This window comes from Aythya fuligula, chromosome 3 (genome assembly GCF_009819795.1).
Source record: "Aythya fuligula isolate bAytFul2 chromosome 3, bAytFul2.pri, whole genome shotgun sequence".
Classification (NCBI taxonomy): Eukaryota; Metazoa; Chordata; class Aves; order Anseriformes; family Anatidae; genus Aythya; species Aythya fuligula.
This window is the reverse complement of record NC_045561.1, coordinates 81,569,311-81,641,021: the sequence shown is the minus strand read 5'-3', so window position 1 is coordinate 81,641,021 and position 71,711 is coordinate 81,569,311. Positions and strand designations below refer to the sequence as shown.

The 71,711-nt window shown below is 39.4% G+C and overlaps 4 protein-coding genes across 4 annotated transcripts; all 4 read left to right on the top strand.

Annotated features, from left to right (window-relative positions):
* The first annotated feature begins 289 nt into the window (after positions 1 to 289).
* TAAR1 (trace amine associated receptor 1) lies at positions 290 to 11,033 on the top strand. Its single transcript, XM_032185880.1, has 3 exons — positions 290 to 380; positions 1,527 to 1,607; positions 8,252 to 11,033. Exon 3 carries the CDS (start codon positions 8,286 to 8,288, stop codon positions 9,354 to 9,356), a length of 1,071 nt encoding a protein of 356 aa, XP_032041771.1. The 5' UTR covers positions 290 to 380; positions 1,527 to 1,607; positions 8,252 to 8,285; the 3' UTR covers positions 9,357 to 11,033.
* A 7,068-nt stretch (positions 11,034 to 18,101) lies between these two features.
* Positions 18,102 to 19,139, top strand: TAAR2 (trace amine associated receptor 2). Its single transcript, XM_032184482.1, has one exon. It carries the CDS (start codon positions 18,102 to 18,104, stop codon positions 19,137 to 19,139), a length of 1,038 nt encoding a protein of 345 aa, XP_032040373.1.
* Positions 19,140 to 32,441: 13,302 nt separating this feature from the next.
* TAAR5 (trace amine associated receptor 5) lies at positions 32,442 to 33,470 on the top strand. The gene has a single exon (XM_032184481.1). It carries the CDS (start codon positions 32,442 to 32,444, stop codon positions 33,468 to 33,470), a length of 1,029 nt encoding a protein of 342 aa, XP_032040372.1.
* Positions 33,471 to 40,786: 7,316 nt separating this feature from the next.
* STX7 (syntaxin 7) lies at positions 40,787 to 71,436 on the top strand. The gene is made up of 10 exons (XM_032184884.1): positions 40,787 to 40,873; positions 47,653 to 47,798; positions 60,441 to 60,510; positions 61,969 to 62,059; positions 63,767 to 63,904; positions 64,606 to 64,658; positions 65,406 to 65,496; positions 66,793 to 66,865; positions 67,743 to 67,825; positions 70,016 to 71,436. Exons 2-10 carry the CDS (start codon positions 47,717 to 47,719, stop codon positions 70,106 to 70,108), a joined length of 774 nt encoding a protein of 257 aa, XP_032040775.1. The 5' UTR covers positions 40,787 to 40,873; positions 47,653 to 47,716; the 3' UTR covers positions 70,109 to 71,436.
* Positions 71,437 to 71,711: the final 275 nt, after the last annotated feature.

Here is a 71,711-nt window from a genome sequence, read left to right as displayed (position 1 = left end):
AGAGCCCTGAGTTAGAAACCATGAGGCTATCTTAGTAGCAACAGTTCAGTGCTGTTAGCTCCATCTAGGCTTTAACCATAATAAACATGCAGTTTTCTTTTGTATGCTTCTTTCCATGAGCCTGGCTTTAACTTATTTCAGATTCATTCATCTTTGCATATGCAACCGGCTTGTGACAGAACAGATTTATTGTCTGCTTATCTTTTCTGAATATTTAATACCTACGTCATTCTGTTGCTGAGATGTTTCCAGCAGGCTCTAATCCAGAGTCAGACCAAAGCAGGCAGCTGCCAAGCTGTGGGCTCCGTGTGGGATGAGTCACTATTGTGCTGTATCCGCAGGTTGCGCCGGTTCGTGATGAGGAAATAGCTCCTGAGCAGGTACAGTCTTACTTTCTCACATACAGATAGCTGCTAATATGTTAGTTTAGGAAATTATTATTAGTAGTAGTATTATCGGTGATGAATTTTCCGTGGCTAGCACTTATGATTCTTTCTGCACTGAGCAGCAACTGCATCAACAGTAGTAAGACTTTGGAAGTGGCTCAGAGGATCATTTTAAAAGCTGTTAATTCCCAATACCTCAAAGATATCTCAAAGATATGCTAATTCCCAATACCTCAAAGAAATACCTCAAATACCTCATAGCTAGGGGGCAAACCTGTTTTCAGGCACAGCTACGTATGAGGAGCAATGCTCTTCACTTTCTGTGGAGCTATTCCATGAGGATGTGGAGTGACCTAGCTGGGATCCTATGTGCTTGCTGCTCGCTGCCTCCCTCCTCCATTTTTGCCTTCATATTGGAGGTGGTGTTTGGGGGCCACCAAAATGCCTACAAACTGGCCACGGTCCTGAGTGTGCTGCTTTGGGACTGGTGGGTGCATGGGGACAGCAGAAAGGCACAGAGAACCTGACTTGCTTTGGCACCACGGCTCGGGGAACTTGCCAGACTCCTGGAGAGAGCACCAAAGGGCTGCTCCTGCCCTCCGGGGAGCTTCCTGGTGCTGGTGTCAGGGGCAGTATCTTCTGCTAATAGCAGGGCTATAAAACATTTACAACCCTTCCTGTGCAGAGTGAGTTTCTTGGGTTTGGACAGATGTGTTTTGCGTTGCTGTAGAAACATATTTTATTTTTTTTTTTCTTGCTAGAATCTCTTACTTCTCTGTGCATTTCAGAGTTGCATTTATCTCATTTTGGAGGTTGAGCCTAAAAAATGCACTTTAAGAAGCTGCATAAACATCATGTTTCTCTGTATAAACAGCTATTTCTACTTGGCAAGGAAAAGTAATGTTTTGCACTGAAAAGTAAGAATATAAACAATGGAAAAAGATCTAGAGGTTGATCAACTCATCTGTTCTTTAAATTTCCCTGTTATAAATCTGGTCTAACTTCAGATTGTCCAGAATTACACCAGGTTTGCAGCAATAATGTTCAGCTCAGTAGTTGGTACCTCTTCCCATTTAATCCATATAATTAAATATTTATTTTGAATTAATGGCTTACTGGCAATTTGTGCATTTTCCCCAGATTTCAAATGTACAAATGGAAACTTAAGAAGATAACTTCTTGTAATGATGTGCTTTTTATTTTCTGAGGACTGCATAAATGGTGAGTGGAGTTACATACTTTAAAAATTCCTCTTCAACCATGGGGCCATCTCAGATAGTAATTTTAAATTCCTTAGAGAGATCCAGCTTTTAAAACGAACCATGTGAAAATGAGAAACTTTCCTCTGTCTAATGGATACTGCAAAACAACATTTTCTGCCAAATGACCAAACCATGCCCACATAAATGTAAACAAGATCCTCAGCTGAAATCACTGCTGTCCAGCTTTTATATATATATATATATTTTTTTTTTCCCCCATGGGAACTGTTCTCACTCCTTACACGCATTCTGCTCCTTCCTATTTCTGGTGTCCTTTCCACATTCTTGCCAAAGTTCTTCCCAAAGAAGGACAGAACCATTTTTGAACACGTTTAGATGAGTTTGAGATCTGGCAAAAGTACTATTTCCATTCCCTGGGATTTTTTTTTTTTTTTTTCCTTGTCTTTTCTGTTTTAATAATCATATACTTATTTTTTATTTTATTTTTATTTTATTTTAATGTAGAAAACCCATGTATGATAGGCTACGTGAAAACATCTCTTTTTCTTGTTTTTCTCTGTATCCAAGAATCTGAAAACTAATTATTACAAAAATGTAAATCTTGCAAAAAAAAAAAAAAAAAGCCACAGCAATGATTTTGTAGACAAGTCTTCATTTTGAATTTTGACGTATAACTGTTTTACTATAATATTACAGACTCAGAAGACTGTTGAATGGTGACTATTCATGTGTTCTGAGGATGCAAATATAGAGCTTGATATATACCTCTATAATACTGTAAACTGGAAGTCTGAGAATATTTTGATCCACATCAGTATTAAGCAGCAACAAAATGCTTATATGAAGCAGTTGCACCTATAATATTAGTACCTGTTACCAGCATTTCTTTGTTGCTCTAAATTATTTGTCAATTTGATATTCTTAAATACTTAATTATCTTGGCATCTTAGAAATTGCTACGTTCATTTCACTAAACATTTCACTATTACACACCACCCCTGCCCATACTTGCAGCTTTGTCCTTCTCCCTTAGCCAACTGAGATTTTGGTAGGAGCAGAAGGCTGGCCATGGGAGGTCCTGGAGGATCCGTCCTTTCTTCTGTAGGGTGAAGTCAAGGTGAGAGCCCAGCTACACTCGTGTCAGGGGAAAAAAAGAAAAAAAAAAACACACACACACAAACAAACAAACAAAAAAAAAAAACACCTGTAGTATGACCTTTCTACTTTCTCTCCATTTTTCTTTTCAAAATATATTTAAGTATTTTAAACTATATAAACTATGTAAACATTACCGATAGCTATAGCTAGAGAGCAAATGTGGCTTTCCCCAGGGGTTCTACACTCGAAATGGCTGCTCTTAGATTTGTTGTTTGAACTTCCCCTCCACCAGCATACTCCAATGATGCACAGCACAGGCAAACAAGAAATGACTGTCATAAAGCTATCTGATGAATATAATAACCCTACAACATATCATCTTTATCAGGTTTTGAGCTCTTCCTCCTCATTTTATTCATCTGCCTTAGAACTCCTAACCTTTCCACAGTCCTGAGCAAGTTTAAAAAAAATCAAGTCGCTTACTGGAGAAATGTCACATGTAAAGAATGTCACATGGAAGAATGGATAGTAAGTCAGAAACTGGAGAAAAGCACCCACTGGCCAGACTAAAAATCTGACTGTGAAAAAAGACAGAAAAACAAAACAAACAAAAACAAACAAGCAAACAAACAAACACAGTTTTCCTAGATGGATGCTAGCTGAAGGAGCAGAGCTGCTCAGAGCATAGATACGCTTTCCAGATTGTCTGCCCTGATTGTGGTGGCAGTGGGATCCCAGAGGATGTAGGGATTTGGCTAATTGCTGCTTCTGAAACACGTGAAAGCTCTTCTTGAAAGCACATCAAAGGAGAGCTGCTTTTCCAGATCAGCCCCATGAGATTTGGCCACCGTACTTCTCAAAGGAGAAGCATGGCAAGAGAGCAGTGTGTGCGTGCATCCATGTATGTCCTTTGACTAAGTCCCTATAGCAAGCTGGCCATCAGATTTCTTCATAATTATGAGTTTGGTACAAACTGAGGCAATGTCAGCCTGTTCCCCTAAATTTTACCTTCCTAAAAAATGTGTTTGTCTAGATGGTAATTACCAAGTCCTCAAAGTCCTCAAAAATTCAGTCCTCAAGAATTCAGTCCTCAAAGAGAAATGTCTGGCTCCAAGGAAGGCTCACAGGCATGAATTTCAAAAGGGTGAAGACTCCTCTCAGAGGCAAACATTAGGGTGCCTAGAATCTCTTTGACATTTCTCCAGCTCTAAGTAATCGGATCTGTCCCGTCTCTATCCTGTTGACTGTCTCAAGTGATTTCTCACTCATCCGGAAAGTTTTTTACACTTTTTTTTAGTTGGCAAACTCTCTTCCCATTGCAAGGAGAACCTTGCATTGTAACACCCCAGTCTTCAAGAAAAATAAAGGAACCGAGTTGTTTGAATAGGCTTGAATTTTTGTGCACGTAATATGATCATAGAATCATGGAATCATTTAGGTTGGAAGAGACCTCCAAGATCACCTAGTCCAATCTACAACCTAACACTAACAAGTCCTCCACTAAACCATATCACTAAGCTCTACATCTAAACGTCTTTTAAAGACCTCCAGGGATGGTGACTCAACCACTTCCCTGGGCAGCCTATATGATGAAGCAGCTAAACCAGGTCATGGACCATAGTTGGCAAGAAGCATAATCTTAATCTACATTGTTGTATATGGCCCCGAATGGGTGGGCTTTAGGTGATGATCACCATATTAATAGTCTGTGATGTTCAGCAGCATCACAGTTGTTTCAAAGGTCTGCATTGTCCTTTGTGCAGCATGAAAAGAATGATCCTCATCAGTGACTCCAGTACAGTCAATAATAGCTGTTTACTTTAAACACCTTTTCAGTAGCTGTATTTTGCACATAGCTGTTAACTGATTAGCCTGTTATATTAAACTTGTTTGTTCAGTAGAGTAAGCAGAATTAGGCTGACAAATACACATCAAGTCAATTTGTACACAGTATTTCAAGGGAAATGTTACATATTGCTATTAACTACCAAAGCTTACAGAAGAAAGACTACATGACAGTTTTTGTTCTGCTCCTAGGCAATCTTGGACTGCTCACAAAGTGACCACAATGTTTAATTAAACAAGTAAACGTACTTCAGATGAATTAAATGTACCTATAAATAAGGTCTGTTAAACAAAGATGAGTAGATGACAAAATATAGAGTATGAGCTACTATTAACAGCTGCTTCTGAGACAATGGGTCAAGAGTGCCATTCATTACACCCAATATCCTAAGCAGTATGCTGGGAGCTCTGGGAGGCTGTTCTGGATTGTGTCTATCCTCTCAAAATATATGATACCCAGAACAGGTACGATGATGAGCAGCCTCAGCTGCCTTTTGAGGGCATCTTTAAAAGGAAAGATGCAACTGAATGAGCAGAAAACAAATGAGCACCAAGAGCAGACTTCCACCTAGCATCAGGAGAGAAAGGTAGGACAGCAGTTTCTTTAAAGGGTGCTTCATATTGTATCATATTTTAAGCTAACTGCTCATTGTAATTAAGGGAATTATCCTACTTTCTTGTTGAAAACTTCTTCAGCCCATTTGGATAGTTTTCCACAGGAATTTGGATTTATTTTGCTTCTGTTTTCATGCAAAACACACTTGAGCAGAATTGCACAATTTGTTCTTTTTTTTTTCTCTTTTTTTTTTTTTTTTCTCACTCCTTTTTTGGATGGAGTTTCTTCTTTCAGTTTAAAAGCAACAACTACAACAAAAAATCCCCTGAAAATAAGTGTGTTTTTTTTTAAAGAATTTTTTTTTTTTTCCATGGGAAATCATATTCATTTAGGCTAAACAGTTGCACTGTCAGAGAACAAAAGAAAACAGAGACAACAAAAAGTTGAAGAGGAAACTAGAAGTAACACCTTAATTCTTTTTGTTTGGCTTCATATCCCATTTTACCATATTTGTTTAGTTTCTTTACACATAAAATGAAGGTAAAAATCTATGTGACACATTTCCAATCTAAATGAACTTAAACTTTTCTTTTCTTTTCTTTTCTTTTCTTTTCTTTTCTTTTCTTTTCTTTTCTTTTCTTTTCTTTTCTTTTCTTTTCTTTTCTTTTCTTTTCTTTTCTTTTCTTTTCTTTTCTTTTCTTTTCTTTTCTTTTCTTTCCTTTCCTTTCCTTTCCTTTCCTTTCCTTTCCTTTCCTTTCCTTTCCTTTCCTTTCCTTTCCTTTCCTTTCCTTTCCTTTCCTTTCCTTTCCTTTCCTTTCCTTTCCTTTCCTTTCCTTTCCTTTTCTTTTCTTTCCTTTTCTTTCCTTTTCTTTCCTTTTCTTTCCTTTTCTTTTTAATTCTGTACAATATATAGTTAAATTGTCATTTAATATTTTCTGTTGTGAAATTTTGGGTTAATAAAAATCCAGCTGGCTGTGCTTTCTCTATTTTGGGTGGAAATATGCCAAAAGAAGGAATAATAGGTAGTATGAAAATACTGACTAAAGGTGAAGGAAAAATATGCAAAATCTGATATTTACAGAAAAGTGTAAAAGAACAAAGATTGTTTAAAATAATTAGCAAGCAGAAAAAGAGGAAGCAAGATGCACACCAAACAGTAAATGTACACACTCAGATTCCATCTGTCCTGTATTCCTGAAGGTACCTCCTGGGTACACTGCATCCCTGGTGCTCGGATGCCACCACCTAAAATGAGACAGCCAATGTCTGGCACTAGAAAGTCTGTCTGTATAACACAGGCTGTTCATGGTAGCTGTCAGGGGTTTGCAAGCTATAGTTTATCATCTACATTTGACTTCTAGTTAGCTTTAATAGCGCAATGTGCTTGTAAGAAAATTTGTTTCAACAGGGAAAAAAATACTTTATTCTGTTATGTTCTGTCTAAAATAAACACAGGCATCAAAGCCCAAAGCAAATGGGTTAGGTGGTTGAATTGCTGTGTCAGTATTTTTCTGACTTAAACAGTCACGTTATATCATAATGATACTGAATAGCATATGGTGATGATCTTTTTCATGATAATATTATTTTTCTATTAATTAAAGGAAAACCAGAATGAATGTTCATTGCCAAATGCTTGAATACTTTCATGAAATGCTTTTGGAAAAAAAAAAAAAAGAGAGAGAGAGACTAGTAAAATAGTCAAATTACTGCACTCACAAGAGAAGGACAGCAATATTTGCATCCTAAATAAGCAAATAATGAAGCAGACTAAAGCAATGTTCAGCAAATATTTCTCTCCATGTCTGTCCTTCTCCAAAGCAGTATCAACAAAATAATTACACATAACAATGCTAAACTACTACTGCTGAAATAAACGAGAGCCTGACATTAAAGATGTTTACGTAAATGGCATTTAGTGCTTCAGAGTAGTCAGGCTCTTCCATTACATTTGTGCAGTGTAAGATCAGAAAACTATTTCTCCTCGTACATTTTTTCCCTACATGCCAACTCAATCCTACAGGATTTTACAGTAAGACTTGATCTGGCCAAGCAGTGCCATCTGCCTGAAAATGAGGTGTTCATGGAAACATTTTGATTTTGCCAGGTGTACAACAGGTTCAGCCCCCTCTGTCGGGACAGGTCTGGAAGAGAGGCTGCCAGCCTGCGGGGATGAAGACTGCCACACACGCAGGCCAAGCAGCCCAGAACAGGCTGTAGGGAGGGCCCAGGGAGGGCCCAGCCCTGTGCCCTGGGGTCTTCTGAAGGCCTGATGGAGCCTCGATGCAGCAGAGGTCTCCCTGCCATGCCAGGAAGGCAGCTGAGAGGTGCCCATGTCTGTCCTGCGCCCAAGCTGTGAGGTTAATGCTGATGTATAACTTCTCACTTCGTTCCTGAGGCTGTGCTGAGCATGTTTGCTGTTCACTGGGCAGTGCTCTCCCCTGTGAATGTGGGCTACCCTCTCGGAAATCAGACTGCATCAGGCCTGTACAGCAGAAAGATGTCCCTCTGGTTTTACACAAACACACATTTTCATTGGATGTCCTCAAAAGGATTCTCATCTCTATATTTGTGGCCAGGCATTTACATGTATTTTGTGCCTCTAAGACCAAGGCTAACCCATTTCCACCACCAGGTACTCAGTGCTCACCAGCCCTGTGCGTGCACAGCAGTATTTTTCCTCTCCCAGCTACTGTTGCACAGCAGTTTTTTCCCTTTCTTAAATCTGCTCTCAAAGAGGCCCAACTAGCATCACTCCCTGGCTTGGCTCTGGCCAGCAGCAGGTCCCTTTTGGAGCCAGCTGTAGCTGGCTCTGATATGACATGGGGCAGCTGCTGGGCTCTGCTCACAGAGGCCACCCCTGAAGCCCACCTGCTACCTAAACTTTGCCAGGAAAACCCAATACATTGCCCAGTGCAATGGGACCCACTGTTATTCAGGCATGAGGACACCCAATTATACATTTTATTTTATCAAATGAGATATGTGCTTCAAGGGAAATCTTATGATAAAAGTCTTGTTCTATTAAATGTATAATTGCAAAATAATTTCATCTTTCATAAGTAGTGAAATGTGAATTTTCTACACATTCAACTAGATGAAGGTGTTTATGATTGCTCTTTTCTTTTTTTTTCTTCGTTCAGCTTCTCTCACAAAGAAACGAAAAAATGGCTGTAAATGTCCCTCAGCATTAGGACATGCCATATAAGCTGTGCCCTATCGCTGCATGGATTTGGTACCTCAGTAAGGATGCAACTGTGTTGTGAATCTGTAAATGGCTCTTGCATAAAGAGCAGCTGGTCAAACAGTATCCGCATTTCCATGTATATCTTCATGGTTTGCATTATTCTGGCCACAGTGTTTGGAAATCTGATGGTTATCATCTCAATATCACATTTTAAGCAGCTCCACACGCCTACCAACTTCTTGATACTTTCCATGGCCACAGCTGACTTTTTGCTGGGATTCCTCATCATGCCTTGCAGCATGGTGCGCTCTGTTGAACACTGCTGGTATTTTGGCGACTTCTTCTGCAAGATCCACACAAGCATGGACATTATGCTGAGCACAGCTTCCATCTTCCATCTTTCTTTCATATCCATTGATCGTTACTATGCTGTGTGTGACCCTCTAAGATACAAATCAAAGATAAATAGTTTTGTTATCCTGGTCATGATATTCATAAGTTGGACTGTCCCTGCTGGTTTTGCTTTTGGGATGATCTTTCTAGAACTAAATCTGCTAGGAGCAGAAGAGATTTATAATCACATCCATTGTGCAGGAGGATGCTTTGTCTTCTTTAGTGAAACTTCAGGTGTTGTGGCCTCCGTAGTGTCTTTTTACATCCCTGGATTTGTTATGCTGTACGTCTATAGGAAGATATACTCTATAGCCAAGAGGCATGCAAGATCCATTGAAGCAATTAGCCAAAAGAAGAGATGTGAAATGAAGCACCACATTTCATGCTGCAGAGAAAGGAAAGCTGCAAGGACATTATGTATAATAATGGGAGTATTTTTTATATGCTGGAGCCCATTCTTCTTCTTTACAGCAACTGATCCATTTATGAATTATATGGCTCCTCCTATTCTCATTGATGCTTTGGTTTGGTTTGGTTATTTAAATTCTGTATTTAATCCAATTGTTTATGCATTTTTTTACCTGTGGTTTCGCAAAGCATTAAAGATGATTCTTTTTGGAAACATTTTTCAAAGGGACTCTTCAAGGATTCAATTATTTTTAGAGTGACATCCTTTAAATGGTTGGTTTTCTGGCTTTGAGATCTTGTCTAGAGGCTGACCTCCAGGAAAGAAGAGCTGAAAATGACAGAAGAAACTCCTATTTGCTTGCTAACTTATCAAATTTGGTCAAGCAGATAAGAAACGATTATGTTTTATTCTTTCATTCAAGACTGGGAATTATAGTGTTTTGCTATAGCTATTTATATGCCATGCAGAGGAAAGCAAAACCTGGGTTAAAAAAAAAAAAAAAAAAACACAGCAGCTTATTAACTGTTTTTAATCATTAAGAAGTGATTCTGATACAACAGGCTATATTTTTAAAAATATGTATTTCTGGTTATTTGCTGTCCTCTGACAAGATCAGAAAAGCCTTTCATTTTGAATATACAGACATCTTTGAGTAGAAACCCAAAGCTTTTAAGTTTTGTCCCTCCACTTCAGTATGCATGCAGAAGTCTAAACAGGCCAATGTACAGTTATGCCAGTATGCTGCACGGAGGGAAGATGGGAAAAAGAGAAGTCATGCTGCTCCTTCTCTTTCCATTTCAACTAGTGCTTGTCACTTTTGTCATTTAAAGGCTTTCCTGCTTAATGAGGTCAAAAGCGTCTTTAATAAGATCAAAGATATTGTGGAAAACACAATAAAGGAATAAAAAGCAGTAGTGAAAAGCAACACTGAATCTGACAATGCCAGAAAATGATACTTTTGTAATTAAAATTTTGATGTAAAATATCCACACATTTACATCCTTCAGAACTTTATATAGCTTGGATATATTGATATTTTGGCTTACAGCAGTGCTGTGACAGCCAGTGAGGGATCTATATAAAGAATTGATATAGAAATTCTATGGCTTGCCTGATCGTATGGTGGGTGGGGCAAGATGGACATGGAAGCACCAGGAGGAGTGGCAGAAAAAGAATCATAGGGATGGCTCGGTGTCATGGAGCCCGGGTGAGCAGGCTGTCAAGATTACATCTGTGTGCAGCCTTTCTGGACACCCAAATTGGGACAGAAAGGACAGATGAGGAAGTCAAAAGCTAGCACATGGTTACCAGCTGAAGAAGGCCGATATGCTGTCAATTTTTTAATCTGTTAACTGGCTTTGCTAGAATTAACATATCACCAAACAGAAGGAGGTAATACCTCTGGCCTCGTCCTATGCCATCCGGTTGGAGTATGGAGGACTAGTTCTGGGAATGGACAGTAAAATGTTGGTATCTGAGAAGAGGCTATGGTGAAGTTGATGACTTGGTATTGAAGAAAAAGCTATGTTCAGTGGCAAATGGTGTCCTCCGCTCATTTTGCTGGGATATGTGCATGTTGTACATGTATCTTGTCTTTCTTTTTTGTGTTCTGTAGAGCTCTGAAGCATTCAGCACTGTAGAGCATAAAAATTCAATGATGCTACATTTCAGCAGAGCAAACTATCCGTATCTAAAATTGTCTCCTTTACGCTGTCATCTTGTAAGTTTGCACTCTATAATGACATAAAAATGAACAATGACTGAAATATGCAACACCTCAGCTTTTGTACTGTGGAAGATAATCCTTGGTAGTGACAATATGACCACTTTAATTCTTTATCACAGAACAATAAAAAAAAGATTAAAGAAACAAACAAACAAACAACAACAAAAAAAAAACACCTCTACCTTTCCAATAAATTTTCCAATAAATTAATGGATAATTGTCTTTTTCTTCATCCCTGGTGAGTTTTGTCTGATGCAGTTCATTTTCTAATGTTCAGTGTTAGTTTCTGAAGTGAATTGTGTGATCACTAGAATATCTTGATCTCTCTTGAAAGAGCAGTTTCACGGCTGCTGCCAGGTGATATCTCCCATTTTCTGATGGTGTTATAGATTGAAGGAATTTCCCTAAAAGGAGTGTTGCTCACCTGAGGCTTTTAAAGTGTATTTAATACATTCAGCATATGTTAACATAGACCCTTCAAGAAGTTAAAGGAGACATAGCTCTTTTTTTTTTTTTTTCTTTTTCCTTTCATCCACTATATGCCTGGCATAAAAAGACATCACTGTGTAACACCAGAGACAAGATTTTTGCTGCTTGTGGGCACAGGGGTGGGCAGTCATATTTTCCTTGAGTAGCAACAGATGAGAGCATCAAATCATGCCGAACTCCATTTGATTTCTCCAAAGTCCGTCTGGCCCATGCAGTTCTGGTACAGCTGGAGGCTCAGAGAGAATTGCAGAAATTGAGAACTGCACTCTCACCATATTCGTACTGTGCTCCTGAAGCACCCAGTTCAGGCTACTGTTGGCCTGACTGCTAATTCACCTACTTCTGAAAAAGAGAAAAACAACCACAGAAAAATAACCCTATGTCATTACACTTTTAAGATCTGCTATGGTTGAGCATAAACTTTCTTGGGTGTAAACGATGAGCAGTCAGATTGAGCTGAATTTTGTACTCTGCTGAGAACATTTCCACTGCCTGGAATGTATCTTCAAGATATTCCTCAAATACTTTTGCCCTTTGATCATGAACTGAATGCACTTTAATAAGAAAATTGTGTTTATGTTGAAAGACTTTGAACTCAAAAGCAGAGTAGTCTTTTCCAAAATGTTACAACTATTAACCTTTTCAGTCTGGTATTTGCAGCTCTTGCAAATGCAACCACATTTTGCACCTTTCCCCAGCTTTTCCTTTTATGCCATGTTATAATCTTTTCTTCCTTTTTCTTTTTTTTTTTTTTTTTTTTTGTTGTAGAGTGTTGTCATGTCTAGAGTGTTGTCATGTTTTTCTAATAGGTTTATAAATATCATCCTCTGCTCGAGACAGCAGAAATGTTACCCCTCAGAACCTGTAACTGTCAAAAACATGATCCCATCTGATTATCTCAGCTTTCATTGGTAAGCATTTGCTTCTTCTTTCTAAATGATTGTCCCACTCTCCTGAAGACTGATAATCATCTAACCTAAATTGTAGGCATCTAAGAAGCACTACATCTGCTTTAGTCATTTGTATCTCTCTTTGTACTCATTGTAGAAAAATAGTCACCTTCAGAACTTGTTTTATCTCAGCAACTTATTCAAGTCACTGTTTAAGAAAATTTTTCAAGTCACAAAGTTTAAGAACATTTTTTTCTCTGGTGTCCTATTACCTGGAGGTGGCATTTTCCCAGAAAGCTTCCTTGCCTTCTGTTTACAGACTGTCTTCTTTGGCAGAGCAACTTTAATGAAGTCCCAGGTTACTTTCTCTCATTAGCTCTAATCATAGGCAACACAAAGTTATTTCTCACTGTGAAGGGGACATACAAATGAGAGGTGTTAATGAGGCCATAGGGTCTCTATTCGAACCTGGGATTTTCATAAATTAGGAGAGCAGAAGAGAAATGCCTCTTACTGTTGTCCAATCAGATCATGGATTAGATCTAGTGATGCAGAATGTACCTAACTGCAATCTCAAAGAGTCATCACATAAATGTAGTGCAAAGGGTATTGTTAAATTCCTTATCAACCCATTTAATTAGTGACCTTATTAAACACTTCCCAGATGGCTACCTTTTTCAAAACAAATGAATCTCCAGTGGGTGATTTTGTATGTTTCAACTTCCCTGAAAACTTATGCAAAGCAATTATTCCAACATTATGAAAGGATCTGTTTTGTTGGTAAACCTATGCCTACTCATTTTGTAACCAATAAATACATCAGATTTACATCACCTGCTTTCATGCTTCAAACAAAACTGACAGGTTTCTTGCAGCTAGTTTAGGACTCACAGATGACCACCTGTCCCCTGCTATGGCCTCATACATATGGCCTCCAGCTGAGTATCATGGACTCCCCCTTGGTCACCAGATTCAGTAGCACAGGGCAAGAGGATGAGCACTGACTGTTTCGGCAGAATCCTTCCTGAAACCTCACAAGGCAACCATTGTTCCAAAATGGAGTATTTTAAACAGCTAGATAAAAAAAATACATTAGTGCAGTGTTCAAACAGAAAGAATGAGCTCTCAAACTGTGTAAATATTGTAAAGCGTATGGCTTTTCTTAGATCATTAACTTCTCTAGGCTGTACAGACTGTACTCTCTTTCCTCCTGTACAATACATTAATACTCATTCAACAAAGAAGAGAGGAGCAGAAAACACTAGGTAGTCAAACACAAGATACTTAGTATTCTATGAAAGGCTTTTATTTACATATTTTTTCTGATCATCTTAGTTATCTACAGACTTCAGTGTAACTGCATCATCTAAAGACCTAATTCAGAAAATTACTATGCCTATATCTTAGCACTTTTGGACTAGTTTGTTTTCATTAGACATAGCCTAGATTTGATAACCTTCTATGATGAAGTGACTAGCCTGGTAGATGAGGGAAGAGCACTAGATATTGGCTACCTTGATTTCAGTAAGGTTTTTGACACTGTCTCTCATTAGTTCCTCATAGACAAGCTGCAAAGGTATGAATTGGTCGAGCAGACTGAATTGACTGAAAGAGCAGATTGAAAACTGGGGGAATGGCCAAGCCCAAAGGGTGGTGATCAGTGGTGCAAAGGCTACACCTGGGATCAATATTGGGCACAGTCCTCTTTCACATCTTCATAAATGATTTGGGTGATGGGCTAGAGCATATCCTCAGCAAGTTAGAAGATGACGCAAAACTGTGAGGAATTGTTGATAGAAGAGGGATCATGTTGCCATCCAGAGAGACCTTCACAGTCTGGAGAAGTGGGCTGACAGGAACCTCATACATTTCAACAAGGAAGAAATGCAAAGTCCTGTACCTGGGGAGGAACAACCCCTGCCACTAGCACATGTTCAGAGACACCCAGCTGAAAAGGAGCCTGACAGAAAAGGATCTGGGGGTCCTGGCAGACACCAAGTTGAATATGAGCTAGAAGTATGCCCTTGACACGAAGAAGGCCATTGGTATGCTGGACTGCATTAGGCAAAGTATTGCCAACAGGTGGTGGGTGGTGATCCTTCCCTTTTACTGGGCACTGGTGAAGACACGCCTGGGTCCAATTCTGGAATTCTCTGTAAAAGATAGATGTGGACATACTGGAGAAAGTCCAATGAAGGGCCATGAAAATGACTAAGGGACCGGAGCACGAGGCAATAGGCACAAACTGAAACACAGGAAGTTCCATCTGAACATCAGGAAATGCTTTTTAACTGTGAGGATGACTAAGCACATAAGCAAATAAGACAGATTTCCCAGAGAGGTAGGGGAGAATATTTATTGCAAATTCATCCTTAGAGATATTCAAAATCCATATGAACATAGTCCTGGTCAACAGGCTATATAGGTGGCACTGCTTGAGCAGGGCAGTTAGACAAGATGACCTTCAGAGATCCCTTCCAATGCTGACCATTCTGCAGTCCTGTGATTCTATTAAGTTGAATAGAATATTTAATAAATAGAGTATTTACTAAGTTTTGCGTAGTGTTATTTAGTCCTACATAACTAGATTTTTCCAACAGAAATAAATTTCCTTCTTTGTATTTTTCTTTTTAAAGAAAAGATCTTTCACCTTCATGTTGCTGCATTAAATCCCGCATAGCATATAGGTAACTGAAAATATTTCTGTGACGTCCGTGCAATAGCCTTTTTAAAACAAATTAATTTCTTAAGACACGCAATCCACAGTTAAATGGGAAATCTACAACCCACTCCTAGATGTTCAGTCTTCTTATTTCCCATAGTTATAGGGAAAGTTAGTCTTCCTAAGCATTACAATCACAGCATACTGACCAAAAGATATCTATCTGTTAGTTAAAAAGAGATCACTGAAAACAGGGTGTTGTGTGACTTATACTCTTTGGACTTCCTGTGTTAGCAACAGTAGAAAACAATTCTTTGAGAAAATTTGGACATCCTTAATGTTTTACTGAAGCCACTTCAGGGGAACAAAAGAGATTCATCTTCACAATACATTATTGGAACTATATTTCATGTTACTAATCAAATAGTTCTCTCCAACCAATACTTATGAACAACATGGAAATAACAAAGCACAACACAAAATAAACACATGGGCTATAACAAAACCGAACAAAATAAATAAAATCAAACAAAACAATGACTACACAGCTTTCTCACCACACTGCCCGTACAGCAGTACCTGGTGTAACTAATTCTGAAAGACAATTTCTAAGGTCTTTTCAGCGGCCTTCCTTTAACCCAGTTGTAGATCTTTTTTCATAAAGATTTCAGTTCCTGTAAATTTGTTAGCTGTTGTTAAACATTTCATTTCTGAAAGGTGTCAAACTGCTCAATACTGTGTGCTGCACCATGCTGAAAAAAGGACTAATTGGAGTTGCATGGGACACTGCTGTCTGAAGGTAATGCTTTTTGACATGTAGCCTCTTTCAACATCTATTTGTTTGAAATCTAATATAATTTGGTCTGCACAGATTTCTGAACAGGTTTATATTTTAGTCACTTCTTTCAATTAAGGATCGTCTGTGTGAAACTTGCATATCTCTCACATCGTTAGTTAAAAAAAGTTTCTAGGCATGCTTGTCACAAAAATGCTGACAGATCTCAAAGATATTACTGTAGTACACCATGACAGTTTTACTGTGTTTTTTGTTTGTTTGTTTGTTTGTTTGTTTGTTTGTTTTTTCTTGAGTCAATAAATTATTCTGCTGTAGAGATTTGTATTTTATTTCTGGTAGAAAGTTCCCTCATTTGCCTTTAAAATGACTGCCATAAAGGTAGACTCCATTAAAGGTTTTTGCATTTCCCGTATTAAATTCTAAAAACAATGATTGTTTTCTGCAATGTTTTCATGGCATACTGTATTTCTCAGTCAATAAGAATTCAAGCACAATTCAGCACAGCCTCTGCTATGCTGAATAGCATTTATATTTGGACTTGTAATGCATCTCCTTATATATGCACAAGGGTCAGCATTAATATCTGAATATCCACCTCCGATCTCAGAGGACTCAATTTATTCATATCAGTAGTGAATTAATTTTGTCTTTTCTTGTAAGAAATTATATACTACCTTTCATGTGGTTTATTTATTTGTTTATTTATTTAGAAATAATAGATTGTCCAATAACAGGTGACAGATTGTTCTAAAATTACGCTTCTTTGTATCCATCTTTATTGTTCACTGAAGTATAGGGAACGTTTATTGTACATCATACAAAAGCTGTGGCTACAACCAGCATGAGAGAAAGTGCTGTTGTGTCCCATTAAATTAAAAGATAATAATCTTATGTTTATTAAATATTTGATTTCAAAATTTAATTAAAAGTTGTAACTATTCAAAACAAGTTAGGATGCGTCATCTGCTACAATAAAGAAAAAACATAGCATCTTCCCTTCACCTCCACCTTTAGCCTCTCTTTTCAAATACTGTTTCTGATATGACTTATTGCTATCTCAAGTCAACAAAATAGCTAAATTATACATGAGGGTAAAGGGATTAATACAGAAAACAAAAATAATGGTCTTGGGAATACAGATACTTTGTTTATCTCCCGTCTGTGTAAATCCCTAAATTATACAGCTTTTTTTATGTCTTTTTTTTTTTTTTTTTTTAAACTTAAAAACTACTGGGAATTAAGTGTAATGCCATAAAAGAAAAATAATTTTCCACATATCATTAATCTGAGCAAAGTTTTAAAGAGGGTTTACCTTTTACAGATGCAATGTTGCTGGACAATAACAAAACCGGAAAATGTCTACTTAAAACATCTATTGATGGTACTACTAAAATGGATGCAGGTAGGATTAGCCTATAAAACTGACTGACAAGCATTATTTCTAATATTTTGATGCTCTGTTTCTGTATTTTCTTCATTTGAGGATGATACCTGTTGGAAAATTCAGTGGACTAAGATGCTTCCCCAGTTCTTTCTGAATGGATTCCTTCTGAGTCCAAAATAGGAATAGACATGGAAGAAATGGATCTGGTTCTCTGCAGACAAATTAAGTGAAATTTTTACTCTAAAATAATCACTAGTGTATTCATTTATAGCTACTGCAGCTTGACCACAGTCTACTATAGGAGACAGGATTGAACCCTTTTGGTTAGTGGAACGATAATTATGCAAAACGTGTTAAAACTGATTTCTACCAGATGTCTTCATTGCTAGTATGTTATGGTCCACAAAAGATAAATGTTGCATCATAAGTTATTTGGAAAATGGGGTTTTGGCAGCTGATTTGTGACTCATAGGATGAGCATTGAATTGTATAGCTCACTAACTAAAACCTCTGCGAAACCCAAGATATGTGAGCTGGCAAAACATTTCTTCTGTAGAAAACATCAGTGTTCTAGGACTGAAGAGACAAATAATTCCTGTACAGTGTTTGAAGACTAAAGCATCTTTTCCTTCTAATACTCTAAAATGATGGATATTAACATCTATATATAATGTAATCACAGTATTTTACAAAATATTCTAGATACAACAGAATGAATTAAATAAAATTGTTGTTATCCTGTAGCTTATTTAATTTAAAATGTAATTAAGTTTACTTTCAACTGCCTTGTTTTAAATGTTATTTGCAATGAATTTTTAATAGCTTCCAGTTGTCATGTCCTATTTCAGAAGAATAACAGGTTGCAGTTCATCTCTATTGAAGCCAAGAGAAAGCATGTCTCTGAATTACTGCATTTTCCTCAGTAATTTAATTCATGCTCTTGACTAACTTTGTCTTGTCTTCCAGTTTAGGACTTGGAATCTTCTGGAAACTCATGAAAATTGTATCTACGTATATGTCTGCATATCCAACAGAAAAATCTGATCAAGGATTGATTATGCTTTCTGTGAATACCTCGACAGATTTGACTGATTGCTCTGAGTTTGGGAACAGGTCCTGTCCTGGCAGCTCCAGGTCACCTGGAGCACGAGGGGTATTGTATCTCTTCATGACTGCAGCCTTCCTGCTCACCATCTCAGGGAATCTGGCCATAATTGTTTCCATCTCCTATTTCAAACAGCTTCAGTCCCCGACCAATTTTCTTATCCTATCCATGGCCGCCACGGATTTCCTACTGGGCTTTGCCATTATGCCCTACAGCATGGTGAGGTCTGTGGAGAACTGCTGGTATTTCGGGATGGCGTTCTGCAAAGTTCATTACAGTTTTGACCTGATGCTGTGCTTAGTTTCCATTTTCCACCTTTGTTCCATTGCTGTGGATCGCTTTTATGCAATTTGCCACCCTCTGCATTATGCCTATCTGATGACCATGAATGCCATAAAACAAATAATAGCAGTGTGCTGGTCAGCACCCGCAGCTTTTGCTTTTGGTGTTGTTTTCTCAGAAGCTTATGCTTCTGGAATTGACGGCTATGAAAATTTGGTAAAATGCTCAAGCTTGTGCCCTGTCATGTTCAACAAAGTGTGGGGAGCTGTTTTATTTACAGTTGGTCTATTTGCTCCTGCTTGTGTTATGATAGGGATCTATTGTAAAATTTTTGTAGTCTCACAAAAGCACATATGTGAGTTGAGCCAAGTGCACAAGCACACAAAAAGTGATATGAAAAATGAGCTTTCTAAGAGTAAAGACAGGAAAGCTGCCAGGACTTTGAGTGTAGTTATGCTGGGTTTCTTAATATGTTGGTTTCCTTGTTTTTTTGCAATCTTAATTGATCCATTTTTAAACTTCTCTACTCCTGGACCTTTGTTTGATGCTCTAACCTGGCTTGGTTATTTAAATTCTCTCTGCAATCCATTAATATACGGCTTTTTCTATCCATGGTTTCGGAAAGCATTTAAATATATTGTAACAGGCAAAATATTCAATTTGCACTTCCGTACAACAAAACTTGTAGCTGAGGAGCAGTCACACTAGTAGATTCTAGAGCTGACAGCCGGTCTAAAGGTGAAAAAGAAACAGTGGATTATTGGGTATTCATGGTTCAGTGACCAGTCTGAAACATAAAATTTGAATTTTGCAAGACAGTACTGTAAAATTATCTCAATGTCTATTTCCTTAATAAAATCAGACTCTTTATATTTTGATATTTATTTACCACCTGTGCTGACTCTTACTGCCTTGATAGTGTTTGAGAAGTTAAGTTGTTCTAGAATCTCCTCATGCATGGTTTTGTTATTTCAGGAAGTATACAGTCCATAAACTCAATACTTCACCTAATTATGTATGAATACAGCAAATCTTTCTTGAGGTTCACCATCAATAATCTCCTAAACTGAATACATTTCACACTGATATGGTGATAGTGTATGCCATCCTTTTGTGATTTGAGTGTTAATACATAAATGTATAGAGTCTGCTGTTATTCCCAAGCAGATATAATTTCAGTATAATTTTGGCTTAAAGTTGCTCTTTTCTCCTGAAATCAGTAGAATCAGGTTTGCAGCCCTTATCCTCAGTGTGTGCAGTACCCAGGAATGAGAGCCACTCACACTTGTATGTACATGCTTGTGCTTTCTTAGTTTTAACGTCAGATTCCAGATGTTATAAAATATCCTTGCTTATAGCTCACCTCATATCCCCTCCAGCAAATGAGCACTGAACTGGAGCTTCTAGTAAGGTCTTTGCCATGCTAAGCTCCCCCCGAAGTCAGTAAGGAGTCACTCACTGCAAGAGTTCACATCAAACAAACGCTTCAAGCAAGGTAGGCTGAGCTGTCATTATTGAACACAGCTACTGCAGTCCCTTTACTGTGCACACTTCCTCCAACGTGCCTTTCACAAAATGCGTACAGTGCATACTATACTTTTATTATAGTTGGACTACCAATAAGCCACTCCCATGTTTAATCACTTGTTGGTTTATCTCAGCTGTGTTGGTATAGCATAGTGGCAATAGCTGTTCTTTTTTTTTTTTTTTTTTTTGCTGAACACATTCTGTTTGGATCTGAAAAACCTCAGTTTCACCCTCACCTTGAAACATTTGAGACAGAAAGGACATGGAAGCTCGCAGTCTTATCTGGGGTGGTGCATAAGGCTCTCTCTAACTTTTCCTGATAATAAACATAAGCCCCAAGGCTTTACAGATAATACAAATGCTCTCTCTGTGAACTAGATGAACAGTTAGAGCCAGGAACAGAGCAGGACTTAGTGCCAGAAAGAAGTGAGGCATCTAGAAGCTGGATAAGACACTGCCCCATGTCATTGCTCGACAGGTGTCCAGGGAGCAATGCAGACCTCTCGATGAAACAGTGAGGCAGTGCGAGTGGTACCCAGGGAGAATAACGATGCTGAGCTCCAGTTTGCTTATGGCCAATGGCTCTGGAAAGCTGGATCTCTTAAACACAGCCCAGTGCTGACATTCAGGTTTGTCTAGACTCATCTTAATCTTATTTTGTTCCTGCAGTTCTTTCCTGAGGGTCAGCTCTGGGGCAGCTCTGGTAAAGTGTAGAGCAAACATTTTACATGATAACTTACTGGCCAGGGTACCATCTAGGATGCTATCAGCAGGAGCTTACTGCTGAGCCCCATGAAATACACAGTGTTTAGGGACAATATAGAAAGTCCTCAGTGTGCTGATGTCGGCAGGGAGAGGGAGCTCCATGCCAGGCAATGGGGGACATTACAAAGCTGGTGTCATAGCCAGATGTTCCAGGTCATGTCTGCATGTGGCTTCTTTAGACAAGCTTCTTTGCCGTCAGATCACCCTTTGTGTAAAAATAGAAGTGCATACCTGCACATAGCACAGGCGGAAGTCAATGAGAGGTTCACAATGAAAACTAGCAAATGTTGAAGATCCCTGATGTCCTTCCAACAGTGAAGTCATGCTTCAGATACAGAATCATAGAATAGAATAAAGTCATAAGGTTGGAAAAGACCTCCAAGTTCATCTGGTCCAACCATCCCCCTATCACCAATGTCACCCACTAAACCACATCCCTAAGCACCATATCCAACCTTACTTTAAACAACCCGAGGAATGGTGACTCCACCACCTCCCTGAATGAATACGAATGAATATGAAACATACCACAAAACATGTGATGTAACACTAGACTTGAAGGCAACTACAGACCCTTTTTAAGTGTCTTCACAATGTTTGCTGCCAGCAATGATCACCACTGAACTCAACTATTTGGCAGGTGAGTTTGAATCCCTCCTGCTACTTCAACAGGAATGCATTAAGTTAAAGTTAGGTGTCTAATTAAGTCTTTAGGTCCACGTTAAAACATTTCTGAAAATTCTCCTACATATTATATGCCTAGCTGGTGATACATGATGCAGTCAGAGACATTATAAGTAATGATTAAATTACTTCATTAACATGTAGTATAAATCATTCATAGTCAGCCCATTACATTACTTCTCCTACAAAGACAGCATTTCTTCCAGACTGCAAATCCTCAGAGAATGACTTGCAGTTATCTAGGAGGCTTCAGTGTGTCATATCCTTTTATCATCCAGAGTGTGCCCTTGGATGTTAAAGGAGTATCTAAGGAGTATCTGCTTAGTCAGCCTTCCTACACAACTTTCAGGCTGCAGCTGGACCTGACCTACCAGAGCAGTTTTTCTGGCCAAAATATCTTGCAGATCTGTCATAGGGTCGGGCTTAGTTCCTGGATGACTTTGCAGAATGCCATGCTGTTCCACCTGCTCCTGAACTTTACAGTAGTCCTAAACCTGGTGCTAAACAAAGCACTGTTTTGCATGAAACCTAGGGCAGCAGAGTAACAAGTGTTTTTTGCAGACCATGTCTGCTGGTGCACAGAACTAGTGTCTGTGGTTCTTACTATAACATTCACCACAGTCAATTCAATTTGGTACACATTTATATTCAGATACAAAAACTGCAGATCTCTTCAAGTTTTCCCCTCTTTAAATATCATGGTAAGCTTTTTTTTTTTTTTTTTTTTTTTTTATGAAACACATGGTCACTCATTAATATATTTTTTTCATATTTTAGCATGAATTGTAGTCTATATCAAATCCAGGCAGTGTTCCTCTCCTCAGGACAGCAACCAGAAGCTTCAGAATTTTTATTTATTTATTTATTTTATCAAGAGATAACATTGCCTCGGAGGATATATTTGCAGTCCTTCATTCAGGAGGGAGTTCAAGCTCCTACATCCAGGTGGCAAACCTGACCTGAGAGCTGGAACATCCCAGGTTGAACATGCAGGGCAGTTTAAGAGCATCCTGGCCAGCTAATCCAGACTCTGCCTCCCTCTTGTTCAGCATCTAACAGCAACTTTCAGAGACATCTTCAAATTTGGTGATTTTTACTCAAATAATTGCTGTATTTTTTATTCTTAAGTGGTTTGTAACTCACCAACTGGCAATTGTTAACTTCAGTGCCTGACTGTGGTCAGAATAGTTCAATTCACTGGCTTTTGTTCACTTTGTTGTTGTTGTTCGCTTGTTTGTTTGGTTTGATATTTTGTGTCACAGCCTAAATCGTGTGAAAGGGTTTTCTACCCCCTTGTGGAGTCTACACGCAAAAGCAGCTTTAAAAAAATGACAACATACATAGAATCATAGAATCATAGAATATCCTGAGTTGGAAGGGACCCTTAAGGATCATCAAGTCCAACTCTTGACACCGCACAGGTCTACCCAAAAGTTCAGACCATGTGCCTAAGTGCACAGTCCAATCTCTTCTTAAATTCAGACAGGCTCGGTGCAGTGACCACTTCCCTGGGGAGCCTGTTCCAGTGTGCAACCACCCTCTCTGTGAAGAACCCCCTCCTGATGTCAAGCCTAAATTTTCCCTGCCTCAGCTTAACCCCGTTCCCGCGGGTCCTGTCACTGGTGTTAATGGAGAAAAGGTCTCCTGCCTCTCGACACCCCCTTACGAGGAAGTTGTAGAATGTGATGAGGTCTCCCCTCAGCCTCCTCTTCTCCAGGCTGAACAGGCCCAGTGACCTCAGCCGTTCTTCGTACGTCTTCCCCTCCAGGCCTTTCACCATCTTTGTAGCCCTCCTCTGGACACTTTCCAACAGTTTCATGTCCTTTTTATACTGTGGTGCCCAGAACTGCACACAGTACTCGAGGTGAGGCCGCACCAGCGCAGAGTAGAGTGGGACAATCACCTCCCTTGACCTACTAGCGATGCCGTGCTTGATGCACCCCAGCACACGGTTGGCCCTCCTGGCTGCCAGGGCACACTGCTGGCTCATATTCAACTTGCTGTCTACCACGACCCCCAGATCCCTCTCTTCTAGGCTGCTCTCCAGCGTCTCATCGCCCAGTCTGTACGTGCAGCCAGGGTTTCCCCATCCCAGGTGCAGGACCCGGCACTTGCTCTTATTGAACTTCATGCGGTTGGTGATCGCCCAGCTCTCCAACCTATCCAGATCCCTCTGCAAGGCCTTTCCACCCTCATTCGAGTCCACAACTCCTCCAAGTTTGGTGTCATCAGCAAACTTGCTCAAAATACCTTCTATTCCTACATCCAGATCATTTATAAAAATATTGAAAAGTACTGGCCCTAAAATGGAGCCTTGAGGGACCCCACTGGTGACCGCTCGCCAGCCTGACGCAGCCCCATTTACCATAACCCTTTGGGCCCTGCCCGTTAGCCAATTGCTCACCCATCGTATGATGTTTTTATTTAACTGTGTTTTGTTATTATTTATGCAGTCAAATAAATAAATAAATAAATACTTGGGTTGCAAAACACGAGACGAAAAATTTCTGATAAATAGATTGATTTATTTTTCAAGGTCTGCGCTCGGTTTTATGTTGTACCTTAATACTGCAGAGCACTTAGCAAGTGTTTAGCATCAGGTCACAGATATAACTGTGGTTCTGGAGGCAGGTGTGTTCTGGAGGTGAAGAAAGTGAGCAACAACATAAAACATACAAATGGCAAACAACGTAAAACATACAAGTGGCAATTCCCCAAAGACACTGCCATTACATTTCCAAAGTAAAATCTTCAATATTTAATTTAAAGTTTTTGGTTTATAGACATTAATATTTTGTATGAAAAATGAAAATATACTAAAGAAGTCATATAGTTTCAGGTAGATTAATGCACAATAATCAGTGTCCAAGTTAAAAATTTTTTTGACACACACACATACACACAAAAATCAACCCATAAATGCTTCAATCAGCTTTATGTAAATTAAATAAATGAAAGTAACTGTTCCATGAAACTCCCGACAAAGGGGCATGTACAGATGTGAACAGAAAGTAATTCATTTATTCTCCCTTTTGCGCAACCAAATATCATCTTTAATTGTCCAGCAGGACCAGGGAGGTTATCGTCCCTCTGTACTCTGCTCTGGTGAGGCCGCACCTCGAGTACTGTGTTCAGCTTTAGGCCCGTCACTACAGGAAGGACATCGAGGCCCTGGAGCATGTTCAGAGGAGGGTGACGAAGCTGGTGAAGGGCCTGGAACACAAGTACTGTGAGGAGCAGCTGAGGGAACTTGGGTTGTTTAGTCTGGAGAAGGGGAGGTCCAGGGGAGACCTTACTGCTCTCTACAGCTACCTGAAAGGAAAGTATGGGGATCTGGGGGTCGGCCTATTCTTGCAGGTAACTAGTGATAGGACTAGAGGGAATGGCCTCAAGTTGTGCCAGGTGAGGTTTAGGTTGGAAATGAGAAGACATTTATTCTCAGAAAGAGCAGTCAGGCAATGGAATGGGTTGCCCAGGGAAGTGGTGGAGTCACCGTCCCTGGGGGTGTTTAAGGAAAGGTTGGACATGGGGCTTAGGGACATGGTTTAGTGGGTGGTGTTGGTGGTAGGGTGATGGTTGGACCAGATGATCTTAGACGTCTTTTCCAACCTTAGTGATTCTGTGATTCTATGATTTTCCTAGTGGGTTGGTTGTGAGTCCATCTTCATGGCTGCAAACAGCAACAAAGCATTGATGAGGCATTAGACCAACATAGCAAAAGATATGTAATTTCACAAGAGACAGCCATGAGTCTTCTTGGCTATATATAAATTGAGAACATTTCAGTTATTCTTGTGAGAAAGGAATGTTTTCAGCTGTGTTTTAATTGCATGTTTCCTCCAAAATACAATAATTAGAAAAAGAGCACCAAAGAAGCTTTGGATTTTAATTACAGAACAGATATTTAAACACATTTGCTGGCTCGCTCTGAATCAGGATATTTTTCTAACTGAAACTACACTGGCATAAAGGAAAAAATAAAAAAAAAAAAAAACTTGAAGTGCTGCAGAGAACATAAAGCACAGACAGATTAGATGAAATACTTTGTCTCTAGATGTATGGAAGTAACTAAAGCCCTGTAGAAAAAAAAAAAAAAAAAAAAAAAAAAAAAGGCCAGAACTCTGAAATAATAACTACTGTAAAATTAGTTTTATCCTACAATTTAACAGCTATGTAGACCATTAAGCTGGCACTCTTTTTCCTTTGTTATTGAAATCTTTGAATGCTCTCAGCATAGTCTGGAGAGGGAAGGTGAAGCCTGTAGGTGCAAGTGTACATTGAGGTACACTGCAGGTACCTGATGCTGGTGGAGCTAAGAGACAGATTTTGTTCCCATGTCCATCAATTCAGATGCCTGCACTTGTATTTGTCACATTTGTCTCTACACGTGGTCTAAAAAGACTTTTTTCTGACAGTCGCATTACATCCTGCCACGTACAGCCAGATCTACCAAATCATGCTGGTACAGTCATGGTCTCTTCTGCAACATCTTGTGATACAACTGTGTGTAGACCTCTCCTTTCTGCCCGATTTCTCTCTCTTGATCATAATTACACCTTGCTTGACCCTTTGCATTACATGACCAGAATGACCATGCCTAACATAGAAGGAATTTTCTTAGATAGCTAGTCAGTTCTATTCTCGTTTGGCTTTAGCATGGTTTTCTGAGTTAAATGTTGACATTATTGGAGAATATATGGCATCCATTGCCGGCAGTAGCTTCTGTGTTTCTCTCATACTTGACAAATGCTTCAGAGTAAAGGCTTCTCCCCTTGCTTAATCTTTTCCAGGCACACTGATGATAGAAGTATGAACCCATACATTTTCTGCAGCAAGAAAACATTCCAGAAAAATTTCCTCTGACAAACAGATCAAAGTAAGAGAAACATTATGTGTAATCATAGGATATTTGTCTTCTTTGTTAGCTGCCTTTCTTACAGTAGTCCATCTTTTTCCTGAATTGATCTGATCCATTTGCTTCCAGATCAATTCAGGAACTGAAAGACTGGCACAAATTTAGGATAGGGTTGATGACCTCCAAATCTTTACCCCACAGACACTCACCTACAAGCAGCCTGGAAGTCTAGTTTTGTATTATGTCAACTTTTCGTATGTTACGGTGATGCCCCATTTTTCAAAGCTTATGGTTTTTATTAACTTCTCAGCACCTAAGTGTTTGCACAATGCTGCCTGCTGGCTGCATTATTTCAGTTTTGCCTACATTATTTATGTGTGTTTTTTTTCTCCTTTTTTTTTCTCCTTTTTTTTTTTTTTTTTTTCCCAAAAAAAATCTTTGAAAATTGTCATGGCAGGTTAACTGTCAATATTCAGACTCTTCTATTCACAGTTTTCTTTCTGCTGCCTCCCTGTAAAAACTTGGTTCCCAGGTCACACTCTTTATAGATGAATTAGCAACTTCTGGGATTGCTTTCAGAAAACTTTGAAAATATTTACATGGGTTCTTTTATCTTTACAATACTTGCATATATTTTCAAATAAAATATCAAGTAGCCTGCGGGTGGACTTACAGTTAGCAAGATAGTACAATATCCTAGGAAATGTTGTGTCTGGATGCTAGGAAATAACCCAGCATACTGACAAAAAGACAGGATGCATTAAGCAGATTCTCTGCTGTGTGTACAGAGACACAAGCTATGTGGCATGACACTGAGGAACCATTGTGCCCAAGGGCCAGTGTGAACTCTCAAGTTTAAGCTGCTTGAGGTAATTATTTAGATACCACTGCCTGAAAATTAGCAACCAAGTCATGCTCTTAGTCAAACTTTCCGAATGAGCAAGGGGCACAGAATGGAGCCAAATCACTTTTTCCAGATGAAAATAATCCACAGTCCTTATCTAGTCACAGGACTGTGGACATTGTATTACAAGCACTAGTAAACTAACCTCAGCTTTTTGTTTTCCTTTTTTTTTTTTTTCTTTTCTTTTTCCTTTTTTTTTTTTTTTTTTTTTTTAAAAAAATGCAAAATTTCAATTTGTAACTGAAAAATATTGTAAATCGGGTTAATTTAAGGTATGATGTTCTAGCATCTGAAAAATTGCCTCTCTCCATGTGCATTCCATCACTAATAAAAATAGCTGTTCATCAAATTCTTTATCTATGAAGGTGGGCAGATTCACCCAGAGGAAACACAGGTTAAACTTAAAACAAAGAGAGTACTTAGAAAAAAAGGGGGTAAATCAAATACTACTACTACTACTAAAATCTCCTTGTGATGGGGTCATATTTGTCAAAGGTTTCATAGGCAAAACTTCAATTCTGTCTGCCCTTTACCTACAGCTGGGACACCGAAGTAATTGTGAAATGTCTGTCATGCAGCTGCTCTGTTGGGTAGGTATCAAAAGAGCATGCTCCTACTTGGGGAAGCAAGACCCCAACAATCCAGCACACCTGGCATTTCTATTATTATTGTGGGCAGAAAAGTGTGTTGTGTTTTTTTTTCCTCATTGTGACAAGTTATCAAGAAACAATATCTCAAGTAAAACTACCAACATTTGACCTTACCAGGTCTGCCAGGAAGAAAATGCGTGTTTCTAAAGGGTATGAAAGTGATGCTTGATGCCCAGGGAGCAGTACGTGACCAGAGCATCCCCATAGCCTTGCACAATGCATTAACAAGGAAGAAATTGTGTGCAGTTATATTGGCCACTTCTGCTTCCTTTGGTGGAAATTGCAGGAAGCGAGCAATATCTGCCTGGTCTGGGATCAGCGGTCTGGCTGCAGGCCAGAGCTGTGCAGAGGCCCTGAACCAAGGGCTGACAGGAGATGGGGAGGTTTTCTTCAACGTGACATGTGCTCTGCTGCTCCTTGCTCCACCCAGAGCTGCCCATGCCCACGGGAGCAAAGTGCCCACCTCTGCTCACTTTGTGCCACTAAAAAAATTGTCCAACAGAGAGTCAGCTTCGCATGGGCTGCATCCAGAAACTTGAAAGCGATTTGATGCTTCTCACAGACTGGACTCTTGATGCCTTGTATCTCAGTATTAATTTGTCATTCATCTCAGTATTAATTCTTCATTCATTTTGTTCTGCTGGTACTTTGCAGCACAGCACCTCATTTCCCCTTCTCTCTTCCATTTTTGACAGCTTCAGATATCTAAAGTTTCTATTATTTATTTATTTATTTATTTATTTTTCTAAAATGTGAATTAACAGGCTCTATTAGCATGTTAGAGGTTTCGATTAGATTATTCCCAACTGAAATGTGTTTTGTTCACTGCAAACAACAGCAAAGGGAATTGGGAGCTCTGGGGAAGAGCTATAACAGTTGTACCTGTGGCCCTCTTTTGCAGACCTGGGACTACCTTTAAGACCTGTTATTAATGAATTCTTCAGAGAACTATTCAACTAGAGTGTGTCACATACAACTTTTTTTCAGTTGGCCAAGTGAGTATTTTGACTTTTTTCACAGAATCACAGAATGGTTTTGGGTTGGAAGGGACCTTCAAGCCCATCCAGTTCTAACCCCCCTGCCATGGGCAGGGACACCTCCCACCAAGTCAGGTTGCTCAAAGCCCCATGCAGCCTGGTCTTTACCTTGTTCTGTTATATCTTTTGCAATTCCTCTGTCCATCACAAAACACTAAGTTCACTAAAATTATGCTTTGGCATCACATTCAGCAAAAATGCTTGGGCAGAAGAAAATGATGAGAGGAAATATTTGAAGATGATGAACTAATGGCCCTTTTAACTTTATTATCATGTTTTTTTTTTCATTTCATATTTGGTGCAAAGAGAAAAGGAGATGATAAAAGAATAACAAGACCAATAAACTAAAAGAAAACAATATATTTTGGGTTAAGACAATCCAAAAATAAAACAAATATACGAGTTGTTCATTTCAAAGAAAACAGATAAAATATTCAAAGATATTCACTTTTTGTTTATTAACTTCGCAACTAAGATAACTTTTATTATTATTATTATTATTATTATTATTATTATTATTATTATTATTATTATTATTATTATTATTATTATTATTCATTCTCTAACCCACAATCTCTTTGATTTTAATCCTTTATCTGATTAATTTGAACAAAGATGTTACAGATGCCAGTGACTTCTTCTCCCTCTATCTTCACTTCCACATGTAATACATTTGAAGATGTCACAGTTAAATCACAGAGGTACCATTTCTGAATCTGCTGGTGTGTTCTACATGAGCACTTGAGTGGACAGAACATGGACCAGTATAACCAAGAACAAAACAGCATAAAAGCAAAAACAACTTAAATCCATATGCAGCAGGTGGAACAATTTCTTGTCAGGGCCATGGAGAAGAATTTTCCATTGTTATAAAACTGAAGGCCAAACGCTGCTATTTGTATAAGAAAAATGAAGAAAAAGTAAATGCAGTACCCAGTGGAGACCCCTGTCTGCAGGGAAGGGCACTTAGCAAGATTTTAAATGGCTTAGTGAGTATTTACACTAAATACATTCCTACATTTACCAAAAATCTGCAGTAATGGTAATACACTCATATATGATATGCTGACTTCTTCAGGAATGACCACTGCTCACTATGATGAAGGAGAGTTGTTATAGCTAGAAGACTGGAGTTTTAGGTTCACTAGCTCAATGGATGCCCATAGTAAGCCCATCACCTTCTCGTTGTATTATATTCTATTTAAGGATCACAGACTGACTCTTTCTGAAGTTGTGAGCAAAAATGGGCAAAGGGGCACCAATGAAGGCTATCCTAGAAAGTCTGTAAACCTTCGAAACTGCCTTGTCCTATTTTAAGGAGTACAGACTTCGAGGTTACCTGGAGGAACTGAGATCTTAGAGGTTATGCACAGCAGTTTCAATAAAAAAGATAGTGGTCTGTGTACGTCTTCACTGCAGGAGACTGAGTCATATCAGGCAGTACACTTTTCCTTTCATATTTTGTGTGTGTGTGTTTTCCTGCTGATTACTAGGTTGTGTAGTGCATTTGATAAGAATTCAGTTTGAGATTACATCCAGAAATGTTGTCTGAAAGAGGAAGGGGAAAGGACATCTTGAGAATGATTGGCATTTTCCATTTTATGATAATATTCTTTCAGAGCTGATACAAGTTAAAAAGCTCTTCCTGTTCTGAGCTGTAAAGACCTACATTGTCACCATCTGAGCCTTCTCTTAATCATGAACTCGTCTCTTTCCACATGACCGCATGAACAGAGAGGGGGAAAACGCAAAGCAAATTCAAACAAATAATGTGTGCAGGAATGGCAAGCTGAGATTCTTTCGTTACATGCTCATCTCTTTCAGGGTGATGATAATCACTTCAGAAGCATCATGATGGTTAGCTAGCTAGAGGGAGGACGTATTTTGACAAGGTCACAACTGTACGTCAAATTTGAATGACAAAATGTTTGAGTGAGAATGATATTCTATTACATATATAATACAGGAAGAATGAACACTACTGAGAATGTCAGAGCACCCGGGACAAAGGAGCTATTGTTAGTATCAAGAGCTATCCAAAAGCCTCTGACAATCTTAACATAAATGCTCATTTATTAAAATGGGGAAATAGGAGAAGGAGAAACACATCTCTTTGAAGTTTTATGGCCAGCCTCCAACTAAGCACAGTGCTATATTGAACTAGTCCCAATTTACACCTTTTTGCACTGGGATTTTTAATGTCCAGGCTAGCCAGGAACGTTTCCATGGGGTGAAGGTCAGCAGTGCCCCAGGATGTGCTGGTGTTAGCTGCATCTTCTTTCAGGGACATCCTAAGAGAGAAAATTCAGACAAATCTTGAGATAAATAGTCAGAGATTCAGCAGCAGCTGAGCATGCATTTGAACTGCTTTTTATAAAAAAGCATTTTTTGCCCAATACACAACAGTCTCTCTCTGCCCCTGAGGTATATTAGTCATCTATAGAGACACTCTCCCAATCTGGTTTATATAAGGTGTTGACTGATCTCACGCTTTCCACTCAGACAATAGACGTGTACTTAGAAGAGGATTTCAGTACACTGCAGCACAGCACCTATAACACAAAAAGAGATTTTGTACTGTAAGTATTCCTGATTAAAAAGCTTTATTGCTGCTGGGAAGGGTAGGAAGAGTGAGGATAATGTGCAGCTATTATACCAGTCATTTCAAGGAAAAAAAAAATACTGAAAAATGTGATGTATTTAACTGTAGCTGTCTTACTGTTAAAAATCATACCTTTCAGTTATCTGATTTATTAAAAGACTACTGGAATAATCCATTATAAGCTACTAATGTCTTATATTTCTTAAAGCTCTATTTAAAACTTAAATAACTTAAACATAAAATTTAAATAGCATTATCATAAGTAAAAAGCAATGGTAATATTTAAGGCGTATAATATTTCTCTTTGCCTTGCTGAATATTTGAATATTTGTTGTCACTCAAGTGGATATGCCCATAGCTAAGACACCATAACATGAGCAACTTGCTCTGAGAATTTTTTCCTTTGTAATCAGATGTTGCTTATTTTGTAATAACCACTTCACAACTTTGACTTAATAAAAGGATTTGTAACTAAATTGGAATTTAATTTCCAGGGAAATTCACAAGAATCAGTGTGCTATTATATTAAAGTTAGCTTTAACATGCCTCATGAGCTTTGGTTTGCAATGCCTGTTATTCCGCAGTAATTTTCCTTCTAAGGCAGAATTTCTCTTTACTTATTGATTACTCACACACCTCTGGATTTGCTGCATTCCCTGCACTACTACTATTGGATGGAAGAAAATCAAGCCAAAAATACAGAAAAAAATGATGCCACCAAAATTCAACACACTGATCTGAAGCTTCAACAGAGATACAAAACAGAAAAAACAAGCTTTTTTTTTTTTTTTTTTTTTTCCCCTCAAAATATGGAAATGGTCCACTAGCTTTAATAAAAATATTTGATTAAAAGGCATCTCTCCCTCTAACCTGCATTTTTATCTTTTTTTTTTTTTTTTTTTTTTAGGTAGTGATTCGGCACCTCTGCTGGAAGCCAACTCCTTTTCCAGGCTTGTGGCAAAGCTGGGGAAGGCACTGGGAGTGCCATGAGCTCAGCCCAGGGCCCTGGTGCTGAGAAGGGGTTGCTCATCGCCTTTTGCTATGAGGTGAATGGCTCCTGCTACAAGACCTTGCATCCCTTTGGGGTCCAGCTGGCTATTTATCTGACCTGTGCCTTGGGCACGCTGATCACAGTGCTTGGGAACTTACTTGTCATCATCGTAGTTTCCCATTTCAAAGCCTTGCATACCCCCACCAACTTCTTGCTCCTATCCCTCGCCCTTGCTGACCTGCTTCTGGGGCTGACCGTGCTGCCCTTCAGCACTATCCGGTCTGTAGAGAATTGCTGGTATTTTGGAGATGACTTCTGTAGGCTGCACACCTTTCTGGACACGCTTTTCTGCCTCACCTCCATATTTCACCTCTGTTTCATTTCCATTGATCGGCATTGTGCAATCTGTGACCCTTTGCTCTACCCCACCAAGTTCACCGTAAGAGTGGCCTGCATGTACATTGGGGTGGGGTGGGCAGTCCCTATGGTCTACACCTCTGTCTTCCTGTACACTAAAGCCATTGCAGAAGGGCTGGGACATTTTTTGCAAGATAAGCCCTGTGTTGGTAGCTGTCAGCTGCTGTTCAACAAGCTCTGGGGGTGGCTGAACTTCCCAGTATTCTTCTTCCCTTGCTTCATAATGATAGTTTTGTACGTAAAAATATTTGCTGTTGCTAACAAGCAAGCCAGGTTGATAAGCAACATGAAGAAAGGTTTTGAGTCTCAGCTACACATAGGAGCATCTAAGAGTGAAAGGAAAGCAGCAAAGACTCTTGGGGTAGCTGTAGGAATCTACCTGCTGTGCTGGCTGCCCTTTACTATTGACACCATGGTAGACAGTCTTTTGGATTTCATTACTCCCCCAGTTCTGTTTGACATCCTAATTTGGTTTGCCTACTTTAATTCTGCCTGCAATCCCTTGATCTACGTGTTTTCCTACCATTGGTTCAGGAAAGCCATGAAACTAGTCTTAACTCATGGAATCTTTTGTTCCAGGACATCTAAAGTAGACTTGTACCAATAACAAGCAGGGTTTTTGCACACACTGTAGAAAATACTGTAAGCTATATCATAGTATTTCTCATGGTTATCATTTAACATCCAGTCAGCTAGTGTTTTTCTTATTTTCTGTTTTTCTTAAAATATCTGGCTTGGGCAGATCCCAGATTTAAATAGACACACTGTTGTATGAATGACCTTCCCTTGTTAAGGTCTTGTGTTTGCTATGTGATGCTGACAAATGCTTGAAACTTGGTTGTAATCAGCCAGGAAAAAAAAAAAAAATAAATAAATTCCTTTTTCCATACTGTTCCTGCCTGTTTCTGAAGATATATATATATATATACATTTAAGCAAAGCAGGTGGTGCTGACTTAGCAAGTTACATAGGGTGTATGCCAGTTTTTAAGAACGAAGAGTATAAGGATGCAACTACAGATGAGATCAAAGCCTACCTAAGGTAGTGGCCAAAAGCAGATGATAAAACAAGATTAATCTGGTATTTTTTACATCATTTTCCTAGCCCACAGTGATATGCTCCTGAGCTAAAGGCTACAAATGGGACATACACCCTAAATTCTTTGGTGGTATCTATTCAGTCCTATGGAAACTTCACCTGTTTCATCAGTGTGTGCAAGGTGACTGCTCCATGCCTTTGAACACCCTTTTGGCCCTTCTCTGTGTCATTTTCGATCCTACTGCATAAAGGAAATAGAAGAAGGGGGGAGAGGGAGGACAGGAATTGCACAGGGTACTAAAACTCTAGATAATAATTGTTATGACTTTATTTTTGTTGCTCTTTGAATTTATTTTCCCTGATAATCCTAAAATTCCATATGCTTTTTTGTTTGTTTGTTTGTTTGCTTCCAGAGTGGGTCTGCTTATGGACATAACATATGCTTATGCTCTTGTGCTGAGCATAAAATGTCAACACAGATTCTCAGTTTTCTTCAGCTGTGTTTATGTGATTCCATAAGGCCAATTTTAAAACTGACATCTGATAAGTTGAGATCTTTGTTCAACACCAAGTTGCATGGTAAAATTTTGTACTATACATAATCAAGTTATTTTCTACCTCACTGTTATGAATATTTTATCAGAAAAAAAAATGTAGCCAGCAGCAGTAACTCTTCTGTTAAAAAAAAAAAAAAAAAAAAAAAGCATATAAATAACTGTAAAGATTTTATCTTTTTATTCTGCTAATGGTATGTAAAACTATTATTAGTTTTTAATATTTTTCAAATTACAGTGCAACTGCCTTCTAAAAAAAGTCATTCTTATAGTCATCTTATATTCAGTTGCATATTTTCTGAGTGACAAACACTAAGAGAAGAAACAGATATTAGAATCTATTATTAGAATTAGAATTAGATTAGAAATAGAATCTATGATTCTAAACACTAAAAGGGGAAACAGCTACAGAAAGGATGTAACTAATAGTAAGAGACCTGCATAGACCCAACAGCCTGCTGAAAAGCATGATTAATTTTTTACTAAATTCAGTAGGCAGTTGAATCAGGCCTATGTGTAGAAGAACAAAAGAGAAGTTGCACAGGAGATATTCTGTAGGAAATCAGGGTAATAAAGTGATTATTTTTAAGAGATTTAAGTGATTGCATCTGCATATTTTAATGTATGTAATAAAATAAACTAAATATTGAAGGCCTTTTCACTCTTTTTTTATCATATTGTTAAGCTCTTTTCATGGTAAGAAGGGTTTCCTCTACCAATTGAAAATGAGCTATTGTTTTGGGATGTTGTAATCTGTTCTGACATCTGATTGTTTCAAATCTTTTTATGGTTTGTCTATACTCTTAAGACCTCAGCCAGAAAAAAAAAATCGATGAAAAAAATCAAAAAATGGTATTCAAAACACTTAAAGCTCAAGCATATATCTAGAGGAATGAAAGAGAAAGAACACTTAAGTGCTATTTTCAGGGATGTCCTAAATGGAGACTGACCATAAATTGTCTGTGTTTTTAAATTGAGACATTTATGTAGCCTTACTTCTGTTGTTAGAGTATTTTGCAATCTCACTTCAGTCTCTCAGTGTCTGAGAGACTCCCCCATTTGCTATATTAATCTTCATTGTTTCTTAGGACAGAAACCAAAGACTCTTCTCTTTTCTACTCATGCTGCAGCAGAAGGTAAAAACCTCAACCCTACTGCACACATCTGTAGACTTTCTATGGTAAAGGTCCCAAATCCAAGCTAAAGAGAGAAACAGAAACAGGCTATTAGAGAAATCCAGGTGCCGAATTACCATAGAAATATATACAAAATCTGAAGTACATCTTTAATGCACTGTTGTGGAATAACATAATGAACATTGTGAGACGAGTTTCGAGATTAAACTCTTCAATGTAATGTGCATAGGTAGGTGTCTATAATTACAGCAAATGTAAAATGTATATAACTGATTATAGTTATAGCCAGAATGGCTGTTTAAGCTCTGGCTGTAGTCAGTGGACATCTAAGGATATGAATCACTTGCCTAGTGGCACTTAAAATGCTTTAGTGAACCTGAGATGACTACACAGGATTGGCATTCAGCAGGGATAAGTAGCAACAGGGAGCCAGGTAGAATATATATGATCATCTAAAATGGCACCAGACATCCATGTTTGGGGCATCTAGCTTAAGCATTGCATGTCGTAGAAATTTAGACATTTAGCTAGATAGAAATCTGCAAGCCTTAAATTGAACCATGTCATAGGGGTATCTTAAAACCATCTTTCATTGACACCTTTTTCTTTTGAATTCAATGCAGCCAAAGCAATAGAGAAAGGGAACTTCCACTGAGTTTACTGAGTTTTTTTTTTGTTCGTTTGTTGGTTTTTGTTTGTTTGCTTGTTTGACTCAGAGATGTTTTCTACCAGTCCTCAACAGATTACTGTCATAAATGGATTCAATTGGCTACTTCTTTTTGGAGTCCCATGGCATAATCTGTCTTTATATTTTTCTTTTTTGTATGAAAGTGGATGAGCCTCATTCCCTTGATGGGTTACCATTGCCTATGTTGCAGCAGAAGGTTTATCACACTACGAGGAGATGGTTACTAGATCTCCTTTTTGGCTAAAGAACAGGTTGGGACAATGGATAGAGGGAGAAGAACCCAGCCTATTGGTAACTACAGTGGCCAGGCAAACAGGTGAGGCAGATCTGGAAGGGGCCATGATCACTGTCCTCTTCTTCATTGCATTTTAAAGCAGTGACATTTTTATAACCACACCTCTTACCCCTTGCCTTTGATGTTTACATAGCCTAGTTTTATCATGATTCCTCTCTGTGTTTATTTTTCTCTGTGGTTTTGAAAAGCAATGAAGGCAATTATAAATTTTAAAATGACAATGATGATGAGCTGTAAAATGATGGAGATTGGTTGCTCAACAATGACCTCATTTTCAAAATGAAAACCTATCAGATTGTATCAGAGTCAGTTGCTAACCTCAAAGTCCATAGATTTTATTTTTTAATATCTTTTCTTTTGTAGATTTGTGTTTCTTTATCCAAACAAAATATTATCATTTAATTTTATGCCTTGTATAACTCTTTATCATTTTGAAACAATCTGGCTGAAGAGAAAGACTGTTTATTTCCAGGAACCCCTGTTAATTAAAGACTAGGCTTTGCAATAATAATGTCAGCTCATTTCACTAGCGCAGATACAAACATATTGTGACCTTTGAGAATTAAACAGCAAGGCAAAGAAAGATTTAAAAATAAGTTGCTAGTAAACCTTTTCTTAAACCTTTTTTTTTTTTTTTTTTTTTTTTTTTTTTTTTTTTGGAAGCATTATTAGTGTGCTGGGAACAGATTTTTTTCTCTGGTTATTTAAAATATGTACTATATGTTAATTGCTGTTGCTGTTGAGAGTAAGTACCAGTCTAATTAACATGCAAATGGTCAATTGAGTTTTTTAAGCAAATTTATAGGCCGTTCTGCGACGTAATTAGCCCACAAGCTTGCTCAGGCTGGAAACAGTCATCTGCCAAAATTTGGAACAGCATCTGGTGTAACAGGAACCTAATCTCATTTCAGGATTTGAAGCTGATAGCGTAATTAAATCAGCAAATGTAGACAACAACAATAACAGGAATTCTTCGTGCTGATGGAATGCATTAACAACAACTGTCTGAGAAGGCCTGCTAGACAATTTGCCGTAGGTAGCAAATACAGGTAGTATGGCTCTCTATATCTAACGTCAGAGGCACATGAATGAAATGTGATAGCAGAGAATGACATTTGCCCATAAGGTAAATTATGCACCGCATACACACCACTCACACCTGAGAGAGAGGACACTCATTAGAAATACAAAGACAGGGTTGGGTTTCCTCCCTGTTGCGTTGTCATGCGTCATGCAGGCATGAAGAGCTGCTAAGTCCCTGTGTCACAAGCAGCTCTGACGCCTCTGCCACCCTGTGCTCCCTCACCCTCCACCCAGGGACAACACCTTGTAGGAGCAAGAGGACGCCAGGATGGAGGCAGGAAGGTGGAGTAGACCATGGACTCAGACACTGGGTGAGGAGGAAGGGGTGTCATTTCCAAATCACACTACATTGGTCTTGGTCTAATTTAAAACACTTTCAAATATCATATACCACGATAAATACGAATAGCATATTTTTGAAATGACACCCTATTAGTTCAGTTTTACATGCAATAACAGGAATAAAAAATGGCATATACTTTGATCTTCACAGTCAGTGAATATCCAGAGCATCCTCCATGGTATCTGCTGAATATTCAGAATATCCTCCACGCCGTGTCTGTTCATGCCATGGTCTCAACATTTGTCCCTTCTTTCTCCAGGCCTTTTCCAATTTCATATAATCAATTGATCATGCTCCAAAAGAAGTAGGAAATGTATTCTGTAAGTAGGTGAACATGTGGTCTGAACTCAATACTCAGGTAACACAGAGGTGGGAGCTGTGGGAACTACGCTAATGGCATGAGTTCATAAATAAAATTGTGTAGCAGCACTCCTTTCTTGCAGCACTGAATATAACACTTAGCAATGGCTTCTTCACAGTTCCTGACCATACGTTATGCACCAGTGAAAACACTCGTATTTGCTAGCAAAAGAAATTATGCAAAAACTGAATATACTGCCATTTTAGCTAAAAGGGTAAATCAGAAAACAGATAACATTTTCCCAGTGTTGTTTTAAGGACCCAATCTATACCAGTACTCAGTCAATAAATAGGACCTTCTGGCTGGTCTCTTAACTGTATCTTATTTTGTATGATTCTATTATAGAGGCCATTTAAATATTTTCAGAGTAAGGACAATGTTGTTATGGAAAGGTTGTATTATAATCCAGCTTCCCTCCCAACCTGTAATATCTTTGTAGCAACTGGTTACATTAAAGAATAACAAATAACATCACAAACATTTTTAGTTATTAAACAATAAAAGGTGAATACTAGGTGAGCTAAGACCCTGTAAGAACCAACATTTTGTACATAAAACACCCAGTGTCTCTAGGAAAGCATTTCCATAGAGAATGAACATTGATCTATGACTGTGTATTACCTCCAAACTACAGAAAGAGGTACCAAAATGGTGATCTGCAGATAAAACATTGTTACTCATAAAGGCACTCTGCTCCATTTATTATTACTATTTTATTATTGATATTGGAAGTACATATTTGAAATGAGATAGTAAAAGATGTATTGTTTTCTGGGGAAAACTGACAGTGAGCCCAGCTGAGGCTTCACAAAGCAGGAGTGGCCTGGCTTGGTCAATAGAGTTTTTATGACCGCAACTTGGAGATAATAATAAAGGCAAGGCCTTAATTCAGAAGGGAAGTGCATTACACTCTCATTAGTGCACCGTCTAGTGGGATAATCCTGGATAATCTCCAGTGTTTCAGCAATGTGGGGGTAAATTTTCCAATGCAGCACTGCTAATCAAAATGGCATATTATAACTAGAATGAAGTTATATATAGTCCTGCATCAAATGAGAAGACAGGCACGTCACAATGTTTTTAGATGTTTCCAAGCATCAATTAACTTAAATATATGTAGACTTACTAGTGTTGGAGTTGACATTGTCTTTCATTTGAGCATTCTTTGAGAAACATTAAAAAACACCAATGTAAAGGGTACTTTTTCAGACTTTTTACTTCCACTGCATTGTGTTTGTATTTTATTGGACTTTATTAGTGTTACTTGGTCACAATGTTATTAAGGTTTTCACTGCTCAAGTTATTTATAAATGTTAGCAATGACCGAGATCTGTGGTGTAGCAGAAGTAAACTCCCGTGCCTGTGGTGCAGCTCCAGGGGAGGAGGAGGAGTGCACTTTCCAACTTCCTCAGGCCAGGCTGGGTGTTGTAGAGGAGATGGCATTCCCTGACACCAGTACTGTGTGGTTTGCTCTGCAGCATTTAATGTGTGAGAGCATCTCACAGATTAAGCAGCCCAGCCTGTGGGGCTCTGGGGAACATCCGATCCTGTAATTTTCCCTTTGAAAAGCGGAGCAGGATCCAGTAGCATTCCTAGCTGCCGTGCAGGCCTACAGGCTCATCTGTCGCTTGTTCTCAGGTAACTGGGTCAGCCCCATGTCCCAGCTTCTGGCTCTGCCTCCCATTGCTTCAGCTTTTTTAGGCATCTTTAAACATATTTTTATTTCCCGCTCACCTTCATCTTACATCTAAGTGCCCACCTACTTCCATACATCCATACAGATGTGGTGATCAAGACTGAAGGTCATGCAGGAAACTAGCCTAATGACAGTGCGTGCTTGTTTCCCTGTGCACACTTTCTCCAGAACTCCTGATGCATCTTTTCCTGACCTTACATTCTCACATCCCCCTTCTTTTCCACTCATGCCGGACTGTGCTTTATGGAGAAACTGGCGAGGTGCACGAGTGCATTTTCTCTGTGGAGCGTCCTTTACACACCTGAGACTGTGTGAGGTGCGAGAACCATGAGGCCGGCCTGCTGGACATCCCTTCCCACCCGGTTAGATCAAAACACTCTCTACGAGCCTACAAGCAGTCAGATACATATATTTTATTTATTTTTGATGCTAAAAACTGGAAACCTTGGTCTTTACAAACATTGTGTGACGGGTGACAAGCGGGCTGCCCCCACCGCCCCTCGCCGCGCCCTCCACCCGGGCTGAGGCGGCCACACGGCAGCGCCCCCTGCCCGCAGCCTTCCTCTTCATCCCCTTCTCCTTCCTCTTCCTCCTCCTTCCTCCTCCTCCTCCTCGGCCGGGCCCTGCCCAGCCCCGCGGCCGCTCCTCCCCACGCCGCCGCCGTCATGTCGGGCCCCCGCCCAGCGGCAGGACGGGGCGGCGCAGGGCAGCCCGGCCCCGTCCTCCCTCCCTTCCCCTCTCCTCCCCTCCCTTGCTCGCCCGTCCTCCCTCCGCCGCCCCAGCCGTGCCCGCTGGGACCAGGCTCGCCGGGGCCGGGTAAGGGCAGCGGGAGCGGGGCCGCCTCCGTGCCCCCTTCCCCGGGGGGCTACCGGGGGGGGCAGCGGCGGGGAGGGAGGCTGGAAGCGGGGAGCCACGGCCTGGCGGTCAGGCCTCGGGGGGTTTGCGCTGCCTCCTGCCCGGGGTAGGGGGGTGGCATCTGGGGGGGCTCCGTGCCCGCCCTGGTGTCGTGCCCGTGGTGGGCAGGTGGGGCGGGCAGGGCAGCCCCTGGGCGCCGGGTTTGGGGTGGGTGCTGGCGATGGAAGGCAAGGGGAGAGTCGCCCTGTCCTGCTTGTACGTGTGCCTGGTAAGGCAGCGAGAGGCATCTCTGCTGGCCTTGCGGGAAAATGCCAAGTAATGCTGCTGCTTGGTGGCTGACAGTGGAGAGAAACTCAAAAAAAAAAAAAAATATCAGGAGCTATATTTCATCCTCAGCATCCCGGTAGGCCGTGGAGAGGCCTGCCATGGCATGGAGTGCCATGGGGCTGATGTGAGCGTGTGGCCCACAGCGATGGGGCTGCCCCCGGGGAGCTGAGGGCGTGCAGCCCGCTGATCCCTGCTGCCGGTCCCTCCGTGGCTCCCCGTGAGGTGTTGCGTGTCTGTCTCCAGCACGAGCAGCTTGCTGCCTTGCGACAGCTCTCGGGTCCCTTCTCATCCCTCCTGGTCCCACCGGTGTGATTCCAGTCCCCGGCGTTCGGCCTCCTCTTGGCTCCTAAGAAACGCAGTTCCCTCTGCTGAGGCATTTCCCTGAGAACTAACGTGTTACTAAGCTCCTATGTATGCGTGTATGCTCTTCCTCTACTTAGTTCGTCATAAATATTGATCTGGATGAATCGGACAACGATAAGCACGTTCTTTTTTTAGCCGTGTATGGTCCAAGAGGCCCAACAGTATTCCAGGCCTCCCTAATTTTATTTTACACCGGAAAGTTTTAACGCTTATGCTGTAAATGTAACTCTTACGTCTTTGTTGGAAGAGAATTATTTCTAGGGAAATGACCATAGCGCTGACCGCTTACACAGTCTAATAATTCTCTTTTATCTTAAAAACATAAAAATACATGTAGTTGTGGTGTAAGTTTGTTGTTGATGTGTTTCAGCATGACTAGTGAGGCAAGGCCGAGGGAGTTGGGCAGACTGGGATAGGAAGGTACTTTCTGACATCTTCTGTGTGAGTGTTGCCGCATTAGAGAGAAGCAAATTTTAATCAAACTTTGCTTGCTTTTTTGTTCCCTCTTTGGATTTAAGCTTACTTCTACCTGAAACCAGATGATAAAAGACAATCTGGAAAGTTTATTTATTTATTTTAAGCAGGCAGAGAGGAGTTAACCTTGGTGCTGTTCTGTTTGCACGTTCGTTATGCTCCATAGTTTTGTGTTACAGAAGCCCCCAGAGTGCCTCTGTGGGACCAGGCATCCAGCACATCAGGACCTGTAGAACACAAAGTGGAAAACGTGGTCTGTTTCGCCAAGTATTTTAGTCCAAGCACGGGGGGGAGAAGATGCATCCAGACACAATGAACTTACCTCACTCATTCACCCTGGAGAAAGTAGTGACAGCCAGTAGTGACAGCATACCTTACAGTATACAGTCTGTCCCTTGTACAAGAGCTTTACGGTTGTTGGTTTTATAAATTTAATTTTACTGCAGAATTACTGCCAAGGTCAGCAAAGATGCTCTCTAAAGAGCGTGATGTGTTTTGGGCTGCCTTATAGAGGAGCCAGAGTCACTCTGTGGATGCATCCTGTCTCATCTCAGTATTGGCTGGTAAAATCTGCTGAGGTGGGGTGGGCTGAGCTATGCCCTAGTGCGGAAATCTTACTAACTGGTGCTGTTACTGTGATGCAAGTCTTCTATAGCTAACATTGTGACTGTTTGGTCCAGACTGGTGTTTTCACCCTATTTGAAAGATGTAACTATTTATTTTTTTTTTCCCCTTTTGGGCAGAGAGTAGTTTACAAAGGAAGGCACATTTAGGAATTGTTTAGGAAAAGCTTTGTTTCTGTGACCTTGTTTAAAAAACAAAAGCACATCTAAGAAATCCACATGACTTGTCTTGAGATATTTAAAGGCACAAAATCCTAATTCATATTTAAATTTTCAAACATGTTAATTGAATGCAAAATGTAGTTTTTGCATACTGAAAGTTAAAGATCCGTGTAAACATTTCTAGGTCCTGATCCTAAAGTATTGCTTAAATAGTAAAACCATTGCTTAAATGTTCCTTATCTTGATGTTGTGTATTGGTAACTTTTGTAGGAGAAGGAGAACTGTTAGAATATCTGATGGAGAAAATGCAAAGCGAATCTGTTTTGTATAAGATGCTTATTAACTCTAGCTTACCAGAGCCTGTAGTGGAGTTGGGTGATGGCTGCTGAGCTCCAGGGCATCCTCTGCTCGTCAAATCACATCATTTTGTCCCGAGGAAGCTTTCAAGGATGGCGCCAGGGAGCTGCTTGGTTGTAGAGATCCCACTTCTTTGGTCAGCAGAAAGAAGTCTCTGCAATCAGCAGTGATCTTACTGGAAATAGCCAAGGGAAAAATGGATTTTTTCTGTGCCTGATAATCACTTTTCTAGAAAGCAAGTCGATAGTAAGGTGCATTAGTGGGTTGGGATAGTAGGAATGCCTGTGATAAGTAGGAACTCGTTAATGTAGAAATTAGGAAAAATATTTACTGGTCCTTTGAATACTTTAAATTTCATGTATGTACAGCGGGGTATTGCTTCAAGCAGTAAGTGTTCTTTTTTTTTTTTTTTTTTTTTTTTCACTTGTACCACTCAATTCTTTGGACTTTTTTTCAGAGGTTTGACAAGCCTCATTGCCTCTAAGCATGATCACAACCAGAACCAAAGATGGCAAACAGAAGATAAAAGGTACAATCAAAGTCTCGCACCAGGCTGAAACTTTTAGAGGAACTGAAGACCACCACAAGTGTAGCTGTGTTCCAGTTTGAATGCAAAGTGTACTTCCCTGATCTGCACCATCTTATTAGTTCCCATTTAAAAAGTCATGCAAGCAGTAATACCAAAATGCTTCATGGTGGAGTAGTTAAACATTGTGGAACCGAAAAGGGATAATTTCTATGGAAATGCAGAACCCTGATGAAGGCTCCCGTTGCCCTTGTCTAGAAGGAAGTGCTTGGTACTTCCTTCTAGTTTATTTTCCCTGGTGGTTGAAATCCTGACCCTTGCCACTGGCAGGACTCCCCTTGACTTCCTCAGGGTCAGCTGTCGGTGTTTCGGAGGGGTGTGAGTAACTCGGGGCTAACAAGTGAGGGGTGCGTGAGTGGAGGTGGGGGTCTGTCAGTACGGACGCCTGAGTTGCTGTAACTAGAATGAGGAAGAAGCTCACACTTCCCGTTTGTGGGTGTGTTTTTGTTGAGGGGGGTGGGGGCTGTTTTTTGTTTTAAATAAAAGTAAATAGAAATTTTTCCATGCCTTTGGCCTGCTCTGTGGCTGGGAAGTGATGAAAGCTGATGGCTGACCACTGAACCCCTCTTTCCCGTCTGTTCCTCAGACTTGTCAGAGACCAGGAGCTTACCCTACCACCAACTTGTCTTATTCCTGTGCTCTGGAATACCACTGCGGGTGGAAGAGTTTGTATGAGTTGAGACAGCTGTGAATTCACACTGCTATCCTACAACATGACTATAAATATAAGTGTTTTTCCTTGCCCGACCCGATGCCCTTCCTTTTTCTTTTTACTGTAACTTTTTCAAATGACCCAGTGGACTTCTCAAAGAAGCAACTTGAGAAACTGAAAGAATATTCGCATTTTAGACATACAGTTGCTTTGTTAGAAACATTGTCACACTACCTGCAGTTGTATGTCAAAAGCCAAAGCTGTTTCATGTTGTGGAGAAGCAGAAAGCTTTTTAAATACCAAGTTCCATTTAGAAAATACAAATCAATTGGGTCAACTGTTATCGTTTTGTGCGTTGTTAAAATGAGAACTATAGAAATAGCAGTGGAGATGTTCAGCTGCCAGTTACAAGTGGGTCACAGACTCAGTACTATACAGCGTAATCTAATTACAGTTGTAATTTTACTCCTCTCACCTATTCTAGATAGGGTGCTGTTTCTTCATTAGAGAGGACTACACGTGCTAACCTGTATCCTGTGGACTTCACAGTATTATCATCTGAACATCCTCTCATTATGTGTTGTTTGGCTGCCCAGCTGTGTAGCCAGAAAGTTGAAAAGCTCCAAGCCTTGTGTGTTTTATAATCTGTATATTGATGGAGCACCACAGTAAAGGGCAATGCAGCTTCTTTAAAGATACCCAAATGCAGCTATAGAAATTTTCAGGACAAAAAAAGTCAAGCACTTTCCTTTTGTCAACGCTTGAATGGCTGAAAAAAAAAAAAAAAGTTACATGCAGCTGCCTGGTGAATACATATGTGAGGGGAGAAAAAACAGCCCTAAAGGACTGTTTCAGTTCTGCAATGTTTTTGCACAAGATGATTGGTCTCTTGCTGGCTCTTCTGCTCAGCAACTGCATTTTAATGTTTAACTTTTAACATTAAATATAATATTTAACTAAAAAGTATTTTTAGCCAGTACTGGCATTCCAGTCAGCATGCTGCTAACATGTTTAGGAACAGTTGTAACTTCCAAAAAAGAAAAAGCAGTGTCAACAGCTTAGAGAATTTCTCTTTTTTTGAACTGACATCTTTTAGGTGTCTTATTTGGATTTTATGTCTGTGATTGACTAAGTAAAGAAATTCTATAATTTCAGTGGGAAATACAATGTACTAAGCTGTCGAGCCATTCACTTGCTATAAATTTTACAAGGGTTTGGGCTTAAAATACAGATTCAATGCAATATTGCCTGGAGTTTCCAAAGAGATCAAGGGTTGTTATGCTAACTTTGGTCCAGACAAGTGGGATTTAGGCTGTCTGACTTCAAGCTTTAGCCTGTGACCCAAAATAACTTGCATCTGCATGCAGTACACACTAAGATAGGAAATACACTGCAGAGTGACTTGTGGGTGACTGTACAGCAAGTACGTAGAAGAATGCAAATACTCTTGCTGTCTCTTCATCTGCAGGCAGATTGTTTATTACTAGGGGATACTTCAGGGCCTGAAGCCTCCAGACAGGAATTGGGACCCTTCCCAAGGACATGGAGGGTTTGTCTGCACGGTAGCAGCAGCTCATTCATCTAGCACAGGTAACGTGCCCTGCAGGGCAGCACTTGTGAGCCAAGCCTCTAGTTGTATCCATGGTGCAGTTCTGGCACGGGACGTTTTGTGGGGCTGACCAGTGCAATCTCTTGGCAACTCTGCCAGGAATGGTGAGCACAGGAAGGTTTGGTTTTCTTTCACCCACAGCTGCTCTCCCAGACAGTCATGTGAGAACAGGCCTGTTGTAAAACAACTGGGGTTTTGCTGCACTGTATTAATATATGGCATTTCTGAAGGTGAAAAAAGTTACATTTGGCATCAAGAGTTGTAAATTAGCTTCTTGTGTTCTGTTGTTTTGTATTACTTTTTCTTTAAAAAGTTTGTAAGGACTTGAGTGGCTTGAGTTTGCAGACCATACAGCCGGTATCACACTTGACAAGTCAGTTGGCTTTCTCACTCTGTTTTAGCAGTGCCTTTTAATGAGAAGCTGATAGCCCAGGAGAAGAGCACTCTGCATAGAAGGCGCACGGTCTGGGTCAAACAGTGGGAAACGCAGGGAACTGTCGAGGTTAAAATGTTAAACTAGTGAATGTGATGTGCAGAGGATTGGAAAGGGTGAAATAAACGAGGCGTGACCTGTCTGAAATTGTGGGTTTGAGTGCATATGCTTGATTAGTCTGCGTCCTCACTGCAGAGTGGATGAATGCCAGTTTCAATTTGCACATGTATCCTTAGCTAATTTGGATTTAGAGCATCATTGAACTTGGGCTGGAACTGGGGCTGTGATGAAGGAAAGCAGACTGGGATGTTTGCAGTTAGTTACATGCTGTGTAATTGCCTGTGTGCCCTTTTAGGGCAAATGTATTTGTAAGTATATTTGTGTTACTGATTTTTGGCCTTTTAAAATAAGGTATGATAGTCCTTGGTGCAAAAGACACCCCTACAAATGCATTTGTGTACCCAGACTGCAAAAAAATGAGTTCATCTTGAGAAATACAGCAGCTGAAAAGGTATAATATAGCAATTCACAGAATTCAAGTGAAACTAATTACAGCTAAAACTGAAATTGGTAAAGTCATTGGTGGTAGGAGGACACAGGATGCCTCATTCACTCCCATACCTTACAAGAAAATGCCATTGTTTTTCGCAGCAATTTAACATGCTGTGTTGTTTTGGTGGGATAAGTAATATATGGTATGGAAATAACCATGCAATTGGTTTGGGGCGTAATTCCTCAGAGGTTTTGGCACTCACAGAATAAAAGTTCAACTTTTTCTGTAATGGCAACAAATGAAAACGCATACTTTTCCTTTGCTTACACCAGGGAAAATGTTAGAAGTTTGACAACAGAAGTAGTTTTTGTGATGTAGCAGCTGTAGAGTAATTGCAGATCTTAAGCTGTGAATTTTAATAAACTTAACAGTTATCTTACTGTGGGAAATTTTAAAAGGATGTCACGTGTCACATTTGTATTTAGCACTTACTTAAGAAAAGTTTTGTTGAATTCTGTTTTGAAGTACTCTGCAGAAGAAGGTAAATGTTAGTATATGGAGTTTTCTTTAATCTTTTCCGCTATATTTTTTTTTTATGCTGATGAAGACCTTTGTAAGTGAATGAGCAAAACGTAACTCTCTTTTCTGGGTGTGATTTTAGGTGTGCTTAACAGGTGGAGACCCATTTCCATCGTGGATGATCTTGACAGTAAATCTTCTCAGCCATGTCGTACAGTGCCGGCTTTGTGGATCCTAATCAGCTAGCCCAGCGCATAACTTCTAACATCCAGAAGATCACACAATGCTGTAAGTTGAATTTATGCACGTTGATACGAAACTTCAATAGTGGCGCCCCACGTTCTATGTTAGTTTCTCAGACTCATTCATGGGAATTCACTCCTTGACCTCACCTGCTCATTTGACATGTTTGTGGCACACCACAACGCAGATGGAGACCTTCAGATGTGTGGTTGAATGTGATGTGCACTGGAGAAGTGCAGCATCACTCTGTATTCACAGAACAAATGTATAATTAGTAAGACGGCTGCTGGTAAAAAGCCAGTTTTGTTCTGGCCAGTTACATGGCACCTTAAGATTGTAGGTTGGGGTGTTTGCTGAACAAGGATTGCCTCAAATATTTGCTGGAGCTTGAAGTGCCTATCAGAGACTGAAGGCATGGCCTTACAGCTTGCCCTTGGAAATACATACTTAATGTGCAAGTAAGGTTATGCAAGCGTTAACGTGCCTTTGCTCAGACTCATCCCACCTAATGTTTTAGCCACCTAACTAAAGTGTTAAAGTTAGAGGTAAGTTAGGGCAGTTAGGGTTCTCAGTTGTATCCTCGTTTCTCCATTTTCAGTTATCTCTCTGATAGGTTTATTTTATATGAAAAGTAAATATAAATTGATTTTGTGAATTATGCAAAGAGTACTGTTTGTCGTAAGGGAGCTAGCCATCAACAGCTAGGTTTTGGCATGCGTGGTTGTAAAGTTTTGAAGGACTTCATGCGTGTGTAGGATTAAAACTTCAGATGAAGTCTGATCAGTTAAGTGTATCAGTTTTAATTAAAACTTTGATCTTTGTTTTGCTAGACAAATTTTAGGAGTTGGTACTTGTAGCACAGCTTGGTGACACAGATTGGGCTGAAATTTCTTTAAATCTTTATTTCCTAAGTCATTAAATCTTTTACAAAGAAAAATTTTAGTTTTGCTTTATTGAAAAGTTTCTGTACATTCGGGTTCTGTTCCCTCAACTAAAAATTGGCTCTGTAAGCCCTTGTGCTTTGTTTCCTGAAATCCTCTCAGTCGGTTCTGTAGTCTTTCACTTTACAGCATCATGGCTTCTTCCAGAGGCATCTTCCAGCCTGTGGTAGACACATTCGTTTTATTGTTTTTGTTTTGTTCTGTTTTTTAGCTTTCCCCTCAATTATCTACTTGTTTTCAGGTTTAGATTGGGCCATCTAAGGGCTTGAATACTTTTTTAGCTATTATTACTATTAGCTATATTCCTGATTTAGGCAGTACTGTGCTTCAGAGGTTTCATGATAAAACAGCTTTATAGGAAGCAGCATTGGTTGGAATTAAAATATTTACAGTAGTACTTTACAACTTCTAGGTTGAATTGTTTAGCCCTGCCAAAAGTAATGCGTTTGATCTGGTTCTTGGTTAACCGGCTTTAATATACCACACATATAAAAGATCAAAAGCATACATTAAACATCAAGCACTTCGTAATGCATCTGCATGCTACCGCTGCTATATTGATACTTGTGTTCCTTACCTCCTGTCTTTCCTAATTCGTTAGCCCACTGTTACTGACCAACAAAGGTCTGTGCTGGTTAAGCACACCAGCAGTGAAATCAACTGGAGGTATTTGTTTTTGGTTTGGGCTGTTCTGCGTTAATGGAGAGGATCATTTAAATCAGGTAACAGCTGGGTTAGCTTAGCACTCTTTTAACTTTAAGGAACAGATTTTATTGATCTGTTGATCCAATCATGCAGTTGATTTATGTTGAAAGCGTGTTAAGAGTTGTAGATTGCTTTTGCCTTGAATAAGCTGCTGGTAAATTGGTACAGTTGATGCTGGTTGTAATAGGCTCTCCAAGTTTCCTTGGGAAAGAGTGCACTGATTGGTGATTTTTAAGGACCCTGAAGCTATAAACTCTCTTGGAAACTTAAGCCAGGAAGGCAGCTGGATGTCTCAACCTCTAGAAGGTTCTATGGAAAGATTTGCTCAGCTGTTCTTTAGAAAGCAAGGATCCTTGCTCTGTTTTACATTTCCAACACTTCTGTAGAAAAAAGTGATTATGACATCCCATAACAACGTCTGGGGAGTGGAGTCTACTTTCCTCAGCCTGAAAAGATCCAAACTCATGTTTTGCCTATCAGCACCGTCTGTGAGCTGAGATTGAGGGAACTAGTCTGGAGCGTTTCTCTATGCTGTTTGTTAAAAGCAGTTGGAATTGCAAAAATAAAGGCTTCAAGGCTCTCTTTGGTATTCAGTGCAGAGTGGCAGGCCTTAGGCAGAAGAGGCAGAGAGGTATAGAGAGCTCCAGCCTGTCTGGTTTGCAAGTGGTGTACCTATTATCAAGGTTTTTTAATCAGTTTTATTGAAGGAGCAGTAATAACAGAACGTGGTTTCATAGGTCACACTCTCACCTACATGGTAGCATAATGACAGCTGCTATAACGTAAGCAAAATCTTTTTATCTTCCTTCAGGATGTACCACTCTCAAATACTTCGTATTGGTCGCTCGTTTACTGCAACTGGATAGACAAGGGAAGAGAGTAATTCACAGAAGCGAGATGAGCCAGCAAAAAAATATTTCTTTATGGCAAACCAAGTCCCTCCTGCTTACAGATTTTTGCCAGGGATGTAGGGATATAATAGGAATATGCCTATTAAGGTGAGAGCATTGAGTCTATTTTGTGATTTTTTTTAATTTTTTCTCAGTACAAAACAAAATCTGATCTTTCAGCAAATGGAAACTTGAGATTAAAATAAGTAAAACAAAAAGCCTAATTTAAAAGCTTTAAAATATGTTTATTTCAGGCTTCCTGAAAGTGTGACGATGAAGGTCAACAGTTATTTGAATCTGACGGAATAATTTTTTTTGTGTGTAGCAAAAAGAGGGAAAACATTTGGTTTTCAAACAAGCTCCAAATAGAAGCAGATTGGGAGTTGCATTAATTTACAAGGGCAGTTGCACAGCTGTAAGAGTAGGAAAGATAGGATTGAAGGAGTAGGAGCCCCTTCTCAGCTGGAGAGATTTGTGCACTTGTGACAGGGACTATGCAAGATGAAGTAGCTAGCTGTGGGTTTTGTGTTGTTTTCCCCCCCCACACACACACACGTTCTTCTCAAGCCTCTCTCCTATGTGTGGGTCATTGAGGAAGCAGACTTCTGTGCTTTTGCTTTGCTTCTAAGTCGTTTTTGTTTGTTTTTGCACAGAGCTACAAAATTTTGTACAATGCCCAAAGACCAAAAATAGCACGGGCTACGTAGGTAACTATTGTGGCTCCACTGATGTCTGCAGACTGTGCTTAGGAGCTGTTGCTTTCGAGGCAGTACAGCAGCATGCTGCATTTTGATAGAGAGCTCAAAACAAAGCCTGGTGTTGATAAAGCACAACCAGTCTTTGAGTTAGGGGAATTTCCGGTACAGAAGCTAATCAAACAGATACAGAACTCACACCAGTGCAGCTGAGGCACTCCTATTCCCTCACTGCTCCTCCCTTCCCAGCTCCCCGAATTCATAAAGGTTGCGGTAGGGTTTCGCCCAACAGTAGCTGTGAAGTTGGTAAGAATGTCATAATCTACCCTTGCTTGGTTCTGACAAGGTTAGCGATAGAGTATTTGACTTGTTCTTGTACACTGAAAATCAGCCCTGCTGGAGAAGCACGTGCTCAGCACACCAAAAATGATTTAAAAATAATAATAATAGTCATTCAGTAGCCAAAATCAGATATGGCTGGGGTGAGTCTGTCTAGCTTTGAGAGATTCTTTCTCATAAAGACTCTTGCATTCAGCTGACTACTTATTTTCTGTTTGTTGAGGCAGCACAATCATCAGTTCGCATAAAACACATTCCCAAAAGGTCGACCTCAACTGGCAGAGATGGCCTTCTGTGATTCTTTTATCATGTGATGCCTCTCCTGTGACAGCAAGTTTGTCTAATTTCTGGTACATCCCAAGCATTCTGTAGGCCAGTATTTTCACTGGATGTTGTTAAAATAGGAGCTGAATTACATGCATCATATGACTTTCCATTTTGCTTTATGTAACTGTAGAAAATCATAACCATAGACTAAGCCCTGAGGAATATTAGAGTTCTGTTCTATGCCTTTTACAGGCTGAAACATTCATGAGAAACTGTTTCTTCCACCATGTTTGTATCACCAACAGATTCACATGAATATTTTTCAGCTAAAGAAGGACACAGATGGCCATGTGAAAGGTAAATAAAATCACCGAGGTGTTGAAATCACAGCCTGTAAGAAAACAGAATTCTGTTTTGTCTATGTGTACAGTGTGGTTTTGTACAGGTGTGATTTTAAAGCAAGTAGGGCTTGCTGAGACTATAACAATGGTATTGCTACAAATTTCCAATTAGCTGCAGTTAATGAGAACTGGACTTTGTGGGAATTAGTTGAAATATACCTTTTTTTTATTGTTGGTGCTGTCATCAGGAAGACTTCTTGGATCTAGGGTGAAATTTCACTCTTTAACTGATTTCAGTAAAACCAGGAAAAGGCTGGTTACTTAAGGAGGTTAAGTTCTGGTCCTTTGCATTTCCTTTTGTGGTCTTTCCCAAAGCTGAGGAATTGAACTTGATTGAATCTGCTATATCCAAATCGTAACCTGAATGTAAAGGGTAAGAGGAGGAGGAGGGATTCAGATACTTGAGATCTTCCTAAATGTGTTTCTTTCTGTAATGAGGTGAAGTCATGAAGCCTCACAGTTCTTTTAGAAGCAAACCATCTCTGAAAACTTTAAGCATGAATTGTGTGTCTGCTGTTCCTAGAGGCTTTGTTCGGTGTAAAGTAGCTTTTATATTTGTAGTATGCCTAACAGATTTGTTTATGGATTTGGAGAGTTTTTTTGTTGTTCTACGTTTTGTCTTGTTTGTTAAAACATGATGGCTCTGTGGGGAAAATGGCATATGAAACTGTGCCTTATGTGGATGACTGCACAAGAGGGAGAGGGATTTATTTATGTTGGTAGCAGAATAGAGGAAAAAATGGATCTTCCATGTAGACCCCAGAGCACTATTTGTGTCAGTGCGTGCAGAAAAGGCAGAATTTGCCTTGTCCTGCATTGTTTTGCTGTGCCGTAGCTGACTAGTTTAGGGAAGGTGGGGAAGAAAGATCTCTGTAAATTAAGCCATTTTAATTTGGAAGTGATTTAAATAGGGATTGTAAAATCACTGTGCAGTTGCAAACAGCACTATGATCGGTGGAGACATTTGCAATTTTGTCTGAGCAACTGTTGCTCCAGCAGGTCAGTGTCTTTCTGGTGCTGGGCTCCTCATGCTCCTTCCTATCCCTTGACAGTCCATTTTCAGAGCCTCTCTAAGGTAGTTAAAATACTTCATCCAGTTCAATTCTGTTGGATTTTCCTCCTTTGTGGGCAAGAAAAGAGGAGAATGCATGGCAGTTTGGTTATCCAGAGAGCCCTCTATCAAATGTCCCATAAAGCTGGTGTGCAATATGCTGCCCATCTGTAAGGGCTGTGAATAAACCCAGGGCCGTGGTTGGCTGTAATTGTCCCCTTGAGTGACAGGTATTTCCCTGTGCTGGCCAGGCGGTGATGTTGCGTGTCCCAGCTTCCTTGTCAATGCCTGAGTAAGCTTCCTGTGTTAATGGCCTGAGCTCTTAATGAACAAGCTTTCTTTGCCTAGGTGGGTTGGGGTTATGGTGTTTGTGCAGCTATTGGACGCTGCAGAATAGCGCATCACTTACAAAACATAAATTATTCTTTAGAGAAAAGTTCAGACTTCGGGGTTTCAGGGAGTTTCCAGGGAGAATTTAGGCTATGAATACTAAGTGATTGCAGCTTGGTTTAATGACTTCCCCTCAGCTGAGCTGTAATGATTGATCACATGGTCAAATATTGTTTACCCAAAAACGTGCATTTAGTGTGCTTTACACCCACATTAGGAGAACAGGCATTACTTCAATCCCACTTGACGGTTTCTTTGTAAGACTGTTGGAAATGCTGGTACTCTACATGAAATGATTACAGTTCAACTGAAAGAACTGAAGGCAGATCCTCAACTCCAGACACCGCTACTTACATGTATGTTTCTGGTCACTTGGGGGCATGATTTTATTTAAAAATGTGAGAAGCTAATAAAACCTAAGAGGAAAGAGTAGAAGACTTAGTGTTTTCTCACTCTTTTGTACCAATCAAGTCCTCAGTCCTTAGAGCTCTGAGGACAATCTTCATTCCATCCCTCATTTGATTAGATAAATACTTCAGGTACTGTTCCTCTGCACTGATGTATTACTCTGTTTTAAAATAATCAGTGTGATACATTCAGTTAAGACAGAATTAGATAAATAACTTGAAATCAAATTGCTGACTTTTAGATAATTGCAATTAAGTGTGCTCTTGGAGCAGGTGGGTTAGTTTTTATTAGGTTAGGGTTTTTTTGGCTTTAATTACTGTTGAACTCTTACTCATGGGCAAAGTAGGGTTAGCAAGATGTATGGCACAGGAGTGTTGGTTTACTTGAAATCTTCAGTGAACGTGAACTGCACTAATAGTTCTAAAGAGGTACTTCTGCTCATTGCAGCAAACTCCAATATGCTGATTTTATTGCAACTACACCAGGCTGTTTGTTATATGCAACAGGGTTTATAAAAGATCAGTCCACGAATGTTTTTGCGGTATCTGTCCTTAGCCAAGTAGTTTCAGTCAAAGCACAGAAGGAAAACACATTGAATTGGATTTGAATAAATTGAGGAAGTCTGTCACCCCCAAGCAAAAGCTAAACAATTTGTAGTGGTGTCATTTTTACAATTAATTCTCCTGTTCCAATAATGTGCTCTGAAGTGACTCTGGAATTGATTGGATTCCACGCAGTCTGCAACCGGGTGTGCTGTTTGTTGACTCCCTTGGTCGACTGGAAACGAGTAGGTAACTTCTTCATAGTTACCCAGCCACTGGTGTTGTGTGTAAGATCTTTGACAATGCATTTCTGAAAGGTAAGCGTGCTGCTGTTGTACACCGTGCTTATTTGCCCCGTGAAGCCGTAGCTGAGCCAGAGCCTCATGTGGAGCAGACTTTCCCTTTTGTGTGTACGAAGGAGTGCTTTGCTGATCCTGTTTATTCTCTTTGGGCTCAGGAGCTAGAATAATAACTAAAAATCAGTGACCTTAAATCTCTACTGATAGTTTCAGTCCTTCTGAATTTAGATCTATGAACTCTCTGCACTGACTAAAACCCAATCTGCCCCTTTTTTAGTAAAAGACAGCGGCAGGGGGGTGACCCCTCACTGTTACAGCTCACATTCAGGAGCAGCTGTAGGTGCTGGCTGAAACAGCGCTCCTTCTTCCTGTGACGGGTCCTAGGCGTTGCTGTTCTGCAGTGCAGATTTCGTTGTACCTGCCCTGCCTGCTTGGCTGGTTGTTGTCCTCTTTGTAGGCTGATACCTGGTGTTTGCTGCTCGTGATTTTTCCGTGCATGCCCAGTGGGCGCTGCACATCCTGTGGAATCATTAGGCAGTAGCTTTATTAAATCCGGCAATGTGGTTGTTCAGGCTTGGACTGTAGCACTTAGGGAAATTGCTGCTCCATGGCTACAATGCAGTGGTGTGTGATCCAAATAAGAAGTGAGTTTCAGGCTGCGAAGTGGTAATAAGCAGCACTTATTAAGTAATTTTTTTCCCCCAGTTCTACGTTTCTGTGTTGTGGCTTCCTTTTAAGGATTCTGTGGGCTGTGTTGATACACCTCACTTCTCAGCTGTGAAGCTGCAACAAGATGAAGATGTTCACAGTCAACTGAGGGTTTTGAAGTTTAGTTTTCTAAATGCTAGACTGAGTAACATAAAACTGAATAGGAAAGTGGCTGATCATAGGTAAGTTGGGAAGGCATCTCTCCTGTAGTTGGAGTTATTGGTTAGTGCTCCTCAGGAGCACTAGGGACCATCTAGGGATCACCAGGAACTCAGGACCATCCTCAGCGTCCCTTGTCTCATGCTAGAGATGAGTGTAGTGCTTGGACATCTCTCAGTCTTACCAAAGAAGGTGGGTGACCTGCTGTCCTCTCATCATTCCCCTCTCAGTGGATGAAGGCCTTTACAACGTTAGGATTTTACTCAAGGATTTTTTTTTTTATATTTTTTTTTCCTTCTGCAAGAATACACTGGTGTTACAGCCTGCCTAGTGATGGTTAGTTCTCAGCTGGGGATAGTTGCATTTGCTCCTATATTGATAGAGGCAAGAAGTTGTCTACATTTTGATCTTTGTTTTATTTATTTATTTTTATTTCAAGTTGAAACTTCCTATGTGATTTTAAACATTATCACATTCAAGCAGCAGAACAATCAATTATGTGGGTTAACTTGGAGTAATGGAAAAGATTTTGCAGAGCCATCTGAAAAATAAGGGAAGGCAAGGAGAAAGGAGGTAAGACTTTCTTCTTCCCCAGCCAGCTAAAAGTCAGCGGTTAGTCAAGTATGGTGTGTGATCCAATATTTGAAATACGTTTTATCTATGGAATAAATACCATGTGTTGCAAATCTGTCAGGAGCATGCTTCTCAAATAATCCTACCTTTACAAAAAATAAAAATAAAAATAAAAATATACATACATATTTCCACTGTAAATCTCAATACCCCTGCAATTCACATAGGGAAAATGAAGCAGCATTCCTATTCTTTTCTGTGCCCTTTTTTATTCTCTTCACCTGGAGGAAGAGCTTCCGCTGCATATAAATGGAACCACTGTTTGGCCTAGTAAAAGTAAACACGAGCTGGCTCTGAAGTAATTTTCTCCATAGGAATTCAGGTTAGGTCTTAATTGTTCCTCTGGCTCATCATTAACCATGGCTGACCTGTTCCTGAGCATGTGACTGCTCAGAGTGGCCGAGTACCTCTCAACAGGTAATTGTTACGTTTTAGGAAGTACAGGTAAGGAATGCTGGAAGAGGAATGAAAAATCTTACTAATATAGTATTGCTACTTTCTAATACCTCAATGTGAGGTGGAAAGATTGCTTCCTTTGGCAGGTGAGATGGCAATTGCTTGGAGAAAATGCATTTGGATCAAGTGGTGTTGTGCAGCCTGCTTCCTGCAGGACTTCCCGGTTTCGGTGGCTTGCTGCCAACCTGGGCTGACAAGGTGCTGCTCCCCCTGGGGTTGCTGTGTGAGCTCTGAAAGAACCACTGGGCGTCCCTCCATGCCAACACCTACCTCGACCTTCAGCGCAGGGCTGGCCGCAGTCTTTAGCCTGCCTCTGACGACTTCTGAAAAAATGACTGTGTGCACACAGCGTGTGTGCTTCTGCAGCTCCAGAGCAAAGTCCAGCAGCTACTTCTGCATATGCAAGGAGCACGAGCTAAGGCATCAAGCTTTGCACTGGAATGGATTCAAGTTGTGTGCAAGATCCATTCAGGCTCTGTCATGGGATTGGTAGTGCCCAGAAGGGCAGAAAGGACCTCTGGTAGAAAGATTTACTCCTGTTTGACTACAAGTTCCTGGTCGTTGCCACAAGGTGTGGGAAGCTGGAACAATCAGGGAGTAGGGAAAGAAAAACACCTTGAGGGATGAGGTCACCTAGGAGCCAGTCAAAACTGTGCTTGTATCTTTAGTTTCTGATGATTATCAGTGTATTTGTGTATATAAGGCCCTATGGCCTTATGGTTTAGGCCTGTGTTTCAGCTCTCAGGGACACCTGAGTGTCAGAGCCGATGAAATGAGAGGCACCTAAGGAGCAGCTGGGTGCTTTGCCACCCTGAATTCCCTGCACAGGGGCAAAAAGCTGGTTAAACAAGGAAGGCATTATGAATGCTGTGATCAGGGGTGAAGCTGGAAATTTAGGGGCCTCTGATTTACAAAAAGTACTGCTAAGTTTCCAGCAGTTTCACTTTTCCTCTTCAGTGCCAAGGCCATCTCGGTACTTGCTTCCGAAACAGAACAGCAGAGGTGTTTCTGGCTTCCAGGAGGAGAGGCTGTGGCTACCACGCTTTCCTGCTGAGGAAGGGAAGGGATGGTGACTTTTACCTGAAAGTTCTGAAGCTAGTTCTTGCTTAAAATCAAATTCTCCTAAGATCACCGTGTGTATGTCTGAAGGAACAAGATGCTTCACCTCTATGATCCAGGTGGCACTGTCTTAATCTATTTCAAATTCGTTTTTTATCAATAAATTTGTACGAGTTCATGTGTCCAGACAAATGTCTGTGGTTTAGGCAGTTTTACAGTTATATCTATAATGTATGAAATGTCAAAGTGAGAATTAGCTACAGTAAGAAATCTGTAATAACAAAATCTATAAGACAATATAAGAAAAACTACAGTGTATGCAGGCTTAAAAACTTATTTCTTATATTAATGTGAAGGAGTACAAAGGATGGATTTCTTTACCTTGTAAACCTGCAGGTGTGTACTGTAAATTTTGCAGGAAGGTTAGGTCAGCTTTGCTTTCTATATTCTACTTTCCCTACCAACTTGTTTAGTGGCCATACAACACGACAAGCTTTTGGCTTTCTTACGAAGACAGTGTCAAGACTGCTGCTGAAGACTTGGCAAAAGTTTACTTTACCTTTTTTTCTGTAGGCTTACTTGTATAAGCAGTGTTTCATGTTTCAAAGTGCTGTATAGTTCCCATGATTGAAAAGTTGAAAAAGAAATGTTCTTTGTTTTCTTTCTAAATAATATCCTTGTGAAAGGTTAAGGAGGAAAATCCTAAATTAAAGGAAGCCCAGAAAAATTGGTGTCAGTTCAGTCCTTGATATGTACATTCTTTTATTTTATTTTTCCCGGACAAATTACAAAGCCTGTTAGCACTTGGTTATTTTGATGTTTCTTGATGCTGCTTACAGGATTCTTGGTAAAAAACGTGTTTTAATTTTGTGCTGAATTCTTGAATCACGAGACCTGAACCGGGATGAACTTCCCCCTGCCTAGAACCGTGTAGTGTCCAGCCAAGTGCTGGCTTTTAATTTCCTCTCAATCATCTACTTGTGTTCATTTTCAGAAATAGGGTAAATATCTAATTAAGCTGATATGAAAATATCTTAAATGCAGGCTTTCTTTCAGAGCATTTCTCAGGTGTGAGCCCTTCTTTTAAAACAAATTTCACTTTTCCATTTGTAGTTAAATACCTCTAGGTGGCAGTAAAATACGCTACTCTTTCTGTCTGCAAAAATTGATGTTAGGACAGTGCTTGCAGGTGGTTTTTACGCCGTGTGTAAACACAACCAGACTGAGCCCTTGAATCGTAGGGGAGAATGTCTTTGATCAAATACAACTGAAAGCAAACTACTCTCTAAGCTTACAGATGCTAAAGCTTATCACTGAATTCAAAAGATAAGCGGACAGTCACATTTTTTAAATTTTAAACAATGTATTATACTTAACATAAAAAGAAAGCTTAGTCAAAATACTTAACGTAAAAAGAAAGCTTAATTAGTCAAAACAGCTGTTTACCAGTACACGTGGCCACTGGTGCCTGTTTGGGCTCAATTCTGCACAATGCTTTGTGCAGAAGCATTGATGTCCAGGAGGCTGCACAGAGCTTCCTTGCCCCAGCAGGTACCAGGGAGAAACTGATTCCTGGTGGTAGGTTTTGACTGTAGAAAGCATTCAAGAATTTTCACTTATGTTTTGGTGGTTTTCAGTTCAACAACAGTGAAAACTGTGTGAAACCCATCTTACACTGCGGTTTCTCTGATTAAATTTTAGTTGTGTCCTCTCAATTTCCCCCAAAGACTTCTGTCTTGAAATACTTGATTTTAAACTCATATAGAACTTGACTACCAACTTCCCCATTATGTTTGTATCTTTATTACCTGGATGTGCACAGTGGTAGAGGTGTACCAGTCTGCCTGGAAAGCACCACAGAAATACAAGGAAGACAAGTCTGATCCAAACTGTGGATGAGCAAAAATAAGTTATTTGGTATATGTATTCTCTCTTTTTGGAGTATATGAGGGTGTTAAGCCAAGATAGAGCACACTGAGAATTTTGATTTTGTAGTGTGATAAAAACTCAATGTCCTGAAGTGACTGCCCACTTTCCCCCTGGCTTTTTCATGTGAGAGTAAATTTAGTAACCTGAAAAAATGGCTTAGACGTAGCATTCCTTCTGTAGTTCAAAACTAATGCATTGGATGAAATACACTTAAAAATCACAAGTGGTTTATATCCCACATCTAAAAATGTAAGTACATATCGAGAACAATGATCTCAAAATTAAACTTTCAACCTGGATACCTTATTTACTTTTTTTTTTTTTTTTTTTTTTAAAGTGTGGTAGGCTTGTGAATGCTTTGTTGCTACCTCTTCATTGATGCACTGGTTCTGAATTACTTGTTTGTACAGTGGTGTCTTATGAGTCTTTAATTTGGCTTTCCAAAATGACATGCATAAAATATGATTAAACTAGAAAAGAATTGTGCTACTTATTTACAAAATTATAACTAAAACGCCTGATTTATACTAACTGCATTAAAACTGCTGACCTTTACATTGCCTATTTCTACCTAGACAGTTGAATATATTCCCTTCCTTTGTAAGAAACCCTAGGCTTTGTTTTTGACTTGGCACAAATATTTACTAGCTGTTCTGGGACTTCTTAGTGGAATCTTTTTAGTAGGTTTTAAAAAGAAGTCTTGAATATCAGTTTCTGTCAACTGTTATTGTTTTAGAACCATTAAGCAAAAATGCATAAAAATAAGTTGGAAATTTATGTGCACCATTAAAATTTCTCTTCCTCTTCACAAACAGCTGCTGAAATACAGAGGATACTACATCAGCTCGGGACACCACAAGACACACATGAGTTGAGGCAACAGCTGTGAGTACTTCACATAAAAACATTTAATTTCATTGCATTGTAAACAATCTCCTGGAAGGTGATCAGGTGTTTTTTTTTGTTAGGCAGAGTGCTTGATCTCACTGAGAAAATTGAGTATAGAGAAATATTTGAAATTTAAATGTTGAGAAGCCTTTTCTTTTTTCTTTAAATTAATTTTGGATAGCCTTTGTACACTAGTCAGGTGGCTTACCCGTGTACACTGCCTGCAGTACCAAAACATGTACAAAGCTTATTCTGTATGTCAGCAAAGGAAAAGCAGCAGGACCAGAAAGCAATATCACTGTTGAAAAAGCAAGCGCTCCCCCAAACCTCCACCCCACTCCACAGCCAGCTCTTCAAATCTGTCTATATCAGTTTCACAAGGTGACGTATTCATTTTTTGTGGGCTTTTTTTGAGATACAGTACTGGTGGAGAAAGGGGAATGTCTTTGTAATAAGGAAAGTTACAGTAAGAAATGATACTGTAGAATAAAAAAATAAAAAAAAAAAAAAGAAAAAAAGAAATAAAACTGAAGCACAGATGCTGTGCTTTATACTTCAGTCACCTAAAAGTGGGCTTTCATGAATATGCCAGTCAGCTGCTCTCTACTTCTCAGCTCAGTCTAACAAACTAGTATGATTTTTTTTTTTAATCGACCTCCTTTACCACATTAATCTCAGCATCATAAATGCAAGTAAATGATGTGTTGTGCAAACCCTGTGGGTGAGAAAGTTGGCAGTCTTCAGTGTGGCTAACGCTGCACTGTGGCCATTGAATAGTAGGAGGAAGTGTGTATTGGACTGAAGGCATTGCATTCATTTTGTGTGAACAGCCAAATTGCTTCGTGGTAGCCTGAGTTCAGGGTTCATAACATTAGCCAGGTACAACCCACAGTGGATGCCCTACTGGGGACTGAATCAACATACACAGTTTGTGCAGTAACCAGGCAGGATCTAGACACAATTTCACAACTAAAAATGCTAGCAAATGTTTGAAGGATTCTTTCCAATCCGTCCATGAAGGTAACGTGTGCTAAGTTTCCTTGAGTTTTCATATGTCACTTCTTCACTTTTCTGAACACTTGGCCTTTCCTTTCATGTGCTTTCAAATTATTGACAGCCTCAGATAGACAGTGGGAGAGCATATTTCATGTTTAGATGCTCACAATAACTGGGACCTTGTTGTTACATGTTAGAGTAACAATCAAGAAACCTTTAAAAAAAAAAAAAAAAAGAACAGTGAAGAAAGTGAGCAATTGTACTGTCAAACCAAGAAACATTCCTTCAGCATCTGTCTCACCTGGAATCTGTGGTGATCTATTGTCACACGCAGTGAAGAGCAGAATAAAATGGCTTCATGTACTTCAGTGAACAGTTACTTCCACGGTTTCTGAGAACTGGTGAAATTCAGACAGATTTAACCAGCAGCCTCTAATGAAACTTTGCATTTGGTTTTAGGCAACAAAAGCAGCAGTACACAAACCAGCTTGCCAAAGAAACTGACAAATACATCAAAGAGTTTGGATCTTTGCCTGCAACAAGTGAACAGGTATAAAAACAAAGAGCATGGCTTGTTTGACTATCATGTTGGCTTATGTAGAGTATTTGAGTGACTTCAGGCTTTCAAAGCAGTGTTTAGCTGGTCATGACATTTGCAAAACAGAGACAATCACAACACAAGTATTTTTGTTGCAGCCCAGACTTGTTCAAAAGTTGTTTTTAAGTATCAGGAATGAGGTAGTTTCACTGAAAGGATAGGAATCAAGACCGTGCATTGTGCCTATGATTTTTGGTAGCTGGCCACTTAGTAATCTGTAGCAGTGATGCCAGCTCTGACTCACTGGGTGCTCTGAATGCTTCCAGTGGCAAGGAGTTGTTGCTTGCCATAACTGTGAGGCAGGTGGGCGGATACATTTGCACACCATCCAAATAATTTGTGCACAAATGATTTCTGCCCTTTATATCTCAGATCAGCATAGATGTTATGCCTTGTCCATGGGCTTTTCCTTTCTTAGGGTGAATGGGCAGAAGGTGTTACTAAACCAATTTCTGCAGTCTTTAAGCTGCTTCTTTCCCAGGTCTGTGTGAAATTCAGGCAGGAGATTATCTCTGAAAAGGCACGCTCCTGTTAGCACACTCCTGACTACCATCCTTTGTTTCTTATTGTAAAGAAATCCATAGCTTAAATAAGGGAAGACCAACAGGATCCCAGAAAACATAGATGCAGATTATTGTCACTAAACCAACTTGCTTAGTCTGTGACTTGTTATCAAGGAGCCTTTAGGAAAATGAATTGTCCCAAAACTGTTTTCAAATGGTAGATTGTGTTCTGTGCGTGTTCTGCCTGTCAAGTTGTGAACTTCTGATGGTTTTATAACTTGGTTTTAGTATTAACCTCTAGTTCAGGCATAGAGGTTTTATGCTTTAAGACATTTAATTTTTATGCTTTATGGCATTTTCAGGCTTTATGCTCTGTCTTGAAACTGAAAAGTTGGCAGTGGGATGTTTTACTCCTTTTATCATGAGTGCTTTCATTGAAGATAACTCAATGAAATACATAGATGTTGGGTTGATGAATGGAAAGTTAAGGCCTCTTACAAATTTGGAAGGAAGGGTTGGTGTGATGTATGTATTTAGGGAAATTGAGGCTGTCTGGAATGCCCTGTGTTCCTTTTCCCTCCCTGACATCTTCCTCAGAAGAACAAAACTAGAAGTTAGAACATGTATCTTTGGAACAGTTTTTAAGGACTTATAAGGGAGTGTGAACCCACTTCAGTATGCCATTCAATACACGTTTCCAGTGTTTATGTAAAACAGGTGTGTAGTGCTCTGCCCTTGCCCTTTTTTCTTTTTTGTACCCTTGCCTCCATTCAGTCTGTTCTGCATATTTTAGAATTCACAGTATGAAAATATTTCACACTTAATGACTGAGTTAATTTAATAATTGAGAGATAATAAGGAAGGTAGAAGGTTTCCCTGTATCAGCATATGGAGTACTGTATGACCTGTCCCTGCCCATGTCCAGCTGTTAAATGAAACTACATCATGGGTTTACTCTTTAAATGGCTTAAATTGTGGCAGAGTTGCATGCTTCCAGAGGGAAGGAAGGTTTGTCCATGAAAATGGTTTTGTAGGCAGCATTCCCTAATACCCATTTAGGAAAAAGAGTCTGTAACTTAGCATTGAACAGCCTGCAAATGGCAGAGTTCTGAAAAGCCTGAGCTCATTTGACTTTGTAAAACTTTCTCTCATCTAGCGTCAAAGAAAAATACAGAAAGATCGTCTTGTGGGGGAATTCACCACAGCACTAACAAATTTCCAAAGGCTGCAAAGGCAAGCTGCTGAGAAAGAAAAAGACTTTGTAGCCAGAGTAAGAGCCAGCTCGAGGGTATCTGTAAGTATTGGGAAATATGCTATTATGCTCTGTTTACGGTGGTGTTGGTGGTGTTCAGTGTCAAACTTGGCTCTGTAATGCTTTTTACAAGGGCTCATATTTGACTGCAGATACTGCAGAACATGTGCAATATAAGCGTAGTGGCTTTCGTTGCTTACTTCTATGCATAGCTAAGTTACATATTTCATTTTATAGTAAAGGCTGAATTGCATTGAAATGATAACTTCTGAAATTTTTAACTTTTTCCTTGTCTTTATCACATAAAAGCAAGGACTGCCCCTATGTTTGTACATTAGCCTTGCAGTAGATCTTGAAATACTTTTGCTGGACATTTAGATATCAGGACTTTTCCTACCAGGAAGAACCACCTGCTGGATCTCTATGCAGTATTGATGTGAAGAAGTGTTGAGAAGCTGAGATATTCCTTGTTAGCATATCAATTTTGCCCTTTTACTATGTACCAAATACATGCTGCTGTAGTTGTAAATTTTAACAGGCATTTAGTGAGCTGAATGTTTTTGCTTGTACTTCAGTTTTATGCATGCATAAAGCAAAATTGGGCAATGAACATGTTAAATCGTGTTTCAGTTTGTAGTTGACTTATAAATCTTGTAATATTTTCTCATTGTCGAAATGCTGACAGTGCTCCTTTCAGGTCCATAATGTTTTTACTTTTTTTTTTTTTCATACACCAATTGTAGGGCGGTGCTCCTGAAGACAACTACAAAGAAGGAACACTTGTCTCTTGGGACACGTAAGCTGAATTTAAGCCTTAACCTAATTCAAATTAATAAATGGCCTGCAGGGAAGAGTTGCTGACTTTCTGATCAGTCGCCTTTTTCAGGAGGGAGTAGGAATAGGTTGGTTTTTAGTCAGGGGCTTTCTTCCACAGGGCAAGTGTGGAGAAGTCTTCTCGTTGGGATAGGTGGGAAGAAAAACAAGCAGTTCCCATTATCTTCCACTCCCACCCCCTTTTTTTTCTTTTTTTTTCTCCAAGCTTCAGTTTCAAACATCTCCTTAGGCTTCCCCAAGTCCATGTCTGGGCTTTGGGACACCCAAACTTAGGAAAGCACAGTCTGTGAATAGAGTACAACTGTTAAGTTTTGGTTGATCACGTGGGATCTCCTGTTGCTTTCATACTCTACAAGAACTACACGGCAGTCTCAGATTCTGTTGGTGTTGGTCATCTTATTTTTGCCTAAAATGGATTTAAACTCTGCACTTCGTAATTCAGATGAAACTTTGTCCTTGCATTCATGCTTGGAATTTCCAATGAGCTAGCTCTATGCTATGTGCAAATTTGCTACAGCAGCAGCTTCCTCTATCAAAGATGTGATTGTTAGACCTTCCCTGTTGGCGAGGCATGCAAGGCTAAAAAAGTGTGTTTTGTTAACTGATAAAGTTGGTGCAGTATGTATTTGCCTGTCATCTTATTCTTCTTATTCTGAGTTATTTCTCATGGTGACTTCTGGGTTTGTTTGGTTGGTTTTTGTTTTGACAGTCAACCTCAAGCACAAGTGCAAGATGAAGAAATCACAGAAGATGACCTCCGTCTTATTGAGGAGAGGGAATCTTCCATTAGGCAGCTAGAGGTAAGTGTAAGTGGTTTTACAGCAGATCTCAGAATATGCTTTAAAAACAAAACAAAATAAAAACAGTTTTATACTGGTATAAGCATTAATTGCAGGCATAAATAAATCCTTGGGGAATTGGGGTTGGGGACTGTTTATGGGTATTTTTTTTCTTCAAATCTACAAATACTGTCTTTTATATGGTATGTGAAATGTGCATTAGAAATCTACTGTAGAAAAGCCAGGTTTTGATACTGTGCCTAACCTCAGTGGTTCAGTTGATGATTAAAATGTGATTGTTTGTTTATGAGGAAAAGGATTATTGCTGTTGTGTATTGTTGTTGTTTTTTAAACTATAAGTGAAGCAAAGCTGTGCCTTTCTATCCAGTTATTCCCAATGTGTTGTTCATCATCATTTTCTAAGTTTTTTTGTTCATTTGTACTTTGAACACTTCTGTAAACAGTTGTGCTACTTCATTCAAACTTTTAATTAAGGGCTCATCCAAAAATTAAAAAAAAAAAAAAAAAAAAAATAGCATCAAGTTGTAATGTACACCAATTGTCATGCGTGCTGAAATAATGACATCAAGAGACTTCCGTGAAGATAAAAGGAACTTTTCTAGGTGACCTGGAATGCACATCTCTAGTCTTAACAGCAAAGATGCTGTAACTGGGATTTATCAAGACATACAAATCTCCATTCTGTTCTAAAAATAAACTTTGTGATAATCTCTCCCTTGCCATTCATATAAATATATATCAGTCATTAGTTGAGAAGAGATTGCACAGTGGCAAGTTGACATTTATGAATTCATTGTAACCAGATGGCAATAGGTTAATGTCACATGCTTACAGTGTCCTGATTTCATGGCATAGAGGCAATTTCTATAAATTGTGGTGCTTATGACATTTGTGTGTATTTAATGGGTATACTAAAGCTAATGCAAAAAAAAAAAACACAATGCATATGCTTTTATACCAGTTTAATCAAAATGAATCTATTAAGCCAAGCTGGCATGTACCTGTTCTTTCAGTTAATCTGAGACAAACCTGTGTGTAGATGAGCCCACAGCAGAGAGATCCTCTTTGTGAAGTGATATGAAGTATTCTTTGTGCACGGTCATCTTCAGTTGGTTTAATTATTATAAACGTTGACTCATAATACAAAAAGTCTTCCAAATAAGTACTATTTTTTTTTTCCCATTTAGAGTAAAGAACCTTGGGCACATATTCAGGAGGAAAAGGAACAGCATTTTTATCTAGACCTACAGAGATCTTGTTTTATGGTATGACAATTAATGTGATGTTTCCTTTCAGGCTGATATTATGGACATCAATGAAATTTTCAAAGACTTAGGAATGATGATTCATGAGCAAGGTGATGTGATAGGTAAGTCCAATTCAAATATTCTCTGAAGAGTTGTTATTCTCTGTCTCTGGGAAGCAGCAGTGTAGTACATTCTTTTGCTGGAAAAATTCCTGTAATGTAAAGGTTAATGCTAAAGCAAATCAGGTGCAACCTAATAATGGGTAGACTGGCTGAGGTGATGGGGGATCAACTTTAAAAAGTTTTTTTTAAAACAGTTTAAATGCATGGTTAATTATGTCTTTTTTAAATGTGTATAAGGAGTGTTTAGTTTTTGGAATTGTGTGTTCATGAAATTAGAATTTGTGGGGGGAATTTTAGTGTGTTGACTAGTGATCTGCAGCTTCAGCAAAAATTCCTGCTTTACACTCCAGGCAGAAAAGCTTATTCTTTTAAATAAATGTGATTGTAAAATTTGTTTTCTGAGTTTGCTGCTAAGCCATGCTGTTTTCTAAACCCAGAATACATTTGCTGGGCATTTTCTGTCACCTTATCCCATAGTATTTTTAAGATCCCCTCCTTTTTTTTTTTTTTTTTTTTTTTTTTTGAGTAGAGGTTAGAAGTCAGTAGCAAGTTGGATGACAGAAAAGTACTGAAAGTTTTTCTTCTGGTAGTTTTCCAAGTCTCAGCCTAGCTTGTAGAACAGGGGGCTCTTACTCAGATGAATTCAACCTGGGCGTTTCAGAAATGAACTCAGGCGTAAATATAAGAAAGGCCAACTTCCATAGTGGAAAAAACTTTGGATTTTGGATTTTTGGATTAAAAATGTGGATATTGAAGAAATGGGCATTTGGGGGGTGGAGGCAGCTGTGACATGTGCTCTCAAGTTTATTTCAGCATTCCAAACCTTTGACTGGGATATGACTAACAAAAATTTGAAATCTTTTCTTTTAAAATATAGACAGCATAGAAGCCAATGTGGAAAATGCAGATGTACATGTGCAACAAGCAAACCAGCAGCTGTCAAGAGCAGCAAACTACCAGGTAATGTAGTTTGAACTACATCGGTTAGAACTACCAACGGCTGGTTCTGTTTAACTGTTCTTTCTCAATTGTCACAATTTAAACTTAATTTTGCAGTTCAGAATTTGATTTTCATTTTCCTCAAAGCTCTCCTGAAGGTGTTTGTTAGACTGTGATGGTATTGCTAGGTCACTGAAACAAAAGTCAGTGACCTGAAAGTTTGGGTTTCCTGTGAAATTAGCTAGGTTGTTTCAGAACACCTGGAATTTTACTGTTATTTAAAAACAAGCAAACAAAATCCTTTAACAACTCAATAAGGAAGAAGATCCTTCATGTGGGGAATGAGTCTCTAAAGGTCAATGGAGGAGTAGAGCAGTCCTCTGAAGAGGCTGCCAGCTAGCATTAATTTTTGCTGTATAAAATCTTCTTGAAGCTGTGTATGTCCTGATTCTGTTAATTGCTATGGTGATGCTACAAAAAGCATTTCAAAAAAAAAAGTTTGAGAGTTTGAAAAGCCCCTTTGAAAAGACCTTTTAATGTGACTTCTTTCTAACATTTTTGGCACTTGTTACTAATAAGATTATTTCAAGTAAATCTTCCCTCTTTAGTCAAAGTTAGTCCTTAGATGATTTTATTATTATTATTATTATTATTATTATTATTATTAATCCTCTTGTGTGTTAGCAGTAGCTAGGACAGTACATTGATGACAAAATGTCTGAAGGATTGCTTGCAGATCTCTGGGAGAAAGAAGGATTCACATCCTTGAATTGTATTCCAGGTGGCAGTAATTGGCACAATGCATCATTGTGTGTGACTGGTGGCTCTTCTGATAATGACAAAATTCATAAAGAAAAAAAAAAAATAGTAGCAGTCAAAATTTTCTGTGGAAAGTGTTAGCTTTGGGATTGAAATTGAAAATTAAAACTTTGTGCTAATGTACCTCGAAGAGGAAAGGATGAACTTCTTTTGACCTGAAAGGAAGGTTATCAAGGCTTTTGACAAGCTTTTGTCACATGGGAGAACTGGCTTGGGTTTGAAAGAATTGTGTAGTATGCTTAGGATTTGAACATTACAAGGTGTACAAGGAAGTAAGATCTCCATGTCTTTATTTCACTACCTTGACTAAGTAGTGTTACAGGGAAAAATGCTTTCCTTCTATGCAGTGTTGGTAAGAGGTGGTCTCCAGGATGGAAAAGAAACCAGGAGTGTAAGAGTTGTAGGGAGAGAATCTGGCAGCAGATGAGGAAAGGAGGGGACACTAACAAAGGGCTGAGTTCTAACAAGTTAAATAATTAAACAACTGAGGGGAAGAAATCTTAGGCTGACAATGGGAGAAGTGGTAGCAACACAGCAAGATTAGCAGAAGAGAACAGATAACTAAGAAACTTAGTAGTCTGCGTGGTACTGGGCAGAGAAGTTGCTACTCCAGTGAAAAACCGGCACAGTTTTTTTTCTGCAGGAAAAACAACAAAAAAGCAGACATAAAGCTCTGCTAAAAACAAGGAGCAGAGCCTGGCTTTGCTTCTGGGGCTGTGACCTAGAATCCCAAGATTTGTTATCATCCCTTGGCTACTAGCAAAAGCTTGCAAAACCCACTAGTAAAGTATTCTAATTAATTTCTTGCTGCTTCAGATAAAGGATGATAACCTACTCCTGGTCCTGGCTGCTCTGGAATCTCAAGCTATATGCTGTGTGGGAGATGAAAGTTTTGACAGAAAGTTTTGGATGTGCCTAAAACTTACTCTATATTGTAATGACATCTCTGTAGTTGAGTCTCTTACTCACAACTTTTTTTTTGAGCAGTTTGAACCTAAGAAACCTCACAAAAACAACTTTTAAATAACTGTGAATAGAAGCAAAGTCAATCGTGTGAAAGTCTAAAACTGCAGTCCTTTGTCCCCTTCTTTATATACATTTATACTCTTTTAATATTTGTTATAGAAGGCCATTTCTGCCTCCTCCTGCAGATGGATTGTCCATTTTCTTCTGTACAAGGCCACCTGTTTTCACACATTTTCTTTCCCAAGTGTTATAATTATAAATGTTCATTGTCTAAGTTACTGCATTCTCTTTGCTTAGTTTGTTACTTATGCCAGAAAACACTATTGAAATCATTTTCCTGAATAGCAGCAGGACCATAAAGACATTTGAGTTGTTTTCTAATACTGTAGTGCAGTTTTCAATCAACTTTCTTTTCTCTATTTACAGCAAAGATCTCGAAAGAAGATGTGCATCCTCATTAGTATACTTGCTGTTGGAGCATTGATTCTTGTAATTGGCCTATATTTTTCTCTAAAATAAGTATCTGGAGAAGGTGTTGTAATTGATATTTAAATTATGAAAGGAAATTTCTGCAGTCATGGTTTGCTGATTGTGTAGCTAAGTAAAATAATGGTTCTTCTGTACTTCATCACACTTATTTTTATAAGACTTTGTTTTAACCCGAGAAGTAATGTTCTCAGTTCTACTGTCCATATAACTACCTGCCCTCTTGGATGTGAGTGCTGTCTTACCAGTAAAACCAGTCAGCGCCATAAACTGTTCCGTTAACTTGAAAACCTCTTAAAGTTTAAGAGGTTTTTATCAAAATCCTGGTAACTTGTATAGAAGGAAGGTGGGGGAGGAGTGGATTATCTTTGAGATATTGCTAAATGTTGCTGCCAAAACAAACTCCTGAATTGTTGCTTGAGGCAACTAATTCACAACTCAGAATTTAGTTTTAAGCTAGTAATGTCCATCTTTTTTTCTGTTCCATCTCACCTACCTGCCCATTTGATATGGGTGGTTCAAAAACAAAATGTGGGTTGCTGAAGTTGATGTGATCTCCCTTTTTAACTGAAGCCTTCAAATTAAGCCTTCAGTTTGCCTCTAACCTTTCAGATGCTTCATATATCTCTGTATTCAACATTAAGTGTGGTTAAGCCTGGAAGCCTTCTGCAAAGGTAGGTAGGGTGGATGATGTGATTCTTTGGTTTTCTTGTTTCAGTTTTTGCATTAAAAATAAAGTTTTATGTGCATACGCCTGATATCTTTGCATCTGAAGTGTGTATCAATGAGCTTGGCTAGATGAAAATAAGTTCTAGTCTGTGAGTTCTTTAATTTACTGGGAAGAATAGAAATTCCCAGCTTCCTAACTGCACTTGAATGTTACTGTTCTGAAACTGTCAGGATTCAGTTTCCATGAACAGATCTGATGTTGTGTGAGGTCTTCCATACAGATGAAGAAAAGATTACAAATTAAATTCCAAGTTCAATGGTCATATTTAAATATAATTTCTTAATCAGTTGAACTTACTCAAACTGCTTAAGAAGTGTGATGCTTATAGCCTTTAATATGACCTTTTTCCTTTTGTGCCATTTTGTACTAATATATTAAAAATGTAACTGAACACTTTTTTCTGCCAATTGATCTATTTGCATTTTTAATTGACATTGATGAACTAATCTGAAAAGTGTACAGATGAAAAAATTGATTTGTATTTTATCAAGTTCTTGTACACTCGACCGATAGAGAAAGCACTGTTTACATAGTGAACTATGAAATGTTGTTTGGGAACAATCTAACTGTAAGCGTAAATAGACTTCGGAATTGTAACTGTGCAACCAAAATAAAGGTCTTTTAAAGAGTACATTTTTCTAGTAGCTCCTTTTTTCAGAATCTGTCTTTACAAGCATTTTGTCTTCAATGTTATCTCTTGACAACTCGAGAGAATTCCAGCTCTTCTGCTGTTCCTGTGATACTCTTCACTTAGAAATAGAAATGGGTCTTGCCTCCCCACCTCTGTGACCCCAGCATTAGGGAAGGATGCTTGCTCTATATGGCTGCTGACACGGGTGTTAAGTTATCCTTTGGCACAGCATGAAGCTTTGGAGGGACAGGAATCCATAATCTGGGAAGAAGACT

Coding starts and splice junctions, on each gene's coding strand:
- TAAR1 (XM_032185880.1), top strand. CDS start 8,286: ATGTCCCTCAGCATTAGGACATGCCATATAAGCTGTGCCCTATCGCTG.
- TAAR2 (XM_032184482.1), top strand. CDS start 18,102: ATGCTTTCTGTGAATACCTCGACAGATTTGACTGATTGCTCTGAGTTT.
- TAAR5 (XM_032184481.1), top strand. CDS start 32,442: ATGAGCTCAGCCCAGGGCCCTGGTGCTGAGAAGGGGTTGCTCATCGCC.
- STX7 (XM_032184884.1), top strand. CDS start 47,717: ATGTCGTACAGTGCCGGCTTTGTGGATCCTAATCAGCTAGCCCAGCGC. Junction 63,905..64,605: donor GAGCCAGCTCGAGGGTATCT/GTAAGTATTGGG, acceptor CACCAATTGTAG/GGCGGTGCTCCTGAAGACAA. Junction 67,826..70,015: donor CAAGAGCAGCAAACTACCAG/GTAATGTAGTTT, acceptor CTCTATTTACAG/CAAAGATCTCGAAAGAAGAT.